Raw genomic sequence first — 72,089 nt, 5'->3', positions numbered from 1 at the left:
GCATTAGATTTTTTGTCCCTGTTACCTGCAAACTTGACATACAGTGGGGGAAAAAAGTATTTAGTCAGCCACCAATTGTGCAAGTTCTCCCACTTAAAAAGATGAGAGAGGCCTGTAATTTTCATCATAGGTACACGTCAACTATGACAGACAAATTGAGAAAAAAACATCCAGAAAATCACATTGTAGGATTTTTAATGAATTTATTTGCAAATTATGGTGGAAAATAAGTATTTGGTCACCTACAAACAAGCACGATTTCTGGATCTCACGGACATGTAACTTCTTCTTTAAGAGGCTCCTCTGTCCTCCACTCGTTACCTGTATTAATGGCACCTATTTGAACTTGTTATCAGTATAAAAGACACCTGTCCACAACCTCAAACAGTCACACTCCAAACTCCACTATGGCCAAGACCAAAGAGCTGTCAAAGGACACCAGAAACAAAATTGTAGACCTGCACCAGGCTGGGAAGACTGAATCTGCAATAGGTAAGCAGCTTGGTTTGAAGAAATCAACTGTGGGAGCAATTATTAGGAAATGGAAGACATACAAGACCACTGATAATCTCCCTCGATCTGGGGCTCCACGCAAGGTCTCACCCCGTGGGGTCAAAATGATCACAAGAACGGTGAGCAAAAATCCCAGAACCACACGGGGGGACCTAGTGAATGACCTGCAGAGAGCTGGGACCAAAGTACCAGAGCCTACCATCAGTAACACACTACGCCGCCAGGGACTCAAATCCTGCAGTGCCAGACGTGTCCCCCTGCTTAAGCTAGTACATGTCCAGGCCCGTCTGAAGTTTGCTAGAGTGCATTTGGATGATCCAGAAGAGGATTGGGAGAATGTCATATGGTCAGATGAAACCAAAATATAACTTTTTGGTAAAAACTCAACTCGTCGTGTTTGGAGGACAAAGAATGCTGAGTTGCATCCAAAGAACACCATACCTACTGTGAAGCATGGGGGTGGAAACATCATGCTTTGGGGCTGTTTTTCTGCAAAGGGACCAGGACGACTGATCCGTGTAAAGGAAATAATTAATGGGGCCATGTATCGTGAGATTTTGAGTGAAAACCTCCTTCCATCAGCAAGGGCATTGAAGATTAAACGTGGCTGGGTCTTTCAGCATGACAATGATCCCAAACCCACCGCCTGGGCATCGAAGGAGTGGCTTCGTAAGAAGCATTTCAAGGTCCAGGAGTGGCCTAGCCAGTCTCCAGATCTCAACCCCATAGAAAATCTTTGGAGGGAGTTGAAAGTCCGTGTTGCCCAGCGACAGCCCCAAAACATCACTGCTCTAGAGGAGATCTGCATGGAGGAATGGGCCAAAATACCAGCAACTGTCAGAATGGTGTATGTAGGTGAGTGGAAGGAATCAAGCGCAGGCACCAGGATGACTTCAACCGTTTAGTAATGTTCACCAAAACACGAGAACACACGAGTCGCCAACCCAACCGGGTGGCGCAAACAATTACGCACAAAAACACAGTGCGTCAAAAACAAGAAAAGCGCACACAGTGCGAGCTCTCGGTAAAACACAACGAGAGAAAATACAATACACTATACAGAGGTAGGCTGACAATCAACAATCACGCATAACACCTGACCCAAACAAACAAACTAAATAAGGGGAACAATCAAGACACAAATAAGGGACAGGTGTTATGAACAGACAAAACCAAATGAACAAGAAACATAGAACGGTGGCAGCTAGTACTCCGGAGACGACGACCGCCGAAGTCCGCCCGAACAAGGAAGAGGAGCAGCCTCGGCGAAACCGTGACAGTACCCCTTGACGCGCGGCTCCAGCCGTGCGCCGACCCGGGAGCTCGAGGACGACCCGGACGACGCGGAGCAGGGCGCGCAGGATGACCCCGATGGAAATCGGTCAGTAGGGACTGGTCTAACACGTCCCCTCCTTGGCACCCAGCACCGCTCCTCCCGGACCGTACCCCTCCCACTCCACGAGATATTGAAGACCCCCCCATCCGGCGTCTAGAATCCAGGATGGACCTCACGGTGTGCGCCGGAGCCCCTCGATGTCCAACGGGGCGGAGGAGTCTCCTCAATCTCAAAGTCCTGGAGTGGACCAGCTACCACCGGCCTGAGGAGAGACACATGGAACGAGGGGTTAATATTCTTGTAGTCAACAGGTAGTTCTAACCTATAACTCACCTCGTTCAATCTCCTCAGGACTTTAAACGGCCCCACAAACCGCCGACCCAGCTTCCGGCAGGGCAGGCGGAGGGGCAGGTTTCTGGTTGAGAGCCAGACTCGATCTCCAGGTGCGTACACTGGCCCCTCACTGCGGTGTAGGTCGGCGCTCGTCTTCTGTCGACGTATGGCACGCTGCAAATGGACGTGTGCAGCGTCCCACGTCTCCTCCGAGCGCCGTACCCACTCATCCACAGCGGGGGCCTCGATCTGGCTCTCATGCCATGGTGCCAGCACCCGGCTGGTACCCTAACACACACTGAAAAGGGGTTAGTTGGGTGGAGGAGTGGCGAAGAGAGTTCTGTGCCATCTCGGCCCAGGGCACATATCTCGCCCACTCCTCCGGCCGGTCCTGACAGTATGACCTCAGAAACCTACCCACATCCTGGTTGACACGTTCAACCTGCCCATTACTCTCCGGGTGGTAACCCGAGGTAAGGCTTACCGACACCCCCAACCGTTCCATAAATGCCCTCCACACTCCTAGAGGTGAACTGGGGGCCTCGGTCAGACACTATATCCTCGGGTACCCCGTATGCCGGAAGACATGAGTGAACAGAGCCTCTGCGGTCTGTAGGGCCGTGGGTAGACCCGGCATGGGAAGGAGACGACAGGCCTTCGAGAACCGATCCACAACGACCAGGATGGTCGTATTTCCCTGTGAGGGGGAAGGTCGGTAACAAAATCCACCGAGAGGTGGGACCAGGGTCGTTGTGGAATAGGCAGGGGTTGTAACTTACCCCTGGGCAAATGTCTGGGCGCCTTACACTGGGCACACACCGAACAGGAGGAGACATAAATCCTCACATCCCTAGCTAACGTTGGCCACCAGTACTTCGTGCTAAGGCAGTGCACTGTCCGGCCGATACCCGGATGGCCAGAGGAGGGGGACGTATGAGCCCAACAAATGAGGCGATCGCGTATCTCGAGGCGGAACGTACGTCCGACCCACAGGACACTGAGGAGGACTCGGGTCGGTGCGTAATCGCCCGCTCGATCTCACCATCAACCTCCCACACCACCGGAGCAACCAGACAAGACTCCGGTAGTATGGGGCGTGGACTCAACTGACCTCTCCTCTGCGTCATACCGCCGGGACAGAGCATCTGCCTTCCCGTTCTGGGACCCAGGGATGTATGTGATCTTAAACACAAACCGGGCCAGGAACATAGTCCAACGAGCCTGGCGAGGATTCAGTCTCCTAGCTGCCCGGATGTACTCCAGGTTACGATGGTCAGTTTGAATGAGGAAAGGGTGTTGAGCCCCCTCGAGCCAATGCCGCCACACCTTTAGGGCCTGTACTACGGCTAACAGCTCCCTGTCTCCTACGTCATAATTCCGCTCCGCCGGACTGAGCTTCTTTGAGTAGAACGCACAGGGACGGAGTTTAGGTGGAGTGCCAGAACGCTGGGAAAGAACGGCCCCTATCCCGGCCTCTGACGCGTCCACCTCTACTTGGAACGGTAAGGAGGGATCCGGGTGCGCCAACACCGGCGCCGAGGTAAACAGGTCCTTCAGTCTCCCAAATGCCCTGTCCGCCTCAGCTGACCACCGCAAAGCGCACCGGACCCCCTTTAACAGAGACGTGATGGGAGCTGCCACCTGTCCAAAACCCCCGGATAAACCTCCGGTAGTAATTCCCAAAACCCAAGAACCGTTTGCCCTCCTTCACAGTGGTTGGGGTCTGCCAATTACGCACAGCTGACACCCGGTCTACCTCCATCTTCACCCCTGACGCAGATAACTGGTAACCCAGAAAGGAGACCGACTTCTGGAAAAACAGACATTTCTCTGCCTTGACATATAGGTCATGCTCCAACAGCCTCCTCAATACTCGGCGCACCAGGGCTACATGCTCAGCACGGGTAGGACTATACACCAGAATGTCGTCGATGTACACAACCACTCCCTGTCCCTGCATGTCCCGGAAAATCTCATCAACGAAGGATTGGAAGACTGAGGGAGCATTCATCAACCCATATGGCATGACTAGATACTCGTAGTGCCCGGAAGTCGTGCTAAACGCTGTCTTCCATTCATCGCCCCTACGAATGCGCACCAAGTTATATGCGCTCCTAAGATCCAATTTTGTAAAGAACTGCGCACCGTGCAGTGACTCCGTCATAGTCGCAATCAGAGGAAGTGGATAGCTGTACTTCACTGTGATCTGATTGAGACCGCGGTAATCAATACACGGCCGCAGACCTCCATCCTTCTTCTTCACAAAAAGAAACTTGAGGAAACGGGTGAAACGGAGGGCCGTATGTATCCCTGTCTAAGAGACTCAGAGATGTATGTCTCCATAGATCTTTTCTCCTCTTGAGACAAGGGATACACATGGCTCCGCGGGAGAGCTGCGCCTGACTGGAGATCTATCGCACAATCCCCCGTCTATGAGGCGGCAGCTGAGCAGCCCTAGTCTTACTGAACGCCAGTGCCAAATCCTCATACTCGGGGGAATCTGCAGTGCTGGCATTAGATTCGGACTCTCCACCGAGGTCGCCCCTATGGAAACACCCAGACACCGCCCCTCACATTGAGCAGACCACCCTTTAAGAGCTTTCTCGCCACCCAATAATAGGGTCATGAGTCATCAACCAGGGAAGACCCAACACCACCGGATACGCAGGAGAGTCAATCAAATAAAGCTGAATTCTCTCCTCATGACCCTCCCGCGCCATCATCTGAAGTGGTGCTGTGACTTCCCTAATCAAACCAGACCCTAACGGACGGCTATCTAGGGCATGGACGGGAAAGGCTTATCCACTGGAAGGAGGGGAATCCCCTAACTCTAAACAGAACTGGCGATCTATAAAATTCCCAGCTGCGCCTGAATCTACCAGCGCCTTATGCTGGGAACGAGGTGCAACCTGTGGGAAACAAACAGGCAAGGTTAGGTGCACGACAGAAAGCTCTGGGTAAGCAGGGCGCCTACTCACCTGGGGGGGACCCCCAATGCCTGACCTGCCATCTCCTCCCCTGGAGGACCCGCCCCAGCACCCTAGCCGCAGTGTGCCCTCCACGACCACAGTTGGTGCAAGGGCCGGGTCCCCGTGGGCTCCTCCTCCTCCGTTCCCTTGCGCCAGCACCCCCGAGCTCCATAGGACTCGGCTCGGAGGCGCTGGAGAGTGGAATGGGCGAACCCCCCTCCGGGACGCCCACGGGTGGCGAGCAGGGTATCCAGCCGGATGGCCATGTCGACCAGTTGGTCGAAAGTCAACGACGTGTCCCTGCACGCCAACTCTCGCTGGACGTCCTCTCGGAGGCTGCAGCGGAAATGGTCAATAAGGGCCCGCTCATTCCACCCTGCATCAGCCGCTAGGTCCGAACTCTAAGGCAAAGTCCTGTGCGCTCCTCATCCCCTGTCGGAGGTAGAACAGACGTTCCCCGCCGCCTTCCCTTCTGGTGGATGGTCGAATACAGCACGGAAGCGGCGGGAGAACTCCGCATAGTTCGTAGTTGCGGCGTCCATTCTCCTCCACTCGGCGTTGGCCCACTCCAACGCCTTGCCGGTGAGACAGGAGATGAGGGCTGAGACGCTCTCGTGTCCCGAGGGCGCCGGGTGGACGGTGGCGAGGTAGAGCTCCACCTGCAGCAGGAACCCTTGACACCCGGCGGTGGAGCCGTCGTACGCCCTCGGGAGCGAGAGCCGAATCCCACTGGGTTCCGGAGATGACACTGGAGGGCTGACCGCTGGAGCTGGGTCGGTGTGTGGAGGTGTGGGAACCCCGCTGGTCTCCCCATCGGTGCAGCGTGGTCATCACCCCTATCCAGAGCGTGACAGACCTGGTTCATGCGGTCCTCCTGACCTTGAAGACGTTCAGCCATATCCGCTGGTGGCGCGGTCGCTCCTGCTGATTCCATATTGGGATGCGTGATTCTGTCAGAATGGTGTATGTAGGTGAGTGGAAGGAATCAAGCGCAGGCACCAGGATGACTTCAACCGTTTAGTAATGTTCACCAAAACACGAGAACACACGAGTCGCCAACCCAACCGGGTGGCGCAAACAATTACGCACAAAAACACAGTGCGTCAAAAACAAGAAAAGCGCACACAGTGCGAGCTCTCGGTAAAACACAACGAGAGAAAATACAATACACTATACAGAGGTAGGCTGACAATCAACAATCACGCATAACACCTGACCCAAACAAACAAACTAAATAAGGGGAACAATCAAGACACAAATAAGGGACAGGTGTTATGAACAGACAAAACCAAATGAACAAGAAACATAGAACGGTGGCAGCTAGTACTCCGGAGACGACGACCGCCGAAGTCCGCCCGAACAAGGAAGAGGAGCAGCCTCGGCCGAAACCGTGACAGCAACAGTGTGTGAAAACCTTGTGAAGACTTACAGAAAACGTTTGACCTGTGTCATTGCCAACAAAGGGTATATAACAAAGTATTGAGAAACTTTTGTTATTGACCAAATACTTATTTTCCACCATAATTTGCAAATAAATTCATAAAAAATCCTACAATGTGATTTTCTGGATTTTTTTTCTCTCATTTTGTCTGTCATAGTTGACGTGTACCTATGATGAAAAGTACAGGCCTCTCTCATCTTTTTAAGTGGGAGAACTTGCACAATTGGTGGCTGACTAAATACTTTTTTCCCCCACTGTATATATATATATATATATATATATATATATATATAGATCAGTCAAAAGTTTGGACACACCAACTCATTCAAGGGTTTGTCTTTATGTTTTACTATTTTCTACATTGTAGAATAATAGTGAAGACATCAGAACTATGAAATAACACATATGGAATCATGTAGTAACCAAAGAGGTGTTAAACAAATCAACATATATTTTACATTTTAGATTCTTCTAAGTAGCCACCCTTTGTCTTGATGACAGCTTTGCACACTCTTGGCATTCTCTCAACCAGCTTCACCTGGAATGCTTTTCCAACAGTCTTGAAGGAGTTCCCACATATGCTGAGCACTTGTTGGCTGCTTTTCCTTCACTCTGCGGTCCAACTCATCCCAAACCATCTCAATTGGGTGGAGGTCAGGGGATTGTGGAAGCCAGGTCATCTGATGCAGCACCCCATCACTCTCCTTCTTGGTCAAATAGCCCTTACACCGCCTGGAGGTGTGTTGGGTCATTGTCCTGTTGAAAAACAAATGATAGTCCCACTAAGCCCAAACCAGATGGGATAGCGTATCGCTGCAGAATGCTGTGGTAGCCATGCTGGTTAAGTGTGCCTTGAATTCTAAATAAATCACAGACAGACAGTGTCACCAGCAAAGCACCCCCACACCAAAACACCTCCTCCTCCATGCTTCACGGTGGGAACCACACATGCGGAGATCATCTGTTCACCTACTCTGCGTCTCACAAAGACACGGTGGTTGGAACCAGAATTCTCACATTTGGACTCATCAGACCAAAGGACAGATTTCCACCGGTCTAATGTCCATTGTTTGTGTTTCTTGGCCCAAGCAGGTCTCTTCTTATTATTGGTGTCCTTTAGTAGTTGTTTCTTTGCAGCAATTCGACCATGAAGGCCTGATTTACGCAGTCTCCTCTGAACAGTTGATGTTGAGATGTGTCTGTTACTTGAACTCTGTGAAGCAATTATTTGGGCTGCAATGTCTGAGGCTGGTAACCAAGTCCATATTATGGCAAAAACAGCTCAAATAAGCAAAGAGAAATGACAGTCCATTATTAGTTTAAGACATGAAGGTCAGTCAATCTGGAAAATTTCAAGAACTTTGAACGTTTCTTCAAGTGCAGTCGCAAAAACCATCAAGCGACTGGCTGTCATGAGGACCGCCACAGGAATGGAACTGCCCAGAGTTACATCTGCTGCTGAGGATAAGTTCATTAGAGTTACCAGCCTCAGAAATTGAGATGGTTTGGGATGAGTCGGACGGCAGAGTGAAGGAAAAGCAGCCAACAAGTGCACAGCATTTCTGGGAACTCCTTCAATACTGTTGGAAAAGCATTCCAGGTGAAGCTGGTTGAGAGAATGCCAAGAGTGTGCAAAGCTATCATCAGGGCAAACTGTGGCTATTTGAAAAATCTCAAATATAAAATATATTTAGATTTGTTTAACACTTTTTAGGTTACTACTTGATTCCATATGTGTTTTGATGTCATCTATTATTCTACAATGTAGAAAATAGTAAAAATAAAGAAAAATCCTTGAATGAGTAGGTGTGTCCAAACTTTTGACTGGTACTGTATATACAGTGAGGGAAAAAAGTATTTGATCCCCTGCTGATTTTGTACATTTGCCCACTGACAAAGACGTGATCAGTCTATAATTTTAATGGTAGGTTTATTTGAACAGTGAAAGACAGAATAACAACAAAAAAATCCAGAAAAACGCATGTCAAAAATGTTATCAATAGATTTGCATTTTAATGAGGGAAAAAATAATTTGACCCCTCTGCAAAACATGACTTAGTACTTGGTGGCAAAACCCTTGTTGGCAATAACAGAGGTCAGACGTTTCTTGTAGTTGGCCACCAGGTTTGCACACATCTCAGGAGGGATTTTGTCCCACTCCTCTTTGCAGATCTTCTCCAAGTCATTAAGGTTTCGAGGCTGGCGTTTGGCAACTCGAACCTTCAGCTCCTTCCACAGATTAGGGTCTGGAGACTGGCTAAGCCACTTCAGGACCTTAATGTGCTTCTTCTTGAGCCACTCCTTTGTTGCCTTGGCCGTGTGTTTTGGGTCATTGTCATGCTGGAATACCCATCCACGACCCATTTTCAATGCCCTGGCTGAGGGAAGGAGGTTCTCACCCAAGATTTGACGGTACTTGGCCCCGTCCATCGTCCCTTTGATGCGGTGAAGTTGTCCTGTCCCCTTAGCAGAAACACACCCCCAAAGCATAATGTTTCCACCTCCATGTTTGACGGTGGGGATGGTGTTCTTGGGGTCATAGGCAGCATTCCTCCTCCTCCAAACACGGCGAGTTGAGTTGATGCCAAAGAGCTCGATTTTGGTCTCATCTGACCACAACACTTTCAACCAGTTCTCCTCTAAATCATTCAGATGTTCATTGGCAAACTTCAGACGGGCATGTATATGTGCTTTCTTGAGCAGGGGGACCTTGCGGGCGCTGCAGGATTTCAGTCCTTCACGGCGTAGTAAGTTACCAATTGTTTTCTTGGTGACTATGGTCCCAGCTGCCTTGAGATCATTGACAAGATCCTCCTGTGTAGTTCTGGGCTGATTCCTCACCGTTCTCATGATCATTGCAACTCCACGAGCTGAGATCTTGCATGGAGCCCCAGGCCGAGGGAGATTGACAGTTCTTTTGTGTTTCTTCCATTTGCGAATAATCACACCAACTGTTGTCACCTTCTCAACAAGCTGCTTGGCGATGGTCTTGTAGCCCATTCCAGCCCTGTGTAGGTCTACAATCTTGTCCCTGACATCCTTGGAGAGCTCTTTGGTCTTGGCCATGGTGGAGAGTTTGGAATCTGATTGATTGATTGCTTCTGTGGACAAGTATCTTTTATACAGGTAACAAACTGAGATTAGGAGCACTCCCTTTAAGAGTGTGCTCCTAATCTCAGCTCGCTACCTGTATAAAAGACACCTGGGAGCCAGAAATCTTTCTGATTGAGAGGGGGTCAAATACTTATTTCCCTCATTAAAATGCAAATCAATTTATAACATTTTTGACATGCGTTTTTCTGGATTTTGTTGTTGTTATTCTGTCTCTCACTGTTCAAATAAGCCTACCATTAAAATGATAGACTGATAATTTCTTTGTCAGTGGGCAAACGTACAAAATCAGCAGGGGATCAAATACTTTTTTCCCTCACTGTATAAACTCTTAATGTTTTCAGGACCCTGTCTTTCAAAGAAAATTAGTAAAAATCCAAATAACTTCACAGATCTTCATTATAAAGGGTTTAAACACTGTTTCCCATGCTGGTTCAATGAACCATAAACAATTAATGACGGTTGTTAAGACGCTAACAGCTTACAGACGGTAGGCAATTAAGGTCACAGTTATGAAAACTTAGGACACTAAAGAGGCCTTTCTACTGACTCTGAAAAACACCAAAAGAAAGATGCTCAGGGTCCCTGCTCATCTGTGTGAACATGCTTTAGGCATGCTGCAAGGCGGCATGAGGACTGCTGATGTGGCCAGGGCAATAAATTGCAATGTCCGTACTCTGAGATGCCTAAGACAGCGCTACAGGGAGACAGGATGGACAGCTGATCATGCTCGCAGTGGCAGACCACGTGTAACAACACCTGCACAGGATCGGTACATCCGAACATCACACCTGCGGGACAGGTACAGGATGGCAACAACAACTGCCCGAGTTACACCAGGAACGCACAATCCCTCCATCAGTGCTCAGACTGTCCGCAATAGGCTGAGAGAGGCTGGACTGAGGGCTTGTAGGCCTGTTGTAAGGTAGGTCCTCACCAGACATCACCGTCAACAACGTCGCCTATGGGCACAAACCCACCGTCGCTGGACCAGACAGGACTGGCAAAAAGTGCTCTTCACTGACGAGTCACGGTTTTGTCTCACCAGGAGTGATGGTCGGATTTGTGTTTATCGTCGAAGGAATGTGCGTTACACCGAGGCCTGTACTCTGGAGAAGGATCGATTTGGAGGTGGAAGGTCCGTCATGGTCAGGGGCGGTGTGTCACAGCATCATCGGACTGAGCTTGTTGTCATTGCAAACAATCTCAATGCTGTGCGTTACAGGGAAGAGATCCTCTTCCCTCATGTGGTACCCTTCCTGCAGGCTCATCCTGACATGACCCTCCAGCATGACAATGCCACCAGCCATACTGCTCATTCTGTGCGTGATTTCCTGCAAGACAGGAATGTCAGTGTTCTGCCATGGCCAGCGAAGAGCCCGGATCTCAATCCCATTGAGCACGTCTGGGACCTGTTGGATCGGAGGGTGACGGCTAGGTCCATTCCCCCCAGAAATGTCAGGGAACTTGCATGTGCCTTGGTGGAAGAGTGGGGTAACATCTCACAGCAAGAACTGGCAAATCTGGTGCAGTCCATGAGGAGGAGATGCAGTGCAGTACTTAATGTAGCTGGTGGACACACCAGGTACTGACTGTTACTTTTGACCCCCCCCCTTTGTTCAGGGACATATTATTCAATTTCGGTTAGTCACATGTCTGTGGAACTTGTTCAGTTTATGTCTCAGTTGTTGAATCTTGTTATGTTCATACAAATATTTACAGATTGTTAAGTTTGCTGAAAATAAATGCAGTTGACAGTGAGAGGACATTTCTTTTTTTTGCTGAGTTGTTATATATTTATTTTAACACTTTATTTGGATAGATGATCTACACATGGCCATACTATCAGCAATCTATCTGTTCATTGGCAACTGCCTGCTAAAGTTAGGGTTAGGTTTAAGGTTGGCATTAGGTTAATAATAGGGCTAGGTTTATGGAACACCATTTGGGTCTTTGCGTGTCAAAAAAATTATACACGTCAAATAAGCGTTTAGTTTGAATGTTGTTTGTGCTGAAATTGCATGCCATGCGCCACCACTACGTTTAGTAGCAAAACATCTGCAAAAATGCACACACACCGGCCACGATGTGTTTACAATACCGCGTTGGTAATAAGCCATTATTTATTCGACCAAATGGGAAAACGTCTGTGTGAGCATTTGAAATAAGATCTGGATCAAACGAGCAGGATAAAAAATGTTAGCTAGGTAGTCCAACGTTCTCCCTGACATGCAACCAGACTACAAGCAGGGGAGAAAGGATGGTGATCTTGCTGCTTCTGCCTGCCAGCCATATCCCAAGCAGTTGCACCTGATTCTTCCTAGCTAGTCAAAATACAGAATAGTAATCAAGCATTTTGTTAACATTAATGACAGTTTTGAAACAGGAGGTAGGCTGTCTCCTTACTACGTTGACTTCGGTTTGCAGTATGACAAAGTCATTCACAAATGTGTTTGATACAGATGTTTTTAGGAACATCTGGGGGTAGCTAGCGTTAGCTTGGTACCTAGCTAGTACCAATTCAACCAACCCGAAAACAATGACCAGAAACTGCAATCATTTTCAATATTCTTAGCAATGATTTAGGAATCCATATGACTAAGTACTGTATTAGCTAGGCACCCACTTGCTGTTCTCCTATTGAAATCGAACTTCAGTTCATGAAAATAACTAGATAGCTAGCTACACTGAACAAAAATATAGGCGCAACATGTAAAGTGTTGGTCCCATGTTTCATGAGCTGAAATAAAAGATCCCAGATATTTTCCATTCGCACAAAAATCGTATTTCTCTCAAATCTTGTGCAGTGAACATTTCTCCTTTACCAAGATAATCCATCCACCTGACATGTGTGGCATATCAAAAAGCTGATTAAACAGCATGATTATTACACAGGTGCACCTTGTGCTGGGGACAATAAAAGGTCACTCAAAAATGTGCAGTTTTGTCACACAACACAATGCCATAGATGTCTCAAGTTTTGAGGGAGCGTGGAATTGGCATGCTGACTGCAGGAATGTCCACCAGAGCTGTTGCCAGATAATTTAATTTTCATTTCTCTACCATAAGCTGCCTCCAACATTGTTTTAGAGAATTTGGCAGTACGTCCAACCGGCCTCACAACCGCAGACCACGTGTATGGCATTGTGTGGGCGAACAGTTTGCTGATGTCAACGTTGTGAACAGAGTGCCCCATGGTGGTGGTGGGGTTATGGTATGGGCAGGCATAAGCTACGGACAATGAACCCAATTGCATTTTATCGATGGCAATTTGAATGCACAGAGATACCGTGACGAGATCCTGGGGCCCATTGTCATGCCAATAATCTGCCACCATCACCTCATGTTTCAGCATGATAATGCACGGCCCCATGTCGCAAGGATCTGTACACAATTCCTGGAAGCTGAAAATGTCCCAGTTCTTCTATGGCCTGCATACTCACCAGACATGTCACCCATTGCGCATGTTTAGGATACTCTGGATCGACGTGTATGACAGCGTGTTCCAGTTCCAGCCAATATCCAGCAACTTCGCACAGCCATTGAAGAGGAGTGGGACAACATTCCACAGGCCACAATCAACAGCCTGATCAACTCTATGCGAAGGATATGTGTTGCACTGCATGAGGCAAATGGTGGTCACATCAGATACTGACTGGTTTTCTGATCCACGCCCCTACCTTTTTTTTTAAAGGTATCTGTGACCAACAGATGCATATCTGTATTCCCAGTCATGTGAAATCCATAGATTAGGGCCCAATGAATTTATTTAAATTGACTGATTTCCTTATATGAACTGTAACTCAGTAAAATCTTTGAAATTGTTGCATGTTGCGTTTATATTTTTGTTCAGTATAGATAACAAACTAAAAAAGCTAGCCAGCTACCTAGCCCTGTTGCCCCAAAACTAACGTTATAAGCATGGCTAGTGTGGTTTGACTGGACCGGGTCCAACCATTATCACCCAAATATGAAAACTGTCTTATAAATTAGGGGTATTTTAGATGATGACACCTAGCTACTGTAGGTACAGCGCCTTCAGAAAGAATTCACACCCCTTGACTTTTTCCAAATTTTGTTGTATTACAAAGTGGGATTAAAATTGATATAACTGTCATTTTTTTCTCACCCATCTACACACAATGCCCCATGATGACGAAGTGAAAACATGTTTTTAGAAATTTTAGCAAATGTATTGAAAACAAAATACAGAAATGTCTCATTTACATAAGTATTCACACCCCTGGGTCAATACCTTGTAGAAGCACCGTTGGCAGCGATTACAGCTGTGAGTCTTTCTGCGTATGTCTCACAGAGCTTTCCACAACTGGATTGTGAAACATTTACTATTTTCAAAATTCTTCAAGCTCTGTCAAATTCGTTATTGATCATTGCTGAGCAACCATTTTCAGGTCTTGCCATAGATTTTCAAGCAGATTTAGGTCAAAACTGTAATTCGGTCACTCAGGAACATTCACTGTCTTCTAGGTAAGCAACTCAGGTATAGATTTGCCCTCGTTTTGCTGAAAGGTGAATTAATCTCCAGTGTCTGGTGGCAAGCAGACTGAACCAGGTTTTCCTCTAGGATTTTGCCTTTGCTTAGCTCCATTCCATTTCTTTTTTATCCTGAAAATCTCCTAAGTCCTTAACAATTACAAGCATACCCATAACATGAAGCAGCCACCACTATGCTTGAAAATATGGAGAGTGTTGTATTGGATTTACCCCAAACATAACGCCTTGTACTCAGGACACAAAGTTAATTGCTTTGCCACATTTGCTGCAGTATTACTTTAGTGCCTTGTTGCAAACATGATGCATGTTTTTACAGGCTTCCTTCTTTTCACTCTGTCAATTAGGTTAGTATTGTGGAGTAACTACAATGTTGTTGATCCATCCTCAGTTTTCTCCTATCACAGCCATTAAACCCTGTAACTGTTTTAAAGTCCCCTCATGGTGAAATCCCTCAGCGGTTTCCTTCCTCTCCGGCAACTGAGTTAGGAAGGACGCCTGTGTCTTTGTAGTGACTGGGTGTATTGATACACCATCCAAAGTGTAATTAATAACTTCACCATGCTCAATGGGATATTCAATGTCTGCCTTTAACTTTTTTACCCATCTACCAACAGGTGCCCTTCTTTGCGAGGCATTGGAAAACATCCCTGGTCTTTGTGGTTGAATCTGTGTTTGAAATGTACTGCTTGACTAAGGGACCTTACAGAAAATAATATAATATGCCATTTAGTAGACGCTTTTATCCAAAGCGACTTACAGTCATGCGTGCATACATTTTTTTTTTGTGTATGGGTGGTCCCGGGGATCGAACCCACTACCTTGGTGTTACAAGCGCCATGCTCTACCAGCTGAGCTACAGAGGACCACCCTCAGAAAATGATATGTGTGGGGTACAGAGATGAGGAAGTCATTCAAAAATCATGTTAAAGACTATTATTAATATTATTGCACACAGAGGGAGTCCACACAACTTATTTTGTGACTTGTTAAGCAAATTATTTCTCCTGAACTTACATGTATTTAGGTTTGCCATAACAAAGGGGTTGAATACTTATTGACTCAAGACATTTCAGCTTTTCATTTGTAATTAATTTGTAAATATTCTGAAAAAACATAATTCCACTTTTACATCATGGGATATTGTGTGTAGGCCAGTGACAAAAAAATCTCAATTTAATCAATTTTAAATTGAGGCTGTAACACAACAAAATGTGGAAAAAGTCAAGGGGTGTGAATACTTTCTGAAGGAACTGTGGCTAACTATAGCTACTGAAACAGATCAGTGGTGTAAAGTACTTAAGTGAAAATACTTTCAATTACTACTTAGGTTATTTTTCGGGGTATCTGTACTTTACTTTACTATTTATATATTTTTAACTTTAACTTTTACTCCACTACATTCCTAAAGAAAATAATGTACTTTTTACTCCATACATTTTCCCTGACACCCAAAAGTACTCGTTACATTTTGAATCCTTAGCAGGGCAGGAAAATTGTCCAATTCACGCACTTATCAAGAGAACATGCCTGGTCATCCCTACTGGCGGACTCACTAAACACAAATTATTTGTTTGTAAATGATGTCTGAATGTTGGAGTGTGCTTCTTGCTATCCGTAAATAAAATAAATAAATAAAGTAAATTGTGCCGTCTGGTTTGCTTAATATAAGGAATTTCAAATGATTTATACTTTTACTTTTGATAATGAAGTATATTTTATCAATTACATTTACTTTTGATACTTAAGTATATTTAAAACCAAATACTTTTAGACTTTTAGTCTAGTATAATTTTACTGGGTGACTTTCACTTTTACTTGAGTCATTTTCTATTAAGGTAGCTTTACCTTAGTATGACAATTGGGTACTTTTTCCACCACTGAAACAGATGATGTAGTTTTGCTATGTTTTTGGGGGAGAACATTGTTTGCATCCATCAGCTAGCTTTGTTTCTGACCAGCACTGTCCCAGCTCTTGGGGAAGTGTGTCTGACCAGCACTGTCCCAGCTCTTGGGGAAGTGTGTTTCTGACCAGCACTGTCCCAGCTCTTGGGGAAGTGTGTGTCTGACCAGCACTGTCCCAGCTCTTGGGGAAGTGTGTTTCTGACCAGCACTGTCCCAGCTCTTGGGGAAGTGTGTGTCTGACCAGCACTGTCCCAGCTCTTGGGGAAGTGTTTCTGACCAGCACTGTCCCAGCTCTTGGGGAAGTGTGTCTGACCAGCACTGTCCCAGCTCTTGGGGAAGTGTGTCTGACCAGCACTGTCTCAGCTCTTGGGGAAGTGTGTGTCTGACCAGCACTGTCCCAGCTCTTGGGGAAGTGTTTCTGACCAGCACTGTCCCAGCTCTTGGGGAAGTGTGTGTCTGACCAGCACTGTCTCAGCTCTTGGGGAAGTGTGTGTCTGACCAGCACTGTCCCAGCTCTTGGGGAAGTGTGTTTCTGACCAGCACTGTCCCAGCTCTTGGGGAAGTGTGTGTCTGACCAGCACTGTCTCAGCTCTTGGGGAAGTGTGTGTCTGACCAGCACTGTCCCAGCTCTTGGGGAAGTGTGTTTCTGACCAGCACTGTCCCAGCTCTTGGGGAAGTGTGTGTCTGACCAGCACTGTCTCAGCTCTTGGGGAAGTGTGTGTCTGACCAGCACTGTCCCAGCTCTTGGGGAAGTGTGTCTGACCAGCACTGTCCCAGCTCTTGGGGAAGTGTGTGTCTGCCTCATGCGGCAGCATCATTGCGTACATATCGGTGAATCGCTGTGACATAAGAAATATGAGTGATAGTGTAATCAATGTGTAATAACTATGTAAAAAAATGTATGAACATCTTAAATTATTATGTGACGTGCAGTCATATTCAGGTCCTGATTGGTCAACAAACTTATATGACGCGTCAAATAGTGTTATTTGACTTGTAACTTTTTTGACACGCAAAGACCCAAATGGTGTTCCATATGGTTTAGGGTAAGGGTTAAGGATAAGGGTCAGGGCTAGTGTTAGGGTTAGTGAATACACTATATACAGAAGTATGTGGACACCCCTTCAAATTCGTTTTTTTACAGCCATACCCGTTGCTGACAGGTACAGTGGGGAAAAAAAGTATTTAGTCAGCCACCAATTGTGCAAGTTCTCCCACTTAATAAGATGAGAGAGGCCTGTAATTTTCATCATAGGTACACGTCAACTATGACAGACAAAATTAGAAAAAAAATCCAGAAAATCACATTGTAGGATTTTTTATGAATTTATTGGCATATGATGGTGGAAAATAAGTATTTGGTCAATAACAAAAGTTTCTCAATACTTTGTTATATACCCTTTGTTGGCAATGACACAGGTCAAACGTTTTCTGTAAGTCTTCACAAGGTTTTCACACACTGTTGCTGGTATTTTGGCCCATTCCTCCATGCAGATCTCCTCTAGAGCAGTGATGTTTTGGGGCTGTCGCTGGGCAACAAAGACTTTCAACTCCCTCCAAATATTTTCTATGGGGTTGAGATCTGGAGACTGGCTAGGCCACTCCAGGACCTTGAAATGCTTCTTACGAAGCCACTCCTTCGTTGCCCGGGCGGTGTGTTTGGGATCATTGTCATGCTGAAAGACCCAGCCACGTTTCATCTTCAATGCCCTTGCTGATGGAAGGAGGGTTTCACTCAAAATCTCACGATACATGGCCCCATTCATTCTTTCCTTTACACGGATCAGTCGTCCTGGTCCCTTTGCAGAAAAACAGCCCCAAAGCATGATGTTTCCAACCCCATGCTTCACAGTAGGTATGGTGTTCTTTGGATGCAACTCAGCATTCTTTGTCCTCCAAACATGACGAGTTGAGTTTTTACCAAAAAGTTATATTTTGGTTTCATCTGACCATATGACATTCTCCCAATCCTCTTCTGGATCATCCAAATGCACTTCAGACGGGCCTGGACATGTACTGGCTTAAGCAGGGGGACACGTCTCGCACTGCAGGATTTGAGTCCTGGCGGCGTAGTGTGTTACTGATGGTTGGCTTTGTTACTTTGGTCCCAGCTCTCAGCAGGTCATTCACTAGGTCCCCCCGTGTGGTTCTGGGATTTTTGCTCACCGTTCTTGTGATCATTTTGACCCCACGGGGTGAGATCTTGCATGGAGCCCCAGATCGAGGGAGATTATCAGTGGTCTTGTATGTCTTCCATTTCCTAATAATTGCTCCCACAGTTGATTTCTTCAAACCAAGCTGCTTACCTGTTGCAGTTTCAGTCTTCCCAGCCTGGTGCAGGTCTACAATTTTGTTTTTGGTGTCCTTTGACAGCTCTTTGGTCTTGGCCATTGTGAAGTTTGGAGTGTGACTGTTTGAGGTTGTGGACAGGTGTCTTTTATACTGATAACAAGTTCAAACAGGTGCCATTAATACAGGTAACGAGTGGAGGACAGAGGAGCCTCTTAAAGAAGAAGTTACAGGTCTGTGAGAGCCAGAAATCTTGCTTTTTTGTAGGTGACCAAATACTTATTTTCCACCATAATTTGCAAATAAATTCATTAAAAATCCTACAATGGGATTTTCTGGATTTTTTTCCTCAATTTGTCTGTCATAGTTGACGTGTACCTATGATGAAAATTACAGGCCTCTCTCATCTTTTTAAGTGGGAGAACTTGCACAATTGGTGGCTGACTAAATACTTTTTGCCCCACTGTATATACAATCGAGCACACAGCCATGTGATCTCCATAGACAAACATTGGCAATAGAATGGCCTTACTGAAGAGCTCAGTGACTTTCAATGTGGCATCGTCATAGGATGCAACCTTTCCAACAAGTCAGTTCATCAAATTTCTGCCCTGCTAGAGCTGCCCCGGTCAACTGTAAGTGCTGTTATTGTGAAGTGGAAACGTCTAGGAGCAAAAAGGGCTCAGCCGCGGAGTGGTAAGCCACACAAGCTCACAAAACAAGACTGCTGAGTGCTGAAGCGTGTAAAAATAGTCTGTCCTCGGTTAGAACACTCACTACCGAGTTCCAAACTGCCTCTGGAAGCAACATCATCACAAGAACTGTTCATCGGGAGCTTCATGAAATAGGTTTCCATGGCTTAGCAGCCGCACACAAGCCTAAGATCACCATGGGCGAGGCCAAGCGTCGGCTGGAGTGGTGTAAAGCTAGCTGCCATTGGACTCGAGCAGTGGAAAGTGATGAATCACGCTTCACTATCTGGCAGTACGGATGAATCTAGGTTTGGTGGATGCCAGGAGAACACTACCTGCCCGAATGCATAGTGTAAACTGTAAAGTTTGGTGGAGGAAGGCTAGGCCCCTTAGTTCCAGTGAAGGGAAATCTTAACGCTACAGCATACAATGACATTATAGACGATTCTGTGCGTCCAACTTTGTGGCAACAGTTTGGGGAAGGCCCTTTCCTGTTTCAGCAAGACAATGCCCCAGTGCACAAAGCAAGGTCCATACAGAAATGGTTTGTCTAGATTGGTATGGAAGAACTTGACTGGTCTGCACAGAACCCTGACCTCAACCCCATCGAACATCTTTGGGATGAATTGGAACGCTGACTGCGAGCCAGGCCTAATCGTCCAACATCAGTGCCCGACCTCACTAATACTCTTGTGGCTGCATGGAAGCAAGTTCCCGCAGCAGAGTTCCAACATCTAGTGGAATGCCTTGCCAGAAGAGTGGAGGCTGTTATAGCAGCAAACAGGGGACCAACTCCATATTAATGGACATGATTTCTGAATGAGCAGGTGTCCACATACTTTTGGTCATGTAGTGTAGTTAGTTGAAATGTTGTTGACAGTTATTGAACATCTACAAACCATCTACTTGGGACAATCCAAATGAGGTGTTACCCAAAACCCTAATCCAACATAATCAAATGACATATACCTACAAAAATCAAAGAAAGAGCCTTCTGGTTTTGTTTATTGCACTTGTGGATTACCTACAGTAGCTAGGAAAGTGAAAACACACTGGGGTGGGAAAGAATGAAAACACAGTCTCTATAGAGTTTATTAGACAGAGCCTCTCCTAGCCTGACCACAGCTAAAAACATAGCATGTGATCCTTTCTAAACACTGGCCACTGCAGGAATACCATCTGAATGCTACACAAGAATCTCCTGCAGTAGGAAAAAAGAGACAGGGAGAGGCTTTATTCATACATCACTGTTAGGCTAGAATTGTAGTCATCATAAAAAAAATTATAACAAGACCATTTTTATAATCACTCTAAGGTAAAACACATACAGATATGTCCAAATTAAACAGATTTTGCCAATGGTGACTAATTTCTAAGCGGGAACGACAGCTTTAGACAGTAGGAAGAGGATGACTGTTTGTTCCCAAGGGTATTGTGACAGCAGGTGAAAATGGCATTTGAAACGTCACGCAACACATCCAGTACTGTATAACAGGTGACAGTGGAGCCCAAATGTGTGGGCTCCATCAATCCCTACATCAGGAAAGGAGAACAGCCTAATATGGATAGCTACACATTGTAACAGTGATAGTGTGAATGCTTCCATAGAGCTGTTCCACCTTAGCTACTGGAAAGCCCCGGCAGCAATTTTTCAACTAACCTTTTCTTGACGATACTTTCTTTGTTCTCGACTTGGAAGAAACTTGTCTCATAAAAGCCTGTGTCCAGTTGCAGGTGGAACTCCCCCAAAAAACAGAGAATATTCAGAAAGATATTAAATCTTTCCCTCGCCATTTTAGCTGCCAGACATCTTGCATTCCCCAACATCTTTGCAGGAACTAGTTTTTCAATGTGACTCGGCCACATGTAGAAGTAGATAACAGAGATTCACACAGTACGACCAAAACAAAGATCTACACAAAGAGGCATTTCTCACTCAATACAAAAAAAGTGGATTTAATATTTATTCTCTGGGGTTTTTATTTCCACCTCTGCAAATAGGACATTATTTGTATTTTTACCTAAACATGCAAACACCATAGCTGATGAACTGGAATGACATTCTTTCTCATGGGATGGGTGGCCAAAAATAACTAAGAAAGCCACACCCCCAATAAGCCACCAATATGACTGCATTGAGGCATATGTCATTGTGCTTCTATAGCTATATGCACCATGCCACTGCCTGCTTAATTTGTTCATTTAGCAAACAGGACAGCTCATGATCCAATGCCTTTATCACAGTCCATACCTATATTGTAGCTTTAATTCATTATTTCTTCTCAGCCTCATTGCAAAATGTGTAGAATAGCATAAGTTAGTTATAAAACTGCACATTTTCCTCTCTGCTCCATGGCAAAATGTGTAGAATTGCAGGAAATTACCTTTAAAACAGCAACATTTTCTCTCAGCCTCATGGCAAAATGTGTAGAATAGCATGACATAAACTATTAAATTGCATATTTTTCTCTTTGCCCCATGGCAAAATGTGTAGATTTACTTGTAATTTTTTATTTTTCACCCAAATGACTGCAGGCCCACCCACCAACGAATATCTGGCAATGCTACTGCTGTAACAAATGACGCCACCTTCCAATCTGAATGTGGAAATAATAGGTTAGATTAGTAACCACCAGCTAGCTGCACAACCATTGTAACCCTTTGTGCAGTTTCATTTAAACGTGTTTAGTAGTCTGAATTGTCAAGTTTGATTCTCCACTATTATGGTTATTAGGCACTTCAGACAACTTTTCGAAAAAGTATTTGTTTAAATACACTCACATCAAACTGTATTCTTACCTTAAATAGCGAGAAAAAGTGTCTCTGTTCCGTCCAAAAGGAGGACCGTTACCTCCAGCTAATCCAAATGCGTGCGTTTGTTTTACTCAGGTGCGCCTTCCTATTCTTTACCGGGCAGCACTATGTCGGTTGTTGTGTGGGTACATTCGTCTTTAAGGATCTGTTCAGAGGAACAGTCACCGCAACGAACAAGCTCGAGCTGAGTAGCGGTATTCTTTTTAGGCATATCAAGTGGGCAACTTCTTTTTTTTGTGGTTTCATAACGCAATAAATGAATAACATATGCCAACGTTTTGACGAACTTTCAGAAATTGCTTACATGCTAAATAATTAAAACGTAAATAATAAAAATAATTGATTCATCTTTTTCCCTACTTTTAATTATTTAATGTTTTACCAGATTCCCAATAGGATACGTATCCCCTGCCCAAAATATTAGTAATTGTCACCACCACAGACATATTTAATTATCAACAACAAAGAACGGTATGAATTTACAGTTCCAAGTGGTAACACACGAGGCCATTCATTGATAACGTTACATCCTCTCTCAGCATCTCTGTGATGTAGGTCTATGTGATATGAGCCTCCTCTGGTGGTTGCCAGTGGGACTGAAAGCACAGTTAGACAAAACAAAACAGATTGGATTACATTTTTTACGTCATTTAGCAGACGCTCTTATCCAGAGCGACTTACAGTTAGTGAGTGCATACATTTTTCATACTGGCCCCACGTGGGAATCGAACCCACAACGCTTGCGTTGCAAGCGCCATGCTCTACCAACTGAGCTACTACTAATAATTGTATAGCATGACTTTCATTCTTTTTTGTCTAGGAGCCATTATTGTCTACCTATGTGGTTTTTGTTTTGTGTTGTATAGTGTTGCCATTGTATGTACACTACATGTCCACTATATGTTGGGTCATGGGTCACTGGTCACAGGTATGGAGAGAATGGGGTTTTCTCGTTAGGGCAAAAGACTGTCCTTCCGTCCTCTCTCCTCCCTTCTCTCTCCTCAGTGACCCGGAAATGAATACGTTGATGGAGTGGTCGAGGAGTGTGTCAATTTGTTAGTAAGCAAATGGAAGAGTTTCCTCCCCTCCTCGATCGAGGATACTCATGTGTATCCAACCGCAGAAGAGTTTTCAAATCTGCCACACCCCCTTTGAGCCAGCTGTTGTTCTGTCAGAGGAGAAAAGCATGCTCACGATTAAAACCATATGCTACTTATTGTTTTATCTGTAAAATGTCTTCCACAACTAACGTAATTAGTCTTGATCACTTTATACATTTATTTTGGGATCCACCCCTGTAAACATAATTTGCCTAATGACACGCGAATGGAGAATGACCTTTTTCAAAAGGAGGTGAGAAAGGACAGAGGAGAGGACTCGAGGAGTTGAGCAAAACCAATTCAGATTCTCCCATAGAGACTATACGACCCAATCCAAAATGGACCCCTAGACCCGACACCCTATACACTTGTGGAGATCTGAGATGATTTGACAGGTGTAAACAATAGGGTAATAGTTCCACCTTGCACTCTAATAGGATATATTTCACCATATTGCTTATACCAATCAAATACTCTCAGATCTCCACAAGTGCATGGGTGTAGGGTTTAGGGCTCCATTTGGGATTGGGCCCTCATCATAGTGTGATAGGCCTAACGTTTTACTGTGCTCACTGTAACACCTTGGAATTATAATAATAATAACAGTGGTGTAAAGTGCTTAAGTAAAAATACTTTACAGTACTACTTAAGTAGTTTTTTGGGGGGTATCTGTACTTTACATTACTATTTATATTTTTGACTACTTTTACTTTTACTTCACTACATTCCTAAAGAAAATATTTGTACTTTTTCCTCCATACATTTTCCTTGACACCCAAAAGTACTCGTTACATTTTGAATGTTTAGCAGGACAGGAAAATTGTCAAATTCATGCACTTATCAAGAGAACATCCCAGGTCATCCCTACTGCCTCTGATCTGGCGGACTCACTAAACACACATGCTTCATTTGTAAATGATGTCTGAATGTTGGAGTGTGCTTCTGGCTATCCGTAAATGGTGCCGTCTGGTTTGCTTAATATAAGTAATTTGAGATGATTTATACTTTTATTTGTACTTTTACTTTTGATACTTAAGCATATTTTAGTAATTACATTTACTTTTGATACTTAAGTATATTTTAAACCAAATACTTTTAGACTTTTACTCATGTAGAATTTTACTGGGTGACTTTTACTTTTACTTGAGTCATTTTTTATTAAGGTATCTTTACTTTTACTCAAGTATGACAATTGGGTACTTCTTCCACCACTGAATAATAATAATATAAATAATTGATTGGATTTATATAGCTCCTTTCCATCTACAGTAGGTGCTCTAAGCTCTACAAAATGTGTCTACTGCAATTATATCTGCCTGTATGGAATTATTGATATGTTTTTATCTTTGTTGTTAATAAATGGCCAAAACAAAAGACCAAAGATGGATGCTTGGAAAGCGATTACTTTGCACGTATGAACATGTTGGAATACCACCTGTGCTAAAACGGCTATCAGGAACTTTCGAATAGGTTAGCCTCTACAACTTGGAAAACTACTTTCAGATCATCATATTACAGGGACTAAAATGAATAATGTAACGTCTCAAAAGTGCCGGCACTTGTCGTCCGTCCCACTACAGTGTTCTTTATGACCAATAAGGTCTATTTGACAGAGTGTCCAGCAGTATTCTTTATGGCCAGTAAGGTCTATTTGACAGAGTGTCCAGCAGTATTCTTTATGGCCAATAAGTACTATTTGACAGAGTGTCAAGCAGTATTCTTTATGACCAAAAATGACTATTTGACAGAGTGTCCAGCAGTATTCTTTATGACCAATAATGACTATTGGACAGTGTCCAGCAGTATTCTTTATGGCCAGCCATTAAGGACTATTTGACAGAGTGTCCAGCAGTATTCTTTATGGCCAGTAAGGACTATTTGACAGAGTGTCCAGCAGTATTCTTTATGACCAATAAGGACTATTTGACAGTGTCCAGCAGTATTCTTTATGGCCAGTAAGGACTATTTTACAGTGTCCAGCAGTGTTCTTTATGACCAATAAGGACTATTTGATAGAGTGTCCAGCAGTATTCTTCATGGCCAGTAAGGACTATTTGACAGAGTGTCCAGCAATATTCTTTATGACCAATAAGGACTATTTGACAGAGTGTCCAGCAGTATTCTTTATGACCAATAAGGTCTATTTGACAGAGTGTCCAGCAGTATTCTTTATGGCCAGTAAGGACTATTTGACAGTGTCCAACAGTATTCTTTATGGCCAATAAGGACTATTTGACAGAGTGTCCAGCAGTATTCTTTATGGCCAGTAAGGACTATTTGACAGAGTGTCCAGCAATATTCTTTATGACCAATAAGGACTATTTGACAGAGTGTCCAGCAGTATTCTTTATGGCCAGTAAGGACTATTTGACAGAGTGTCCAGCAGTATTCTTTATGACCAATAAGGTCTATTTGACAGTGTCCAGCAGTGTTCTTTATGACCAATAAGGACTATTTGACAGAGTGTCCAGCAGTATTCTTTATGGCCAATAAGGACTATTTGACAGAGTGTCCAGCAATATTCTTTATGACCAATAAGGACTATTTGACAGAGTGTCCAGCAATATTCTTTATGGCCAGTAAGGACTATTTGACAGAGTGTCCAGCAGTATTCTTTATGACCAATAAGGTATATTTGACAGTGTCCAGCAGTATTCTTTATGACCAATAAGGTCTATTTGACAGAGTGTCCAGCAGTATTATTTATGGCCAATAAGGACTATTTGACAGAGTATCAAGCAGTAATCTTTATGGCCTTTAAGGACTATTTGACAGAGTGTCCAGCAGTATTCTTTATGACCAATAAGGACTATTTGACAGAGTGTCCAGCAGTATTCTTTATGGCCAGTAAGGTCTATTTGACAGTGTCCAGCAGTATTCTTTATGGCCAAAAATGACTATTTGACAGAGTGTCAAGCAGTATTCTTTATGGCCAGTATGGACTATTTGACAGAGTGTCCAGCAGTATTATTTATGGCCAATAAGGACTATTTGACAGAGTATCAAGCAGTAATCTTTATGGCCAGTAAGGACTATTTGACAGAGTGTCCAGCAGTATTCTTTATGGCCAGTAAAGACTATTTGACAGAGTGTCCAGCAGTATTCATTATGACCAATAAGGACTATTTGACAGAGTGTCCAGCAGTATTCTTTATGACCAATAAGGTCTATTTGACAAAGTGCCCAGCAGTATTCTTTATGGCCAATAAGGACTATTTGACAGAGTTTCAAGCAGTATTATTTATGGCCAATAAGTACTATTTTACTGAGTGTCAAGCAGTATTCTTTATGGCCAGTAAGGACTATTTGACAGTGTCTAGCAGTGTTCTTTATGACCAATAAGGACCATTTGACAGAGTGTCCAGCAGTATTCTTTATGGCCAATAAGGACTATTTGACAGAGTGTCAAGCAGTATTCTTTATGGCCAGTAAGGACTATTTGACAGTGTCCAGCAGTGTACTTTATGACCAATAAGGACTATTTGACAGAGTGTCCAGCAGTATTCTTTGTGACCAATAAGGTCTATTTGACAGTGTCCAGCAGTATTCTTTTATGACCAATAAGGTGTATTTGACAGAATGTCCAGCAGTATCCTTTATGGCCAGTAAGGTCAATTTGACAGAGTGTCCAGCAGTATTATTTATGGCCAATAAGTACTATTTGACAGAGTGTCAAGCAGTATTCTTTATGGCCAGTAAGGACTATTTGACATTGTCCAGCAGTGTTCTTTATGACCAATAAGGACTATTTGACAGAGTGTCAATCAGTATTCTTTATGGCCAGTAAGGAATATTTTACAGTGTCCAGCAGTGTTCTTTATGACCAATAAGGACTATATGACAGAGTGTCCAGCAGTATTCTTTATGGCCAATAAGGACTATTTGACAGAGTTTCAAGCAGTATTATTTATGGCCAATAAGTACTATTTGACTGAGTGTCAAGCAGTATTCTTTATGGCCAGTAAGGACTATTTGACAGTGTCCAGCAGTGTTCTTTATGACCAATAAGGACCATTTGACAGAGTGTCCAGCAGTATTCTTTATGGCCAATAAGGACTATTTGACAGAGTGTCAAGCAGTATTCTTTATGGCCAGTAAGGACTATTTGACAGTGTCCAGCAGTGTACTTTATGACCAATAAGGACTATTTGACAGAGTGTCCAGCAGTATTCTTTGTGACCAATAAGGTCTATTTGACAGTGTCCAGCAGTATTCTTTTATGACCAATAAGGTGTATTTGACAGAATGTCCAGCAGTATCCTTTATGGCCAGTAAGGTCAATTTGACAGAGTGTCCAGCAGTATTCTTTATGACCAATAAGTGTCTTCCTCACTCCGGCTGCTGGTCTATTCAATCTGAACTTTCAGATGAGAAAATCTGGGATGGCTTTGAATCAATAACTTGTTGTATTTGTTTTGTTGCCAGGAGTGCCAATAGGATGCCCATATTCCACTAATGTTAAGAACAAGATAGAAGTCCCATAGCAAATCATTTAATGGACAAAGGTGGAGGGTCTTACAATAGCAATAAACCCGAGGGGGTGTGGAATATATTACCATTATACCACGGCTAAGGGCTGTTCTTATGCACGACGCATCGCGGAGTGCCTGGACATAGCCCTTAGCCGTGGTATATTGGCCATATACCACAAACCCGCCGAGCAGCCTTATTGCTATTATAAACTGGTTACCAACGTAATTAGAGCAGTAAAAATAAATGTTTTGCCATACCCGTGGTATAAGGTCTGATTTGCCATGGCTTTCAGCCAATCAGCATTCAGGGCTCGAACCATCCAGTTTATAAAGTACAGTAGGTATGGATTTTAAAGTAGCCTTCGAGTTGTGATACTCAATACATACTATTTATGTCATTAGTTTTCTGTACTACCAACCACGGACCAATCAAAAACTGTAACTGTAATCTGTGTGACTCTCTTAATAAGTGTGCAATCTGTGCATGACGTTGACTTCTACAAAGACTTTACCAGGAACAAGAAGCCTTATTCATACCTGATATCACACACAAACACAAGCCTTTTTCTTACACATCTGATTGAACAGAAGAGCAAGAGAAATTTGGCAGCCTTTGGTAATATTTAGAATGGTGCTACAAAAAGAGAGGAACATTAAAGGCTATAGATGTGATGTTAGTGAGTCTCATGAATGAGCACGGCCATCACTAGCCGGCTACCACCTGGCTCCTCAACCCTGCACCTTAGAGGCTGCTGCCCTATGTACATAGACATGGAATCACTGGTCACTGTAATAATGGAACACTAGTCACTTTAATAATGTTTACATACTGCTTTACTCATTTCATATGTATATACTGTATTCTATTCTACTGTATTTTAGTCAATGCCACTCCAACATTGCTCATCCTAATATTTATATATTTCTTAATTCCATTCTTTACTTTTAGATTTGTGTGAATTGTTGGATACTACTGCACTGTTGGAGCTAGGAATACAAGCATTTTGCTACACCCGCAATAACATCTGCTAAATATGTGTATGTGACCAATAAAATCAGATTTGATTTGATTTGAAATGCGTTCAAAAAGATTCCTCCATTAGTTTTACCCAAAAACATATTTTTACTTAGTGTTACTTTTGTTACTTTAAAAGTATGTGTAATCAGAGATTAGTTTATGTTGATGATTCAAGGCGGGAGGAGGTATACAGAGCCTCTGACAGGTGACTGTGTATACATTGCAGTGCAGCGGGAATGCCATTTCCACGTGATTCAGTCGAGGCGCGTTCAGGGTGTGTTCCTAAATTCAATCTGGAGTGCCAGAGTGCGCTCTGGGCGTCAGATTGTCAGATTGAGCGTTTCGTTCTGGTAGTGTTCAGAGCGCACACTGGACTCTCTGGCCGAGGAGTAGGGTTGATCTGAGCGTTCTGACCTCGAAACGGCAGTCAAGCAACCAAGCTAACTGGCTAACTTGGCTAGCATGCAAGCTACGTCCTGTACAAATGAGAGACCACTTCACTCTGACCATTTTACCAGCCCTAGCATTACATTTACATTTTAGTCATTTAGCAGACGCTCTTATCCAGAGCGACTTACAGTTAGTGAGTGCATACATTTTCATACTTTTACTAGCAGAGCTGGTTATTCTGTTTTCATGTTATCCAGCCCATTGGTGACTGTAACCGTGCTGCTGGCAACAATTAAATTAGCTTTTTTTGCCGACGTTTACTGACACCGGTCATATTCAACTGGTGTTGAGTGTTCATACATTAATCGGTTATTCTGCGCTCTGGAACACTCAGACGAGTGTGCTCTGAAATCTGAGTAGATAACCAGAGTGAATTTACGAACGCACCCTCAGGGTGGGCGTCTCCCAGCTACCTTTGCATACCTGTCATGATAAAACCTTAAGGCCATAAAAAATCTCCAATAGGTACCGCACTGGTTTCAACTAAAGGGACATATTGTATTGACAAAATGGAATCGCCCGTGAAGAAAGGTTTCCTTAGACTGGAGATACAGAAAACAACATGGGAGGTTCCGGAGCAATATACCGCACTGAAAGCCGTTGGCTCGGGCGCTTACGGGACAGTATGGTGAGTTGACTTTGTGAACGGTCAGTGCAATCTGGGATCCTTGGGACGTCACTACCCAAACACTAACCTTAACCCCTACCCTTACCCTTACCTTAACCATAACCATAACCCTTACTTAACCCTTACCATAACCATTTTAAAAAATGTAAACTGGGGTAGTGATGTCCCAAAGATCCTGGATAGCACGAACCCTTTGGGTGAACGGGTAATTATTGGCAGGCATCCCAGGAATAACTTCACGCCAAACCAGCATGTATTTATATTCTTTAGAATATACCTCTGTATAAATACAGTTGTTCTCAATCTCAGTCATTGCAAAAAATATGTAGAAAATAAATAGAATGTAAGGAACAACTTAGCCTGTAATTGTTTATTTATTTTCAATAACATACTAAACTCTACATTATTGGTTTAATATCAGCTGTGTTTTTGTTGAATTTTTTTTTTCAATACTAAAAAAAAGACTCTGGACATTGCTAACAGAGGCACTATTGTATTGCCTCAAGCAAATAAGCAAGTTGAAGCAGGCTTTGAGATAAGACAAGAATTTTCCTCTCCCAGGAGCAAGCCCCATAATAACACATCTTGAAACCCAGTTGTACCTCTGCCAGATATAGGTCTTATGGAATGTCTGAAATCAAATGTTATTTGTAGGACTACATATAATCATTTGGCAAACTCTGACATAAAAGTTAATCAAAGATTCTGCAGTCTTTGATCACTTGAAATCTGTCTGTTGGTACTAAGAGTAAATCACAGGAGGTTGGTGGCACCTTAATTGGGGAGGACGGGCTCATGGTAATGGCTGGAGCGGAATTAGTGGAATGGTTTCAAATACATCAAACACATGCCATTCCATTTGCTCTATTCCAGCCATTATTATGAGCCGTCTTCCCCTCAGCAGCCTTCACTGGAGTAAACCATTCTATCTATATCCCCCACAGTCTCTTGCTATTGAGAGTAAACCATTCGATCTATATCCCCAACAGTGTGCTGCTATTTAGAGTAAACCATTCTATCTATATCCCCCACAGTCTGAGACAGAATTGTTATATCCAGAACTAATGTACTTTGACTTTTGACCTTGTCTCATTCATTAGTTCTGCTATTGACCAGCAGACCAAGGAGAAGGTGGCCATTAAGAAGCTCTATCGTCCATTTCAATCCCTGATCCACGCTAAACGGGCCTACCGTGAACTACGACTGTTGCGCCACATCCAGCATGACAATGTTAGTACTTGTTACCTACTATTATAGTGGGACATCTGAGATGCACTTCCCTGGACAGAGAATCCAGTCATTCAAAAATGTAGCGGCCTTTCATTACAATGCAGTAATTATCATTCTACTTCACATCAGAATAATGTGCAGTCCTATGGACACTATTCAGCATCCAGTTGTATTGCTTTGCCTCTTTCCTATGTGTTTATTTATGTTTGGAAAAGAGGAGTAGCGGCCCTCATGGGCCAGTGTTTGCACTCAACACTTCTCAGTGAACATACTGTCTACTTATAGAACTGTTCATCAGGCCTACTTGTTCTGTTACAGGTGATGAATAAGTCTTACTGCAATGTATAATGTGTGTGTGGTCACTTACTGTGGGAGTAAACCCTTCCATTCCTCTCCTTCTCCTTGTTGTTTTCCTAAAGGTCATCTGCCTCCTCAATGTCTTCACACCTGATTTCTCCCTGGAGAAATTCCAGACATTGTGAGTGGTGAGCTGTGAACTGGCATTCCTCTGCCAGTTGTTTCAGCTTGTTGACACAGGCTGCTCAGAGTGTATCTTGGAGTTTTAGTTTCATAGTGTGTGTGTGTTTTGTGTGTGTGTCTTTGTGTGTGTGTCTTTGTGTGTGTGTGCTTGCAGGTTTGTTCATGTTTGTTTGTGCTTGGGTATGTGATATCATCTCTTACCTGAGATAAAAAAATATATATACAGTGAGGGAAAAAAGTATTTGATCCCCTGCTGATTTTGTACGTTTGCCCACTGACAAAGACATGATCAGTCTATAATTTTAATGGTAGGTTTATTTGAACAGTGAGAGACAGAATAACAACAAAAAAATCCAGAAAAATGCATGTCAAAAATGTTATGAATTGATTTTCATTTTAATGAGGGAAATAAGTATTTGACCCCTCTGCAAAACATGACTTAGTACTTGGTGGCAAAACCCTTGTTGGCAATCACAGAGGTCAGACGTTTCTTGTAGTTGGCCACCAGGTTTGCACACATCTCAGGAGGGATTTTGTCCCATTCCTCTTTGCAGATCTTCTCCAAGTCATTAAGGTTTCGAGGCTGACGTTTGGCAACTCGAACCTTCAGCTCCCTCCACAGATCTTCTATGGGATTAAGGTCTGGAGACTGGCTAGGCCACTCCAGGACCTTAATGTGCTTCTTCTTGAGCCACTCCTTTGATGCCTTGGCCGTGTGTTTTTTGTCATTGTCATGCTGGAATACCCATCCACGACCCATTTTCAATGCCCTGGCTGAGGAAGGAGGTTCTCACCTAAGATTTGACGGTACATGGCCCCGTCCATCGTCCCTTTGATGCGTGAAGTTGTCCTGTCCCCTTAGCAGAAAAACACATCCAAAGCATAATGTTTCCACCTTCATGTTTGACGGTGGGGATGGTGTTCTTGGGGTCATAGGCAGCATTCCTCCTCCTCCAAACACGGCGAGTTGAGTTGATGCCAAAGAGCTCGATTTTGGTCTCATCTGACCACAACACTTTCACCCAGTTCTCCTCTGAATCATTCAGATGTTCATTGGCAAACTTCAGATGGGCCTGTATATGTGCTTTCATGAGCAGGGGGACCTTGCGGGCGCTGCAGGATTTCAGTCCTTCACGGCATAGTGTGTTACCAATTTTTTTCTTGGTGACTATGATCCCAGCTGCCTTGAGATCATTGACAAGATCCTCCCGTGTAGTTCTGGGCTGATTCATCGTTCTCATGATCATTGCAACTCCACGAGGTGTGATTTTGCATGGAGCCCAAGGCCGAGGGAGATTGACAGTTCTTTTGTGTTTCTTCCATTTGCGAATAATCTCACCAACTGTTGTCACCTTCTCACCAAGCTGCTTGGCGATGGTCTTGTAACCCATTCCAGCCCTGTGTAGGTCTACAATATTGTCCCTGACATCCTTGGAGAGCTCTTTGGTCTTGGCCATGGTGTAGAGTTTGGAATCTGATTGATTGATTGCTTCTGTGGACAGGTGTCTTTTATACAGGTAACAAGCTGAGATTAGGAGCACTCCCTTTAAGAGTGTGCTCCTAATCTCAGCTCGTTACCTGTATAAAAGACACCTGGGAGCCAGAAATCTTTCTGATTGAGAGGGGGTCAAATAATTATTTCCCTCATTAAAATGCAAATCAATTAATAACATTTTTGACATGCGTTTTTCTGGATTTTTGTTGTTGTTATTCTGTCTCTCACTGTTCAAATAATCCTACCATTAAAATTATAGACTGATCATATCTTTGTCAGTGGGCAAACGTACAAAATCAGCAGGGGATCAAATACTTTTTTGCCTCACTGTATATTTGATGTCTGGGTTAGGATTTTTCTAATAAAAAGCATGAGCTGGCGAACACCCAGAGAACATTATTTAGTGTAGAGCTGCTGACTAACGGGGAATTAACTGGAAGTCTATAAAAACAAAGAGAGTCGCACACTCCATAGATATAAACTCCCAGTAATGCATTGGGGTAAATAAATCACCCTGAAGAAGGCACAGTGATGCAAAACGTCAGTGTTTTACCCAATAAATTACTGGGAGTTTATATATACAGAGTTTGTGACTCTTTATTTTTGATAGCTTATGGGTTATGATTCTTACCATGAGACACAGTATATGATATAACCTGCATTTGTTGTTATGTAATATTAGCATATACTTGTAGCACTTAGTTGTAGGTGGTAGAACTAGTACATGATGTATCGTATCATTCCATTTCCCTGCTTGTATTCTCTGTCACAGTTACATGGTGATATTTTTTTGCATCTGACTAACTGTCCCTCTCTGTCCTTCATTTTACAGTTACATGGTAATGCCCTTCGTGGCTGAGGATCTCGGTCACATCATGAAGACGAGGAGATTGACTGATCGCATCATCGTTTACCTCTTCTATCAGCTTCTACGTGGCCTTAAGGTGTTTACTACCACTTACAACTCACTATGTTTACTCACAGGCCTTTAAATCATGTTATTACCAATGTGAAGATAATGTTTTTTTTTTTTTATTCATCACCAATGTATCTATTTCTGTCCTTTAGTATATCCATTCAGCAGGGATCATCCATCGGGTTTGCATTAGATTCTTATCAATATACATGAAACACATCTCTACGTACATTTATTTGAGTGACCAGATCGTATAACATCCAGCAATACTTTTCTTTATTCTTTATTCTTTAGGACCTAAAACCTGGCAACCTCGCAGTGAACGAGAACTGTGAATTGAAGGTAAATAAGAATCAACCTGCATTTCTACGTGTTTATTAAACTGTACTTTACATTTTATAACCTTCACACAGTGAAAGAAACATAATGTACTTGATTTAGGAAGATGACACACTGATGTTTAAAGACTACACTTTGTTTGACGGTTGTGATCACATATGAGCCTCTCTTTTAATAAGCTTGTCCTCACTTTTCCTTCACATTCCCTTGCTTTCTCTTGCTTTCGCAGATCCTGGACTTTGGTCTAGCGAGACATGCAGAGAGTGAGATGACGGGCTATGTGGTGACACGCTGGTACAGGTCACCAGAGATCATCTTCAACTGGATGCACTATAGCCAGTCAGGTGACCTATCGCCAACGCACGATATATTTGGACTTCACTTTCCTTGCATTGCAAACGCTTCTGGGGGTATCTTACTCTTGTATGAGTGGCTCATTGGTATCTCATGTGTTATATATTCTGTGTGTCTGTCTCCCTCTCAGTGGACTTGTGGTCAGCTGGCTGCATCTTGGCTGAGATGATCACAGGCCAGGTTCTGTTCCCAGGCAACGACAGTATCCTTTAATGTTACCTCTGACACTTCCACTGTATAACTCACTCCTTTTACAGCAACACAAAAACATAGATTATGTTCCTCATCCTTTGTATATTGCTGATGTAGTTATCATGTAGTTATCTGATGCAATTATCATGTAGTTATCTGATGCAATTATCATGTAGTTATCTGATGTAGTTATCATGTAGTTATCTGATTTAATTATCATGAAGTTATCTGATGTAGTTATCATGTAGTTTTCATGTAGTTATCTGATGTAGTTATCATGTAGTTATCATGTAGTTATCTGATGTAGTTATCGTGTAGTTATCTGGTGTAGTTATCATGAAGTTATCTGATTTAGTTATCTTGAAGTTATCTGATGTCGTTATTGTGTAGTTATCGTGTAGTTATCTGATGTAGGTATCATGTAGTTATCTGGTGTAGTTATCATGTAGTTATCTGGTGTAGTTTTCTGGTGTAGTTATCATGTAGTTTTCTGGTGTAGTTATCTGATGTAGTTATCATGAAGTTATCTGATGTAGTTATCATGAAGTTATCTGATGTAGTTATCATGTAGTTATCAGGTGTAGCTATCAGGTGTAGTTATATGGTGTAGTTATCTGGTGTAGTTAACATGTAGTTATCTGATGTAGTTATCATGTTGTTATCTGATGAAGTTATCTGGTGTAGTTATCATGTAGTTATCATGTAGTTATCAGGTGTAGTCATCTGATATAGTTATCTGATGTAGTTATCGTGTAGTTATCAGGTGTAGTTATCTGATGTAGTTATCATGAAGTTATCTGATGTAGTTATCATGTAGTTATCTGGTGTAGTTATCATGTAGTTATCATGTAGTTATCAGGTGTAGTCATCTGATATAGTTATCTGATGTAGTTATCGTGTAGTTATCAGGTGTAGTTATCTGATGTAGTTATCATGAAGTTATCTGATGTAGTTATCATGTAGTTATCAGGTGTAGCTATCAGGTGTAGTTATATGGTGTAGTTATCTGGTGTAGTTAACATGTAGTTATCTGATGTAGTTATCATGTAGTTATCTGATGTAGTTATCATGTTGTTATCTGATGAAGTTATCTGATGTAGTTATCATGTAGTTATCTGATGTAGTTATCATGAAGTTATCTGATGTAGTTATCATGTAGTTATCTGATGTAGTTATCATGTAGTTATCATGTAGTTATCAGGTATAGTTATCTGATGTAGTTATTGTGTAGTTATCATTGTGCAGTTGCACAAAGTACAACACCAATCATGCAATCAGACTGTTCACTGATCATTGCTGTAAATATTTTGCTTGAAGTGGTTTCCACTGTCTGCCTTGTGTGTCCCTACCCCCTCCTTGACCATCCTGTTCAGGCATTGACCAGTTGATGAAGATCCTCCACGTAACAGGAACACCACCGTCCTCCTTGCTGCAGAAGATGCAGAGCAAAGATGTAGGCCTACCGTCATCTCAATCTAATGGCAGCTATTCAGCTTGCAACGATTCAATGTAGCTTGGTGTTGAAGTCACAAGTTATGGTCAGTATGGGATTAACTAGTAGGAAGGAGGAGATAACGTTGACAGTTGAACATTGTTGGTATTGTCTTGCAGGCTCGTTCATATGTGCAGGGTCTCCCTATCCAAAAGAAGAAAAACTTTAAGGAAGTATTTCCCTCCTTGGATGTACATGGTGAGTTGATCTATCTATCATTATTTTGCCAATGGAACATACTGCATGGTGGTTATGAATATCCAGTTATTCAGTGATGTTTTTCTGCTTTGTATTGAGAACAGTTGAGGTCTGTGATGACTCTTTATTCCATGCTCTATTTCCTAATGCCTCTCTCTCTCTCTCTCTCTCTCTCTCTCTCTCTCTCTCTCTCTCTCTCTCTCTCTCTCTCTCTCTCTCTCTCTCTCTCTCTCTCTTCATGTCCTGTGTGTACATCTGTCCAGCGGTGGATCTGCTGGACAGCATGCTGCTGCTGGACCCAGACACTAGGATGACAGCTAAAGAGGGCCTCTCACACCCCTACCTCTCTGAGTTCCATGATCCAGAATCTGAACCCGACTCCCCACCGTACGACGACTCCTTTGAAAGCATGGAGCTTGACGTGGGAGAGTGGAGTAGTGAGTATATCTTGTCTATGACTGATTGCATCGTTGCACATGTTGATAGCATTTATCCTGAATTACCCACTGCTCTTAGTGCCCTACAGTTACAGTTCTGCAAAGTAGCCATTTTAGGAAATTACATTTTAAAATACTGTATGGTGTGCTTCATGTGGTAAAATTCTAAAATGCTTAGTCTTTTCCTGTTAGGTCTGATCCACATGGAGATTATGACTTTTGACCCCAGCAACCCCAGTGCCACTGCAATGTAGCGGACAGACACTACAGAGCACTGGCTCCCCCAGCTTATAAAAAGTATCACATTTCACAACATGGTTTTATGACTTCATCAAACATTATACATGATACTGGTATGTCTACATTTTCATGGATCCCTCATGTTTTAAGGATAGGTCATGGTTTTAACTTGTTTTAAGGTAAACATTTTCAGAATGCTTTGTAAATGCCTATGAATGATGTACAAACTTTTAATATAGTAGTAGTATTATCATTGTAAATATAGTAATGTGGTACTCGATCACACCATTTGCACACGTTTATACAATTGGCTACAATCTATGTATGAACAATGTTTTAATCTTGACTGAGTAAAACCTCAAATCAATCTCATCTATGAACACATTCTCATCTCTGACTCAATTAGCATTTACCGAAATAAAGCATGTTTTGGTATCTTAACTGAAAAATGATGTTTAATGCCAGAAAACAAAATCTCAATGAATATATGCACATAGTATACAGTAGACGGCACCTGTTCAGTATAATATATAAAGTTCTTATGTTGCTCTTTTTATAGTGAATGGGTTAGATAGGACAAGGTACCATTTTAGTTCTGTTACAGCAGTGGTGTTAAGTAAATAAGTAAAAAATACTTTAAAGCACTACTTAAGTAGTTTTTTGGGGTAACTGTACTTCACTTTACTATTTATATTTTTGACAACTTTTACTTTCACTCCACTACATTCCTAAAGAAAATAATGTACTTTTTTACTCTATACGTTTTCTCTTACACCCAAAAGTACTTGTTACATTTAGAATGTTCAGGCAGGACAGCAATATGTTCCAATTCACGCACCTATCAATATAACTCATTGTCATCCCTACTGCCTCTGATCTGGTGGACTCACTAAACGCAAGTACTGCGTATGTAAATTATGTCTTAGTGTTGGAGTGTGTCCCCTGGTGGTCCGTAAATAAAAAAATAAAAAATTGTGCCATCTGGTTTGCTTAACGTAAGTATGACAATTTAGTTCTTTTTTCACCACTGTGTTACAGCAGATGTCTGCATGGTGTCTAACATTAGTTAAAGTAGTCTGCATGTAGCCCAGCTGCTGAAATTAAAGTAGATTTAAAAGAATTTTAATTTAATCAGATTTCATTTGATTTAAATTAATACAGTGCTACTGCTTTTGTCTGTAACGATTAACTAGCAGCCCAAAATAGGGGGCACTATGAATGTTTGATTGTATTGTTTTGCGTTCTATGAATCCTATCCCAATTTCCTCAGAAAACATCCATACATGGAAATACTTTTTTCTAGTAAAGAGATGTAACACAAGTTAACACTATCTAATACTGTCTTCATAGTAAATCACAATTAAAGGGATAGTTCACCCAAATTACAAAATTATATTGTTTTCCTTAAACTGTAAGCAGTTAATGGACAAGGTATGACAGCAATTATGCTTTGTTTATTTCTTTACCTGGTCACTGTTTCAAATGCTAACTTTTTTAGTATTTTTCGCACAAATCCAATGCAAGTACCTATATTAGCATTTTTGTTCTTTATGTGCATATCATCTATAAGTAACATCAATGAGTTGCGATACATTTGTACATACTTTAGGATGATTTGGACATGAAACGCGAAAATGCTAATATAGGTACCATTGACTTGCATTGGATTTGTGCCACAAATGCTAAAAAGATAGCATGTGAAACAGTGGCCAGGTAAACAAAACCTGCTGTCATACCTTGTCCATAGACTGCTTACAGGGTAAGAAAACAATGTCATTTTGTAATTTGGGTGAACTATCCCTTTAATAATTTGGCGGTTAGCTAGCGTATAGTGATGATAGATCCCTCTATGTTGTGTTACAGGCCTTGAAGATGTGTCATTCCATTGGGCTATTTTGTGTTTTGAAATCGAATCCTTCACAAGTCAGCTCCCACTTTGACATTGCAAAGAGCCGTTCACCTCTGATGGCATCTTGTTTTCATGGTATTAGCTGGGTATGAATCATTTAATAGGTTCTATTAATGTGTGGTTGCTAACATTCTAATAGTTAGACTAATTTCAGTTTATGTGGCAAAACAAGAAAGAATAGTGTAGAGAATCACTGTACCATATAAACTACTGTGAAATATATTTTCCATGACCAAAAATGTTGTATTTTCAGCTGTTTAAAGCTGGTGTACAAAACCGAATGTAAAAGATGCATAAACCAAAATTAAGAACATGAAGCATAGATATAGCGTACATAGAACAGATCTACCGCTTTTTAGACTTGCTTTCAAAGAGAATGACAGATCTGTAACTCACATATTACATATTACAGCTTTAAATAAAAACAAGCTGTTGAGTCATAGGGATTAAGTGCTTATGTGTACTTGCCAAAGTGGATTTAACTGTCAAGAAGTCATTTTACAGTGTTTGAGTTTATTTACAGTAAGATTTTAAAAAAGTGCAGATAGATTGTGGGTTCTATCAATGTAATTAATTGCCCACATCATTTCCAATCCCCTATATATTTAAAAAATATATATTTTCCTTATTATTTTCCCCTAACCCTACCTCCCCTCCCCTAATTGGAGTAAACTAATGGACAAAAATACTCAGGCTTCTACTTCTAGTTTATATGTAATATATACATTTAACGGACACAGTATATTTTACATTAGTTATCTTTTTTATTTGTTTTAGACATTTTTGCTAATTTATTAAAAATAAAAAACTGAAATATTACATTTACATAAGTATTCAGACCCTTTACTCAGTAATTTCTTGATGCAACTCTGTCAGCGATTACAGCCTCGAGTCTTCTTGGGTATGACACTACAAGCTTGACACACCTGTATTTGGGGAGTTTTTCACATTCTTCTCTGCAGATCCTCTCAAGCTCTGTCAGGTTGGATGGAGAGCGTTGCTTCACAGCTATTTTCAGGTCTCTCCAGATGATCGATCAGTTTGAAGTCCGGACTCTGGCTGGGCCACTCAAGGACATTCAGAGACTTCTCCCGAAGCCACTCCTGCGTTGTCTTGGCTGTGTGCTTAGGGTCATTGTCATGTTGGAAGGTGAACCTGTGCCCCAGTCTGAGGTCCTGAGCAATATGGAGCAGTTTTTCATCAAGGATCTCTCTGTACTTTGCTCCATTCATCTTTCACTAGTCTCTCAGTCCCTGCCGCTGAAAACATCCCAACAGCATGATGTTGCCACCACCACGCTTCAACGTAGTGATGGTGCCAGGTTTCCTCCAGATGTGATATTTGGCATTCAGGCCAAAGAGTTCAATCTTGGTTTCATCAGACTAGAGAATCTTGTTTCTCATGGTCTGAGAGTCTTTAGGTGCCTTTGGGCTAAGTCCAAGCGGGCTGTAATGTGCCTTTTACTGAGGAGTGTCTTCCGTCTGGCCACTCTACCATAAAGGCCTGATTGGTGAAGTGCTGCAGAGATGGTTGTCTTTCTGGAAGGGTCTCCCATCTCCACAGAGGCACTCTGGAGTTCTGTCAGAGTGACCATCGGGTTCTTGGTCACCTCCCCGACCATGGCCCTTCTCCCTCGATTGCTCAGTTTGGTCGGGCGGCCTGCTCTAGGAAGAGTCTTGGTGGTTCCAAACTTCTTCCATTTAAGAATGATGAAGGCCACTGTATTCTTGGGGACCTTCAATACTGAAGAAATTGTTTTGTACCCTTCCCCAGATATGTGCCTCAACACAATCCTGTCTCTGAGCTCTACGGACAATTCCCCTGACCTCATGGCTTGGTTTTTGCTCTGACATGCACTGTCATCTGTGGGACTTTATATAGACAGGTGTGTGCCTTTCCAAATCATGTCCAATCAATTGAATTTACCACAGGTGGACTCCAATCAAGTTGTAGAAACATCAAGGATGATAAATGGAAACAAGATGCACCTGAGCTCAATTTCGAGTCTCATAGCGAAGGGTCTGAATACTTATGTAAATAAGGTATTTATGTTTTTTATGTTTAATACATTTGCAAACATTTCTAAAAACCTGTTTTCACTTCGTCATTATGGGGTATTATGTGTAGATTGATTCGGATTTTTTATTTATTTAATCCATTTTAGAATAAGGCTGTAACGTAAAAAATTTGGAAAAAGTCAAGGGGTCTGAATAGTTTCCGATTGCACTGTATATATAATCACCATATATATAAATTCAAGTCGTACTTCATCAATGGCATTTTCAAAATCAGCTATGAATACCAATAGAAATACAAAGAGTTAATTTACCAGTAAGTTACCTCTTTGTGAACTTTAAAACTGTTATTGCGTTTAGTAACCCAATTAGCCCTGTCAGTAATGTCATTGTGTCTATGTAGATAGAACAGATACAGTAAGAAGAGAAAGAGTGAACACAAGTATTTTATAGAACTCCGATTTATTCACAATGTTTTGGTGGTACAGCAATAACATTCAATACATCTGGGTGTATCAGTCAGCCCTTTTGGTCAGAATGAAAAGAAAAACACTGTTTGCAAACATCAGTGGAAAACCCATTGTCCCTAGGAAAGGGAGTGTTAAGAGTTAATGCTAGATTATTTACCTCAGAGCAAAGGGGCGACACTTTAGTATTACTGCTTATGTTGATCGCCTGGCATTCCCCACAATGCATAGCAATATGGGGGCAGCGAAGCACTGGGTGCAGGGATGTGAATCCAGTATTTCCTATCAGCCAGTAACTATGGGGCATATACAGCTAAGAAGGGGGTCAGCCCATCCTGGGTTATAGTGTAGATCAGTAGATGCTCTGTGCCTGCATGTGACAGGAGGAGTTTGTAGCTTGCTTTGAATGTCGAGGAAGAGAGGGAGAGGAGGAGGAGAGGGGGAGGTGGGGACAGCCAGACAGACTTCTGTGTTTAGAAGCGTCTGGATGAGGAGGTCGTGGAGGAACGGGACATGGAGACACCGCCGCCTCCGCTGCTCATGCCGAAGCCGCTGCCGCCGCCGCCGCCGCCGCTGCTCATGCCGAAGCCGCTGCCGCCGCCGCCGCCGCTGCTCATGCCGAAGCCGCCACCGCCGCCGCCGCTTTTCATGGACATGCCACTGCCACCGCCATATCCGAAGCCACCGCCGCCTCCACCCATGCCGAATCCACCTCCGGAGCCTGGGAGAGGAAGATGGAAGGGGCGAGGTCAATACTTGGACTAATCAGACCTACAAGTATTGTCTTCACTGTTATACATTTCCAACTGAATTTCAATGTATGAGGTTCTTACCACCACCGCCGCTGCTGGAGGTCTGTATGTGGATGGTTGCAGTTCCACCTCCAGTTCCACCTCCGGTAATCCTTTGAAGAGATTCATAGATTAGTTGACATGATTACTAAGCATATACTACAGTGAAAGAGCTGACTTCATTTAAAAGATTTTCAATGACTTGTATTGTGACTTTACAGTTCCTAGCCATGCATTTATCATGTTTTGTTTCACTATCTCTTTATTCGATCCTGCGCTTACCTGCTCTCCTCTCCTTCCAGTAGTTTCCTGTAGGTGGCAATCTCAATGTCCAGGGCAAGTTTGACGTTCATCAGCTCCTGGTACTCGCGTACCTGCCGGGCCATGTCCTGCTTGGCTCTCTGGAGGGCCTCCTCCAGATCCCTGATGCGGAGCTTGGCATCCTTCACCGCCATCTCCCCACGCTCCTCAGCCTCTGCGATCTGGTTTTCCAGGTTAGCACGCTACAAGATAAAAGAAAGACAAGATCAGAAATAAGATATTTTCACTTAATGGAATATTAGTGTTGTGCCAGACCTGATACTATTTTGAATTGACCGTCATTTGCCAACCTACTGTACCTGTCCTTTGACGTTTTCGATCTCGTTTTGGAGACGGCTGATCATGCGGTTCAGCTCGGCCATCTCTGCCTTGGTGTTGCGCAGATCTTCACCATGTTGTCCTGCAGAGGACTGCATCTCCTCAAACTGAAGGAATAGAGGATTGGCCCAGTCATGAGTCAGTGTGAAGCCTATATGTTATTATGTACTGGGGCTAATTAAAGGAAATCTATAGAAATCAGTGGAGGCTGCTGAGGGGAGGATGGCTCATAATAATAGCTGGAAAGGAGCGAATGCAATGGCATTAAACCATGTGTTTGATGTATTTGATACCATTCCACTGATTCTGCTCCAGCTGTTACCACGCGCCCGTCCTCCCCAATTAAGGTGCCACCAACCTCCTGTGATAGAAACATACTGAAATACACTGAAGTCTCCTCATACCTTCTGCTTGTACCATGACTCGGCCTCGGCTCTGCTGCGGTTGGCGATGTCCTCATACTGGGCGCGCACTTCAGCCACGATGGAGTCCATGTCCAGGTTACGGCTGTTGTCCATCTCCACCACCACTGAGGTGTCCTTGATCTGGCCCTGCAGCTCATTCAGCTCCTGGCGAGAGAGAAGGAGATGGGAGGAAGTCAGGAAAGCCATAATGTGGATCATTTTTTTGTTTATATATCATAGAGGTTCAAATGCAAAGCTTATTGTGTTTTGACATGGCCCTCACCGCTTCATAGATGGCCCTGAGGAAGTTGATCTCATCCTGAAGGGAGTCGACCCTGGCCTCCAGCTCAACCTTGTTCATGTAGGCACCATCAACATCCTTCTTGAGGAGGACAAACTCGTTCTCCACTGAGGCACGCTTGTTGATTTCATCTTCGTATCTACAAAAACAGATTGCATATGGTTACATGGGCCAGCATTTATGAGAGTTAGAGCATCCATACAATGTCTGGTGTCGAACTCACTTGTTCTTAAAGTCCTCCACCAGATGCTGCATGTTCATCAGCTCTCCTTCCAGCTTGACCTTCTCTCCTCCCAGGCCATCCAGCTGTCTGCGCAGGTTGGCGATGTAGGCCTCGAACATGGCATCGATGTTGGAGCGGGTGGTGGTCTGGTCCTGCAGGAGGCTCCACTTGGTCTCCAGCATCTTGTTCTGCTGTTCCAGGAAGCGTACCTGTGTGTTGAGATGCAAATAGAAGAGTTACAATCAGGTGGCACACATCTTCCACTGCAGAATATCTATCCGGTTATGTCCTGTTATATCACCTTGTATCATGTGACATGCATTGCCAGATGACTTGCTTTGGTAACATCTCCCTGGCAACGTTTATTTAAATTGTGGCTCAAGACTTGCATTCGCTTAGGTAATGAAGACGGTATGCTTGTAGTTATTTATTGGGTCTCAGACAAAGCTGCTCATGCCATGAATGCATGAATTTGGTGCACTTTGAGATGAACATTGAGAGATTAAAACATTGAGAGATTAGATATTTTTCAGGTAACTTGCACCTTCCCACCTGCCACAGCAGACACTGCCAGTACTCCATTACAGTAGCTACTGTGGGTGTATCTACTCTGGAACATCTCCCACACCTCTGTATAAAAGGACTGACTTGCACACCCAGCCCTCTGTGGGCCCTTGTTGGCAGGTACTGAGCTGAGTTCTTCCCTCAGGGCTGGGGCGGACAGGAAGACATCCATCCACTTTAGATCTCTCTGTACTATAAGTGTGTTCTGTTCTAGTGAGGTCATGTTGCCTTGACTTGCCATTACTTGAACAAGTTTCAACAGTTTCCTGCTTACAAGAAGATTCCTTCCATGTGAGCTACATGGGCGAGGCTGCACATCCCTGAGGAGGGAAGGAGTCTTACCCTGCCACGCCCGAGCCAATCCTCCCTTGTTATCACCAATGGCAAGCCCCAGCAGATATGGCTGGGTTGCCCCGCCTTAGCCTAAGGTGGAATGGCCTAGTGAATGAACTTGCCTGCTGCCACACCCTGTAATTATAAGACAAGATTCTACAGAATCCGAGAATTACCTGCCTGAGGGTATTTACTGTCCTGTTTTGGTAAAACTACCCACTGGGCACAGGCTTCATTCAGTTCAACGTCTAGTTTTGATTTACATTTGGTTGAGTTATGGAATTAAGGGTTTATTATTGTCTTTTACCTTGCACAAGGTTAATACAAATGTTTTGCAGAAGAAAGGCAAATGAGATGACTGAATTTGATCTGTTCAACCATCCAAAATGAAAGCAGGTGTGGTTAGTGTCTGTGAAAAGCTTACTGTGCATTTTCACTAACAGGGTGAGGCTAGGTGATTTCTATCTCTCCCTTGATCTTCACCATTGTCTATAGTGTCGTAGTCTGAAATATTAAAGTATTTAGGAACAACCTTTAACACAACTTGCTGTTTCAGACAGATGGATAAAGTATATTATTAGCCATATTAACTTCAAACTTGTACAGGTGTGTCTGTGTCTCTGCCAGTTCTGAGGGAGAGATGGGAGAGAGGAGAAACTCTCAGGTGCACCATCAGAGACATAACTTTCTATTGTGTCCCTTCCTGCTGCCATGGGAATGGGGCTATAACCTGATCCCCTCCCTCACTCTACTCAGAGTGGGCCCATGGTTATAGGATCCGCCTGGGCTAGGGTTTCCAAACTCACCCCACTCTAACTCACAGAGCCAGGGCAATTACAGTCTAACAAAACTACTCAAGCAGTGATGTGCTTTCAGTTTTAATGCAACAGGCTGCACATTGGGACTTTGACCACCTGTGACAAGGTGATGTGCACCTGTTTATACATTAAGGTAAAGGATGCAGCCACTACAGCATTCAGTGTATTTGTTTTCACAGTCAGTCCTAACTGGTTCCTATATGGTCAGGATTTCCGGGTGCTGCATGATGAGGGGCTGTGAAATATTTAATGAGCCCTACGGTAGTACACAACAGACACAGTCTTGCAGCTATTCAAGCGTGCTATTTGCAACCAGTACCACAAAAGAATATCCCAGCTATAAATTGCTATTGCAGATACTTTGCAGTATCTTTTTGCAGTATCTCTTTGCAGTATCTGATTTGTAGTATACTGTATCTGCATTCTGTTTATGCTGGCATATGGTAGATGATGATCAATGCAATATATTTAATTTACTTGGACAGGCCAATAGTTATGGCATACTTTATACTTTTAGCATCCTGTTAGATGGAAGGGCTTTCAGAGAATAGAGCAGTACTGACCTTATCAATGAAGGAGGCGAAGCGGTTGTTGAGGCCCTTGATCTGTTCTTTCTCATGGGTACGGACGGTCTGGATGTTGGGGTCAATCGCCAGGTTGAGGGGGGCTAGCAGGCTTGTGTTGACTGTGACAGCTGTGATAGGGGCGAAGCCGCCGCCACCGCCACCCATGCCGTAGCCTCCACCGCCACCGCCCATGCCGAAGCCTCCACCGCCACCGCCCATGCCGAAGCCTCCACCGCCACCGCCGCCGCCCAGACCGAAGCCTCCACCGCCACCGCCCATGCCTCCACCACTGCTCATGTAGCTGAAGCTGGAGCCTCCTCCACCACTGCCCAGGCCGAAGCCTCCTCCACCACCGCCCAGGCCGAAGCCGCCACCACCGCTGGCTCCAGAGCGTCTAACAGACGAGCTGCTCATACGGCTGGAGCCCATGGGGGCTGCTGAAGAGGAGAAGCTGGAGAAGCTCTTCCTCACACTGCCGCCACCACCGCCACCGGAGCTGAATCCTCCGCCTCCGCCGGAGCTGAAGCCTCCGCTCATGCTGCCACTGCTCCTGTAACTGATGCTCATAGCTGCAGCTGTTCTGATCCTGTGAGGGGGGTAGTAGATTTGGAGAGAGACAGAGACAGAGAGGATTGGTGGTGCAGGTGATCTCACTAGGAGGAAAGTCAAGTCCCTCTGAGTGACTGCTCTCTGGAGGTGGCTGGCTTATATATCCCTCTGAGGGGGTGGGTCTGCATGGCACAGGGCTCCTCCCCAGCATCTGCCTGCCTCCTAGCTCTCTCACCTGCAGGCTGAGGGGTTGGAGCGACCCAGCCCATCAGACGGGTAGGTGCTGTAAACGAATCAGGCTTCCGGCACACCCAGGTGCACACACAGAGGAATGGCAAACCCATTCAGTTAGTTCCGGTGGAGAGGGGGAAGGAATGTTTCTCACAGTCATTACTTTCTCATGTGTACTGAAGACTATATGTTCATCATCTAGTTTCATCTGGGGTTTTGTGCACGGTAATAACCAAAAAGGTCAGCTACTCTTTGCATGATTGAGCAAAGACTAATATCTGCATGGACTGCATAGGATAGTATAGTATAGTCTGCCGGTTGTGTTGGAATTGTTGAATGTGTAACGTTTTCTGAAGAGACTGTACCACGCTTCTTAATCTCTCACCAGAAGAGGCAATCATCTCACTCATCCCCACAGAGACAGAGACTAGGACTGAGTGGAAACACAAACACTTCTCTGTTCCCTCTGCTCAATGCCTCACCCATGGACACACAGACTGGACTGATAGTCCGGGAGACTGGTCGCATCAAAATGCCTGAGAATGGTTCAATGTTTATTCACATTTATTAGTGTTGGATCTGTGACACTTTTATTGCAGATTTACAGATTGATAAATCCACAACTACAATGTGGGTTGGCATCTCTGCAGCACTACCATGAGGGTTGTTCCTAGCACATAGTGGCGTGACAGAAATACATGACACTACATTCTGATCAACACGTTCTATAGGTGGCGTTGCAGTGCCGGGAGGAATGTAACTGCCTGCCTCTCTCTGTCTCAGCCTGTCTCTTGTATGTTTACTGTCTTGGTTACGGGGAGTTGTTCTGGAGTTACTCTTGATCTTGGTTGAGGGAATGACGAAAGTTTGGAAAAAGAGCTGAACTGTGGAAGGAATGCAGAAAAGGCAGAGAATAACACTAACTTTATTGTAGGCATAGACAATATGAGAGTTTTATATTTATAATTGTAGTGCTTGTGTTGCTATAGTTACCCTGTGAAGTCAAAACACTGTAAGCTCAGTGCTGTGGGGGCACATACAGATGTAGGATCTTAATTTGATCACTCTTTTGTTGCTGATAATTTGCAAACTTGTAGTGTATTCAAGGTTTAAAAACGCTTCTAAAGTAAAAATAAATAATAATAATAATAATTTATTGGAATTTCTACTTTAAAAGGTCAGACTTGATTTGCCCTAACGATTAACCCCCATAAAATGTCCATTAATTATAATCCACATAATGATATACATTTCCTGTTGCTGCAGGATTATTTTCCTACTGTAGCAAACTGGCTCAAATTAAGATCCTACAGCTGTACTGTAAGTAATTTGATCCGCTGAGAGAACCAGGGAAATATAGCATAGAGAAATATATTTACTCTGGGGGAGTGATTGAGTTGACGGGGTTCTGAAGGGATTTGCATTAAGCAAGGAATGTACCTTACTATTATATGTCTGATTTATTTATTGGCCCATATTCTCCTGGTGAAAGGCATAGGAGAGAAGCTAGCATGATGAGGTGAGCTGGCAGCATGCCCCAAGCCTTCCAGTCATAATCTATGGCAGGGGTATTCAACTCTTACCGCGCTAGGTCCGGAGACTTCTGATTTTCTGTTCTACCTGATAATTCATTGCACACATTTGTGTCCCAGGTCTAAATCAGTCCCTGGAGGGGAACAATTTAAAAAATGCAGTGGAACTGGCTTCGAGATCCAGAGTTGAGTTTGAGGGATCTATGGCATTGGCATCGGCTGTCTTCTGTGTCTAGCTCTGTTACTTTATGGGCTGCAAGGGAAAGCATACCACTTACCACTTTGGTTCCAAAAGATGCCAGCATCCTGAAAAGTTTTTTTGGGGAGTCACAGTATATGCAACATTCAGTGGTTTATTATTTTACTGTAAATGGTCCTATATCTTAAAGGCTATTTCAGGGTTACTAAATGTACTTTAAGTTGGTTTATTGTGCAAAAAACGGAAGCTTTAACACGGCAGCATCGCTTCAACAGTTTAGAAGAAAGGGCAGCGGTAGTGAAAATCAGAAGGAAATACCTGTTCAGACTTATTAAGGCATAGGTGGAGACAACCCTCTCTCCGTACTACACCTAGAATGTCCGCAGGGTGCAAGTGAACTATGGGTGGGACACACCCTTCACGCCATCACGCACACAGGGCTTATACTGACATTTTTCTCCCAAGCATGGTAATGTCAGAAAAGGGCAACCTGATATCAGAGACATTGTCAAGGTCATATCAATGTCAACGCCATGTCAGTTTAAAAGGTCTGCATGGTCTTTACAGTATGCTTGCATGCAAATTTACCTGGTGTAAATTCAGTACTGTATATGAATACTCGTATACATGGGTACGTGAGTATATGTGTGACTATACTGTTGACTTGAGTTGTATTGGTGAGAAGATACAGTGTTGTACTGTAAAACAACACTCCCCCCTTACTACCTCTGACTTTGCTGATAGTTACTTTATTGAGGAAAAATGTACTTACTTTGACTGTGATATGTGGATGTCCCACCTAGCTAACTGTAAGTCGCTCTGGATAAGAGCATCTGCTAAATGACTAAAATATACATGTAAATGTTGTACAGATACTGTACCGGCTTCAACATGAGATATTGTGTCTAATGTGGATGAATGTAAATAATCATCAAATACTTTCCTAATGTCCCTGTATACCATATCTTTGTCTAATGACTGTAGTATCATAATGTCCCTGTATACCCCTCAAACTCAACTCTGGACCTCGAAGCCAGTTCCACTGCATTTTTTTATTGTTCCCCTCTAATCAGGGACTGATTTAGACCTTGGACACCAGGTGTGTGAAATTAATTATCAGGTAGAACAGAAAACCAGCAGGCTCCGGACCTTGTAGGGTAAGAGTTGAGTACCCCTCCTGTATACCCTCTCAATGTCTAATGACTGTAGAATCGTAATCTGTAGTGGAGGCACTAGCTTTGGCACCGTGGTCCCCACAATCAGGTCACACCAATTTATTTAATTGTATTTATAATCTCTGTGCACCCATTGTTGTTAACCTTCTTCAAAGATAGTAGATGGGAATCAGCCTGTCACAGGATCTTAGAAGATCTTCTCAGCTATGACATGTGACAAGTTAGGTTGCCTGTTGGTACGGTATGTTGGTCTTGTGAATGTGTCATTGAGAGCCCAGCTTAAATTCATTTAATCTCCAGATACTTGGCAGGTTTTACTGAGAATAGCTAGAGTGATTATATGAGAAAATGAGCCTCTGGCGGAATATGAACTATTAAAATGAAGGAACTGTTTTGTTACGGTCTGAATGAATAATTGCATCTCAAACCTCTGCCAGCATTTGGGAGTTCTACTGTTAACTGAACATTGTAAACTATTCTAAAGCATACAGTAGGCCCTACTGTATATGCATGGCGTTCAGGCCTGATAAGTAACACTGCTGGTCACTTTGGGAAAAAAACGTCCGCTAAATGGCATTTATTATTATATCTTTTATACTAAAAATACTCAAGGGTATACTTCCACTACAAGACCATGGTACTTGCCTACGGAGCAACAAGAGGAACTGCCACTCCCTACCTTCAGGCTATGCTCAAACCCTACACTGCAACCTGAGCACGCCGTTCTGCCACGTCTGGCCTCTTGGCCCTCCCACCCCTACGGGAGGGCAGCTCCCACTCAGCCCAGTCCAAGCTGTTGTATGACCTGACTGTAATATCTTAATGTCCCTGTTTTCCCTAACAATTTCTAATGACTTAATGTCCCTGTTTACCCTCTCAATGTTTACTGACTGTAGTGTCTTAATGTCCCTGTTTACCCTCCCAATGTCTAATGACTGTAGTGTCTTAATGTCCCTGTTTACCCTCTCAATGTCTACTGACTGTAGTGTCTTAATGTCCCTGTTTACCCTCTCAATGTCTTGTGACTGTAGTGAATACCTTGCAATAGGCCTAACCGTACCTGGACTCTCATGAACAAGAGTAACCCCAGATCAGCTCTACATTGTATCTGGGTTCAGAACCACAATTCCAACTGTAGTGAAGGAGGCATTCTGATCAGATTCCCTTTTTTTACCACCCTGTCTCCAAAATATGAGAGACTTCAGTTGGACAAGGCACAACAAAATGCTCTAAAGGGATTTGCATGGTCTCAGACCTTGGACACGTGGTTATGCATCTCTGCAGAGCATTGTGCCATTATGTACATTCAAAAGTAGTCCACTACTTTATGTCAACAAAGGTCAGGGTCAGGCTTAGGTATAAGGTCAGATACAAACAAGCTCTCCTGCATGTTTCTTCCTATCAGTCACTGTAGGGGCTATAATACCCTCTCAGTCAGGCAGCTAAAACGCTTGTAACTGTGGATGGGCGTTCTCTTTCCAGAGTCATTAAAGTGACTTATTGCTGGGATAGAAGTGGCTTGTCAATCTCACCACAGAGATGAAAACAAGTATGTTATCATCGTAAATCGATCTTGCAGGCAATCCAACATAGGTGAAGCCGCTCCACATAGAAGTGATAAAAAACATTTTAAAGGTAGGTTTCTATTGTCATAGTATGGCATGTGCTTTCTCCCCGGGGAGTTTAGTCCTTTTAGAACACTGTCCTCGGGTTAGGGGATGTGAGAATTACAATGAAGCTGAGAACCTGAAGCGTTTAAAAAAAATATTACAATTATAGTGGATGTAAGAATGGTGAAACTAAAGTAGATGCAGCCCTCGTTAAATGTGGTAAGTGAGACATACTGTTTGACATCAGAGAGCAGTAGGGGAAAAGGTTCAGAATGCCTTCCTCGTGCTGCTAAGGTTCAGAATGCCTTCCTCGTGCTGCTAAGGTTCAGAATGCCTTCCTCGTGCTAAATAGGTTCAGAATGCCTTCCTCGTGCTAAATAGGTTCAGAATGCCTTCCTCGTGCTGCTAAGGTTCAGAATGCCTTCCTCGTGCTGCTAAGGTTCAGAATGCCTTCCTCGTGCTAAATAGGTTCAGAATGCCTTCCTCGTGCTAAATAGGTTCAGAATGCCTTCCTCGTGCTGCTAAGGTTCAGAATGCCTTCCTCGTGCTAAATAGGTTCAGAATGCCTTCCTCGTGCTGCTAAGGTTCAGAATGCCTTCCTCGTGCTAAATAGGTTCAGAATGCCTTCCTCGTGCTGCTAAGGTTCAGAATGCCTTCCTCGTGCTGCTAAGGTTCAGAATGCCTTCCTCGTGCTGCTAAGGTTCAGAATGCCTTCCTCGTGCTGCTAAGGTTCAGAATGCCTTCCTCGTGCTAAATAGGTTCAGAATGCCTTCCTCGTGCTGCTAAGGTTCAGAATGCCTTCCTCGTGCTGCTAAGGTTCAGAATGCCTTCCTCGTGCTGCTAAGGTTCAGAATGCCTTCCTCGTGCTAAATAGGTTCAGAATGCCTTCCTCGTGCTGCTAAGGTTCAGAATGCCTTCCTCGTGCTGCTAAGGTTCAGAATGCCTTCCTCGTGCTGCTAAGGTTCAGAATGCCTTCCTCGTGCTAAATAGGTTCAGAATGCCTTCCTCGTGCTGCTAAGGTTCAGAATGCCTTCCTCGTGCTAAATAGGTTCAGAATGCCTTCCTCGTGCTGCTAAGGTTCAGAATGCCTTCCTCGTGCTAAATAGGTTCAGAATGCCTCCCTCGTGCTAAATAGGTTCAGAATGCCTTCCTCGTGCTAAATAGGTTCAGAATGCCTTCCTCGTGCTAAATAGGTTCAGAATACCTTCCTCGTGCTAAATAGGTTCAGAATGCCTTCCTCGTGCTAAATAGGTTCAGAATACCTTCCTCGTGCTGTTAATGTCTCATTTATGACGCTGCGTTGTTTCTGCACCAACAGTGGACATTTGGGTGCAGAGACCCCAGTAGATGTAAAGACAGGTACTCCAGATTAAATGTAATCACCGCAAGATAACGCCCTTCTGAGGAGTTCACTTTCTCATTTAAATTAGCTTTGATGTATTTCATTATAGAATGATTAACGAGTGGGGTGGTTGGAGTTAACCTCCCTTGGAGAACTCTAGACTGTAAAGGATTGAACAAAACAACATAAATTCAGTATTCATAATGTAACGTGTAGAGAGATGAATGGGGCAAGATTGACTCTTATTTGTCATAACGGGAGAGGTTGACTGGTCATACAACAGAGAAATGTCTTTGGTATTACAATGAGTATGTGTAAATAAATCACCTTGATGAAGTCCCATTCCCTTTGCCAAGGGACCACACCCACTCATACCCACCCAGCAGTTGGCACGGAGCAGAAAAAGCTGTGCCTGGGACTGGCACAGGACCAGCGTCCCACAAATGAATGATGAAAGCTGGCAGTGCCCTGCCACACCCTGGCGGTGTTCTCTACAATTATGTGCATGAATACTGGCAGGTGTGTGTGTGTGTGTGTGTGTGTGTGTGTGTGTGTGTGTGTGTGTGTGTGTGTGTGTGTGCGCGCGTGTGCATGCAATTCACACTGTATAACAACCACACTTCTGAAAGCGCTATCCCGAAATCCAGAATCTGCAATTGATTGAATACCGGCCTTTTAGTATTCTGAGATCAATCTATAAAACATCAGTGAAAGCTTCCTTTGTGAATGTAGTTTACAACAATTATAGTTTCTGAGGTGGAAGTTGGGAGAGTTATATTTGGGAGTTGTGGTGAGGGAGGCCCCGCTCTCTCCTTTCCCAGATGTTTAGTTCATTTCATTCCGATCTCCTCTGCATTATTGTAGCCATCTGCTGCAGCCTGTCAACTATGCCTCTGTCTATCCCTGTTCTCTCCTCTCCGCACAGGCTACACAAACGCCTCACACCGCGTGGCTGCTGCCTCTCTAACCTGGTGGTCCCTGCACGCACCACCCATGTGGAGTTCCAGGTCTCAGGCAGCCTCTGGAACTGCCGTTCTGCTGCCAACAAGGCAGAGTTAATCTCAGCCTATGCTACCCTCCAGTCCCTCGACTTCTTGGCGCTGACGGAAACATGGATTACCACTGAAAACACTGCTACTCCTACTGCTCTCTCCTCGTCTGACCATGTGTTCTCGCATACCCCGAGAGCATCTGGTCAGCGGGGTGGTGGCACAGGGATCCTCATCTCTCCCAAGTGGACATTCTCAATTTTTCCCCCTGACCCATCTGTCTATCTCCTCATTTGAATTCCATGCTGTCACAGTCACTAGCCCATTTAAGCTTAATATCCTTGTCATCTATCGCCCTCCAGGTTCCCTTGGAGAGTTCATCAATGAGCTTGACGCCTTGATAAGTTCCTTTCCTGAGGATGGCTCACCCCTCACAGTTCTGGGGGATTTCAACCTCCCTACGTCTACATTTGACTCATTTCTCTCTGCCTCCTTCTTTCCACTCCTCTCCTCTTTTGACCTCACCCCTCTCACCGTCCCCCCTACTCACAAGGCAGGCAATACGCTTGACCTCATCTTTACTAGATGCTGTTCTTCTACTAATCTCACTGCAACTCCCCTCCATGTCTCCGACCACTACTTTGTATCCTTTTCTCTCTCGCTCTCCTCCAACACTACTCACTCTGCCCCTACACAGATGGTAATGCGCCGTCGCAACCTTCGTTCTCTCTCTCCCGCTTCTCTCTCCTCTTCCATCCTATCATCTCTTCCCTCTGCTCAATCATTCTCCCTCCAATCTCCTGACTCTGCCTCCTCAACCCTCCTCTCCTCCCTTTCTGCATCCTTTGACTCTCTATGTCCCCTATCCTCCCGGCCGGCTCGGTCCTCCCCTCCAGCTCCGTGGCTTGATGACTCATTGCGAGCTCACAGAACAGAGCTCCGGGCAGCTAAGCGGAAATGGAAGAAAACTAGACTCCCTGCGGACCTGGCATCTTTTCACTCCCTCCTCTCTACATTTTCTTCATCTGTTTCTGCTGCTAAGACCACTTTCTACCACTCTAAATTCCAAGCATCTGCCTCTAACCCTAGGAAGCTCTTTGCCACATTTTCTTCCCTGCTGAATCCTCCTCCCCTCCTCCCTCTCTGTGGATGACTTTGTCAACCATTTTGAAAAGAAGGTTGACGACATCCGATCCTCGTTTGTTAAGTCAAATGACACTGCTGGTCCTGCTCACACTGCCCTACCCTATGCTTTGACTTCTTTCTCCCCTCTCTCTCCAGATAAAATCTTGCGACTTGTGACGGCAGGCCGCCCAACAACCTGCCCGCTTGACCCTATCCCCTCCTCTCTTCTCCAGACCATCTCCGGTGACCTTCTCCCTTACCTCACCTCGCTGATCAACTCATCCTTGACCGCTGGCTATGTCCCTTCCGTCTTCAAGAGAGCGAGAGTTGCACCCCTTCTCAAAAAACCAACACTCGATCCCTCTGATGTCAACAACTACAGACCAGTATCCCTTCTTTCTTTTCTCTCCAAAACTATTGAGCGTGCCGTCTTTAGCCAACTCTCTTGCTATCTCTCTCAGAATGACCTTCTTGATCCAAACCAGTCAGGTTTCAAGACTGGTCATTCAACTGAGACTGCTCTTCTCTGTGTCACGGAGGCTCTCCGCACTGCTAAAGCTAACTCTCTCTCCTCTGCTCTTGTCCTTCTAGACCTGTCTGCTGCCTATTATACTGTGAACCATCAGATCCTCCTCTCCACCCTCTCCGAGCTGGGCATCTCCGGCGCGGCTCACTCTTGGATTGCGTCCTACCTGACCGGTCGCTCCTACCAAGTGGCGTGGCGAGAAGCTGTCTCCGCACCACGTGCTCTCAACACTGGTGTCCCCTAGGGCTCAGTTCTAGGCCCTCTCCTATTCTCCCTATACACCAAGTCACTTGGCTCTGTCATATCCTCACATGGCCTCTCCTATCATTGCTACGCTGACGACACACAACTAATCTTCTCCTTTCCCCCTTCTGATAACCAGGTGGCGAATCGCATCTCTGCATGTCTGGCAGACATATCAGTATGGATGAAGCTCAAGCTGAACCTTGGCAAGATGGAGCTGCTCTTCCTCCCGGGGAAGGACTGCCTGTTCCATGATCTCGCCATCACGGTTGACAACTCTGTTGTGTCCTCCTCCCAGAGTGCGAAGAGCCTTGGCGTGACCCTGGACAACACCCTGTCGTTCTCCGCTAACATCAAGGCGGTGACCCGATCCTGTAGGTTCATGCTCTACAACATTCGGAGAGTACGACCCTGCCTTACACAGGAAGCGGCACAGGTCCTAATCCAGGCACTTGTCATCTCCCGTCTGGATTACTGCAACTCGCTGTTGGCTGGGCTCCCTGCCTGTGCCATTAAACCCCTACAACTCATCCAGAATGCCGCAGCCCGTCTGGTGTTCAACCTTCCCAAGTTCTCTCACGTCACCCCGCTCCTCCGCACACTCCACTGGCTTCCAGTTGAAGCTCGCATCTGCTACAAGACCATGGTGCTTGCCTACGGAGCTGTGAGGGGAACGGCACCTCCGTACCTTCAGGCTCTGATCAGTCCCTACACCCAAACGAGGGCATTGCGTTCATCCACCTCTGGCCTGCTGGCTCCCTACCTCTGCGGAAGCATAGTTCCCGCCCAGCCCAGTCAAAAACTGTTCGCTGCTCTGGCACCCCAATGGTGGAACAAGCTCCCTCACGACGCCAGGACAGCGGAGTCACTCACCACCTTCCGGAGACATTTGAAACCCCACCTCTTTAAGGAATACCTGGGATAGGATAAAGTAAAACTTCTACCCCCCCTTACCCCAACCCAAACCCCAACCCCAAAACAAAAAAACAAAAAAATAATAATATCATTGTGAAGTGGTGATCCCACTGGCTATAAGGTGAATGCACCTATTTGTAAGTCGCTCTGGATAAGAGCGTCTGCTAAATGACGTGAATGTAAATGTAATGTAAATGAATGTGCATTCCCTATGAGGGTGAAATGGCATGTCCTGAGTTCAGTAGCTAGTTATATAATCATATGACATTTTCCCACCAGCACCTGTTTTACGTTTTCTACGGGTAGAATGGAAGACCGTCAGCCTGAGTGTGGCCTTGCGGTCAAGTGGCCTTTTGGTACATTATGCCTATCCCATCAAGGTCTGTAGTACTACTGGTTCTCTTTCCCCCCTCATTCATTGATTGATTCCTGTGTTTGATAAGCCAGAGAGTCCATTCACCTGGGGGTATCCCAAGCTTTGTCTGTTGTAAGTTTACCACAACAAAAACTGCATGCCAAAAGCAAATGCTGACAGAACACCTGGGCATTCCAAATTTAGGCACATTAGCATCACACAACTTGCTCCAGGCTGTTGGTTGTTTGCGTGTGTCTGATCAAATCAAATGAAAGTGTAACGGTCACGTACACAGTTTAGCAGATGTTAATAATAATAATAATAATAATTTATACCGATGCAGGAAATGGTCAACCTGGACTCAGGGATAGACATAAAATAGTACATGTAAATCCAGGACACTCCAATTAATACGATATGTTACATTTTATATGGTATGTAATAATTTGTGGATGTCATCCATTTCGTATGATATGTTAAGATTTAGAATTCGTATGATATGTTATCAATTGCAATTCATACAATACGTTCTGAATTGCAATTCGTACAATATGTTACGAATTTGCAAAGCATATGATAGGTTACGAATTCCAATTTGTTGTGGCTAATGTTAGCTAGGTGGCTAACTTGAGCTAGGCTAGGGGTTAGGCTTAGGGGTTAAGGTTAGGGTTAGGGGAAGGGTTAGCTAACCTGCTAAGTACACTGAATAACAATATAAACGTAACATGCAACTTCAAAGATTTTACTGAGTTACGGTTGTATAGATAAAAAAATAACATATACAAAATTAAATCAATTTGAATCCTACTTTTGTAACATAACAAAATGTGGAAAAAGTCAAGGGGTATGAATACTTTCTAAAGGCACTGTATTGTGGGAGCTGTTTTGTTAGACTTCAGTGCAGATTTTGATGTAATTGATCATAACCTATTGCTGAAAAATGTAGGTGTTATGGATTTGCATCCTCTGCTTCATTATGGATTGAGAGTTACCCATCTAATAGAACACAGAGGGTTTTTGTTAACGGACTTTTCTCTCATGCAAATTCAGTTGAGTGTGGTGTACCACAGGGCAGCCGGCTAGGGCCATTATTGTTTTCTGTTTTTACAAATGACCTTCCACTGACCTTGAATAAAGTCTGTGTGTCTATGTACGCTGATGACTCAACAGTATACACGTCGGCTGCAACAGTAAAATAAATAACTGAGACACTTAACATAGTGCTCCAGTCAATGTTAGAATTGGTAACTAGCAATAGGCTGGCGCTAAATATAAATATAAAGCATCATTTTTGGGACAAATCACTCGCTCAACGCTAAACCTCATTTAGATCTATTATTGAATAATATGGCTATTGAGCATGTTGAAGAGACTGAACGGCTGGGGGTAACCCTAGATATCAAGCTTTCATGGTCAAAACATATAGACTCAATGGTTGCTAAAATGGGAAGAGGTCTGTCCATGATAGGGCGTTGCATGACATCTCAGTTGACCAGACAGGTCCTACAGGCCCTAGTTTTGCTGCACCTGGACTACTGCCCAGCTGTGTGGTCATGTGCGGCAAAGAAGGACATAGGTAAATTGCAGTTGATCCAGAACAAAGCAGCACGTATCGCACTTAGATGTACACGGAGGGAACGTGTCAGTAACATGCATGTCAGTCTCTCCTGGCTCAAAATTGAGGAGATATTGACTGTATCACTATTGATCTTTGTGCGAGGGGTTGAAGGCACCGAGCTGTCTGTTCAAGCAGTTGGCACACAGTTCGGACACTCATCGGTACAACATAAGACATGCAACCAGAAGTCTCTTCACAGTCCCCAGGTCCAGAACAGAGGCTGGGAAACGCACAGTGTTAAATAGAGCCATAACTACATGGAACTCTCTGCCATCCCAAGTAACTCAAGCTTGCAATAAAACCAGTTTAAAAAAACAGATAAAAGAACACCTTACTGTGAAGAGACACAGCCATTTTATATGTATTGTATTGTAATTTGCACTGTACTATGTATTAGACCTAGATATTGTGTGTACTGTTTGTACTGATATGTAGACTATGTGTGACGTTTTAAATGTATGTATTTCAGTCCTTGACTAATAATGTTCTGTACTATGTAGTATGTCATGTTTCATGTGGACCCAAGAACAGTAGCTGATGCTTTTGCAGCGACTAATAGGGATCCTAATAAATACCAAATACCAATAACAAAATCTTAAGCATATTGTACCGTGTTTTGGTTTGTATATGTTCTAGGGATGTGCCGAGTAGTCGGGCAAAATGAGTATCGTCACGGATATGGGCAATTTTCTGGATATGATTATGATCCTAGTATTTTTTGTAATTATCCGTGATCGGAAAAAAAGTTATTTTTCGGGTGCCAGCAAGCATCTTTCTCATGTCAGTCACAGAGTTTCTAAACCATACTGTACTGCAGGGTTCCCCAACTGGCGGCCCGCGGCTCAAATCTGGCCTGCTAGCAATATTATTTGGCCCCCCAAATCAATTATGAATATTATTTTCATTAAAAAAATTACAAAACAATGCAAAAAGTCCCAAATGCAATGTCCCAAGAAGGAAGTGACCCTACCTAAATAATGCAAAAGCTACATCTTAACTTAATCAATGAGGAGTAAGAATGCAGGAGACAGTCAACTAATAAAGCAGGCAGCAGACCATTTGTGGTGCTGAAATGTAAAGCTGCAACCGCAGCCCAATCAATAGGAGGTGAACAGCGCCTGGTGCTGAAAAATATAGCTAACTTGTTATGCAACAGATGGAGAAAACTACACAGAGTAATTAATTTCAACAACAATCTTCATTTAAATTTTACTTTACAAACAACAAGAGGGCTTAATTGGAGTCTATTTCTTCCGAGCGAAGGCCCATAAAAATAACTTAACTGGCTGAGGTAGGCTATGTGCAGCATCTTTCACAAGGAAAGAAATTGCCTAATAGAAGGGGGATATATATATATATTTGGCCTACTTACAATTGCAAAAGGTAGCATCCTACATAAAACAATCATTTAAAGAAAAAAAGGTGATGTCTGTGTCTGAATGTCTGTATCGGGAGTCTCGGGATAACCTGCTCATGTAACGACAAAACAAACTTTATACTTTATGCATGCTTTATGTATGTTTGCACAGTGCAGGCCAATGCAACTGTAGGCCTAATAAACAATTTTCTCACAGTCTATGTCATCACTATTATGTTGACTGATTAATTCCAGTTAATAATTTGGGGTTAAAAACGTATAGGCAGCCTAGCCAGCCTAATGTTGAATATAAACTACATTTTATCACATTTTCTCCTGACACACGTCATGGACTATAAATACATAACGTTACCAATTAGTTTACCCTGACCAGCTGGACAGGGCGCATAGGATATGCAGCTGCTCTTATTAATAGCCTACAGTTGATCAAACTGAAAAATATTCTCGTTTTCATCCCATACAGCATGTCAGATCTCTAATGTTTAGGTGTAGCCTAGGCTGCTGCCACATTTATGTCATGAGTTTTTGCTTGTGTCTGTCCAGAGTGATTATGTTTTATCACTTTTGCTAAATAAATACCTGAAGAAAGTGGAAAGCCTATTTTATCGCGCGCAAAATAATGCACTACATCAACCTCTCATTTTAATCTCACTTTTAATGGGTGATGCGATGTAAGTGATCAGATCATTCTGAATTGATTTCGACATCCCAGAGAAGACTGTACAAACTTCCATATGCTCCGCAAGTAAGGCTTCGTAACGTGCAATTACATTTACATTTACGTCATTTAGCAGACGCTCTTATCCAGAGCGACTTACAAATTGGTGCATTCACGTTATAGCCAGTGGGATAACCACTTTACAATCTTTTTTTTTTTTTTTTGTTTTTTTTTGGGGGTGTAAGGGGGGGTAGAAGGATTACTTTATCCTATCCCAGGTATTCCTTAAAGAGGTGGGGTTTTCAAGCTCCTTGTTGTTGCCCTTGTCAGCTGAACTTTCCCACTCTTCGTGCCCCTAAGTAAAAGCCAACTCTTCCCAATAAACTGCTTGTGACCCTGTTTATCTTACCTTCTTGTTGTGTTGTGCAGTTTGAATACGTAGACGTTCGTCCATTACATGATCGATGCAGATTTTTCCCAGAAACTTGAATCTGATTTGGGCTATAAAGGGATTCTTCAACATAAAATCCACAACATTGTTGTTAGCATTAGCTAGCCATTCCGGTGGAGAAAACTGCACTCTGGAAGCTAGCTAGCTACTTGCTACTAAAGTTAGCAAGGCAAATTGAAATAAATTGAACTAGACACAAAAATACAGTTCTAAAACCAAGAAAACAATATATAATCTACCTCCTCCATCTCCTGTAGTTTGAAGAAACTAATTTTAATTTAATAATATCCTAAAAATGCTCAACTATCACACTTCACTCTTAATCTTTATCCAATATGTCACCAACTCACCAAGCTTCTCAATACATAGAACCCCCATAATGCTCTGTGGGAAAACACCACCCTAGGTTTGTTCTCTGATCCTAATCCTATGATTGGATGGACAAGATGTCAGTCCATATTGCAAAAGCTTTGATTGGTTGGAGGACGTCCTCCGGAAGTGGTCATAATTAGCTTCTAGGTCTATGGAAGGGGATAAGGCCTACAAGCCTCCTAGATTTTGTATTGAAGTCAATGTAGCCAGAGGAGGAAGGGGAATAGCTGTCCTCCGGCTACACCATGGTGCTAGGCTAGTGTGTGTTGTTGAGACTACTGTAGACCTTCATTGCAAAAAAGTGAGTTTTAATCAATTATTTGGTGACGTGAATATATTTAGTATAGTTTTATCTAAAAAGGATAACTTTATTAATGTTTCGTTATTTTACATTTTTTTCTGAAATTCACTGAGTAGGATGGTCCTCCCCTTCCTTCTCTGAGGAGCCTCCACTGGTCACCATACACTTTTTAAATACCTCTGCGTCTGTGAAGGGCATGTTGTGTTTGGTTAGAACCCAGGACGCTTTTAGGGAGGCACTTGGGACCTTCTGTTGTTGGGTCAGGACACGAAGGAGGATTCTGCTGCTGTGTTTGTAGCTTGCAGTTAATGCTTCAATGTTTCTGCGTCGGGCCTCTGTCTGGGGAGGGAAGACCACTTTGAAAGTTCCATGCTTAGATTCATAATGACGTCTGAGATTGAATTATTTGCAAACAGCAACATTTTCATTGCAAATAAGACACACTGGCTTGGCATTGGAGAAAGATGGTAAGATGAACACATATCTCTCTGTCCATTTTCCCTTGAAACTTTCGATTTTCATTATCCACCTTTCTTTTGATACTTTTTGAGAGCAACATTTTCTCTTGCTATCAAGCTAATTGTTCGGAACGAATGTTGACGTTAAAAAAAGTAGCGTAGACTACATTAGGCTACTTAGACCTGTTTTTCCCCACCAATCAACGCACAGAGAAATAGATATAAAATAATAATTGAACAGAGAGGTGATTTTATGAGCTTAATCAGATCGAAAGTATTATGTTATTGTCACTGAATTTATTATGTACTAATCAGATGTGTTAAAAATGTTGTTCAATTTGTAGTGTTAATATTATATGCTAATTATGTTCTGACCTGCCGACTATTAGCTCAGAAAAAAATTGGCCCGAGGCCAAACCTAGTTGACGAACCCTGCTGTACTGTCTTTGAGTCAGTCATCTGTGTGGTCTAAATAACTCAACTGGCTAGTTTGCCTGTCTGTTAAAGAGAAGGGTCGGGATGTACATTGATCCTGCTGCTCTGATTGGATAGAGTGAAGCTGTATTTCTCCGTCCACTTGCTTGTTTTCGGTCTGATCATTTAGATTGCTCCTGCTTGCTACTATGAAATATCACATGACGAGACGTTTGCTATCAAGCTATCAATGTGCATAATATCTAACAAGCGGGGCGAGGGTAGGGAAAAAAAAAGATGAAATGCTGATGCTCAATCTGACTGAGCGACAGCAAACTTGGCTGCCCACTGCAAACTGAGGACACACAGACACACATACACACCCAACCTATCCCTGTAATGCTTAGAGAATATCTTATGTCAAGTGTTATTGAAGTGTTGTGGTGGCAGGTTCACATCTAAAGCCTTTTATTTTGTTCTGTTGCAATAGGCCACCAAGTGCTAACAGTTAGTATCTAAATAAAATGTGTGACGTGTTTGATAGTCTATGTGATGTAAACAGAGAGGTCTACTTTTTTGGGAACCTGAATATTGACTGGTTTTCATCAAGCTGTCCACTCAAGAGGAAGCTTCTCACTGTAACCAGTGCTTGTAATCTGGTTCAGGTAATTAATCAACCTACCAGGGTGTTTACAAACACTACAGGAACAAGGTCATCCACATGTACTGATCATATTTTTACTCATACTTTATAACTTTGTTCTACAGCTGTATCCGTACCCATTGAAAGCAGTGATAACAATATAGTGGCTATATCCAGGAAAGCCAAAGTTCCAAAGGCTGTGCCTAAAATAGTGTATAAGAGATCATACAAAAGATTTTGCTGTGACTCTTATGTGGATGATGTTAAAAATATTTGTTGGTCTGATGTGATTAGTAAGGAGCATCCAAACGCTGCACTTGATGAATTTATGATAAACATGCACCTGTTAAGAAACTGACTGTTAGAACTGTTAAGGCTCCATTGATTGGTGAGGAATTGAAAAACTGTATGGTTGAAAGATATGGGGCAAAAAGAGACGCTAATAAGTCTGGCTGCACATCTGACTGGCTGACTTACTGCAAATTGAGAAATTATGTGACTAAACACAACAAAAATAAAAAGTAACTGTATTATGAAGCCAAGATCAATGATATAAAGAATGATGGAAAAAAAACTTTGGAGTTCTTTAAATTAAATTATGGGCAGAAAGACAAATTCAACATCTTTCATCAAATCAGATGGCTTATTCATCCCAAAACCATTTGATGTTGCCAATTATTTTAATGATTACTTCATTTGCAAAGTGGGCAAACTTAGGCAGGAAATGCCAACAACGAACAGTGAGCCATCGCACATTTTTTTTTAAATTATAATGAAAGAAAAAGTATTGTTATCGATCAGTAATGACAAACCTCTTGGCATTGACAATTTAAATGGAAAGCTACTGAGGATGGTAGCTGAATCTATAGCGACTCCTATCTGTCATATCTTTAATCTGAGCCTAGAGGAAAGTCTTTGTCCTCAGGCCTGGAGCGAAGCCAAAATCATTCCACTACCCGAAAGTGGTAAAGGGGCCTTTACTGGTTCTAACAGCATGTGATGGGTGATTTGAAGGAGTCAGGCACAGTAGGGTAAATCACAGAAAACAGAGTTTATTCCGGAATAGAGAGTTACGCAGAATTGCGTCAAAAACCAAACAGGCACACGGGGAAAATATACCCTGGCAAAACAAAATACACGGAGCTCAACCAAGCTACGCTCTCCTCACACTAAACAATCACCCACAAGGACAAGGGGGCAGAGGGAACACTAATGAGGGGACATGAACCATGTGTGTGTAATAGACAAGATAAAACAAATGGAATAATGAGATGAGGAGCGGCAGTGGCTAGAAGGCCGGTGACGACGAACGCCGAAGCCTGCCCGAACCAGGAGAGGAGGCAGCTTCGGAGGAAGTCGTGACACAGCAGACCTATCAGCTTGCTGCCAGCTCTTAGCAAACTGTTGGAAATATTGTGTTTGACCAAATACAATGTTATTTCTGTCACGCCCTGACTCAGGGGATTCGTATATGTTGAGTCAGGGTGTGTATGTTCTATGTTGTGTATTTCTATGTTGGTTTTCTAGTATGTGTATTTCTATGTTGGCCGGTGTGGTTCCCAATCAGAGGCAGCTGTCGCTCGTTGTCTCTGATTGGGGACCATACTTAGGCAGCCTATGGGCACTATTGAGTTGTGGGATCTTGTTCCGTGTGAGGTATGTTGTTTGTCTACCTTGGACTTCACGTTTCGTTTCATTTGTTGTTTTGTCGTGGTGTTTATTCAGTATAAATAAACATGTATGCATATCACGCTGCGCCTTGGTCCGTCCCGTCGATGAACGATCGTGACAGAAGATCCCACCAAACGAGGACCAAGCAGCGTGCCCAGGAAGAGCGAATAGCGATGTCACAGGTGGGCAAATGGTGGTCATGGGAGGAGATATTTGCGGGGAAAGGGCCATGGGCGAAGGTAGATACCCAGGCAGGAGAGGTGCAATGGCAACGCAGAGGACGCCGGTCGAGGAGGAACCCTGAGAGACAGCCCCAAGAACATTTTGGGGGGGGGGCTAAAGGGGTGGTCGGGGAGCGAGAGAGAGGAGCCCCGACCACTGCACCCGGTCGGTTTTCAGATTGGGTCCCTACGACCATCGGAAGAGGAGTGGGAACAGTATTATACTGAGGAGTCGGAGGATGATGACGACGACGAGGTTCTGTTCCCTAACTCGTGGGGGCTCCCGGAGTCCTCACAGGAAGAGGAGTGCCGACGACGGAGACCCGAGAGGCAACCCCAATAAAAAAAATTGGGGGGGCACACGGTGTGGATGACGAGGCAGCAGGAGGCCGCGACAGGGCGGATCTGCAGGTTAGGAGAGGAGGCCACCATGTTACGGGGGCTATTGGTTCAGAGGGAGCAGGAGTTAGTCGGTCAGAGGGAGGCACTACAGGAGGCTATAAGGGAGAAGGAAAGTGTAGAGGCACGGCGAGAGGAGCTGGTTAGGCAGCAGAAGGAGCAAGTGGTGCACGTCGCCAGTCCGGCCCGTCCTGTTCCTGCTTCCCGCACTAAGCCAGTGGTGCGTGTTCCCAGTACGGCCCGACCCGTTCCTGCCCCTCTCACCAAGCCAGTGGTGCGCGTCGCCAGTCCGGCCCGTCCTGTTCCTGCTTCCCGCACTAAGCCAGTGGTGCGCGTCGCCAGCCCGGCCCGGCCTGTTCCTGCCCCTCGCACCAAGCCAGTGGTGCGCATCGCCAGCCCGGCCCGGCCTGTTCCTGCCCCTCGCACCAAGCCAGTGGTGCGCGTCGCCAGCCCGGCCCGGCCTGTTCCTACTCCTCACACCAAGCCTGTGGTGCGTGTGTCCAGTCCGGGGTCCAGACAGGGCTTGGTACTTCGTGGGAGGAAGGAGAGGGGAAGCAGCGCGCCGAGGTCCAGACCAGACCAGGGGCGCAACAGGGAGGCGGAGAGTAAGAGGTCGTCACGCCCGGAGCCGGATCCGCCTCCGAGGCGGAATGCCCACCCGGCCCCTACCCTGTTATGTTTATGTTGCGCGGTCGGAGTCCGCACCTTTTGGGGGGTACTGTCACGCCCTGACTCAGGGGACTCGTATATGTTGAGTCAGGGTGTGTATGTTCTATGTTGTGTATTTCATACCCCTTGACTTATTCCACATTTTGTTGTGTTACAGCCTGAGTTCAAAAATGATTAAATATGTTTTGCTCACCCATTTGCTCACCTTCACACAATACCCCATAATGACAAAACATGGTTTTAGAAATGTTAGCAAATTTATTGAAAATGAAATACAGAAATATCTAATTTACATAAGTATTCACACCCCTGAGTCAATACATGTTAGAATCACCTTTGACAGTGATTACAGTTGTGAGTCTTTCTGTGTAAGTCTTCTTTGCACACCTGGATTGTACAAGTTTTGCACATTATTCTTTTTAAGATTCTTCAAATTTGTTGATCATTTGTTGATCATTGCTAGACAGCCATTTTCAAGTCTTGCCATAGATTTTCAAGCCGGTTTACGTCAAAACTGTAATTAGGCCTCTCAGGAACATTCAATGTTGTCTTGGTAAGCAACTCCAGTGTATATTTGGCCTTGTGTTTTAGGTTATTGTCCTGCTGAAAGGTGAATTTGTCTCCCAGTGTCTGTTGGAAAGCAGAAATAAGTATTTGACCCCTCTGCAAAACATGACTTAGTACTTGGTGGAAAAACCCTTGTTGGCAATCACAAAGGTCAGACGTTTCTTGTAGTTGGCCACCAGGTTTGCACACATCTCAGGAGGAATTTTGTCCCACTCCTCTTTGCAGATCTTCTCCAAGTCATTAAGGTTTCGAGGCTGACGTTTGGCAACTCGAACCTTCAGCTCCCTCCACAGATTTTCTATGGGATTAAGGTCTGGATACTGGCTAGGCCACTCCAGGACCTTAATGTGCTTCTTCTTGAGCCACTCCTTTGTTGCCTTGGCCATGTGTTTTGGGTCATTTTCATGCTGGAATACCCATCCACGACCCATTTTCAATGCCCTGGCTGAGGGAAGGAGGTTCTCGCCCAAGATTTGACGGTACATGGCCCCGTCCATCGCCCCTTTGATGCAGTGAAGTTGTCCTGTCCCCTTAGCAGAAAAACACCCCCAAAGCATAATGTTTCCACCTCCATGTTTGACGGTGGGGATGGTGTTCTTGGGGTCATAGGCAGCATTCCTCCTCCTCCAAACACGGCGAGTTGAGTTGATGCCAAAGAGCTCGATTTTGGTCTCATCTGACCACAACACTTTCACCCAGTTCTCCTCTGAATCATTCAGATGTTCATTGGCAAACTTCAGACGGGCCTGTATATGTGCATTCTTGAGCAGGGGGACCTTGCGGGCGCTGCAGGATTTCAGTCCTTCACGGCGTAGTGTGTTACCAATTGTTTTCTTGGTGACTATGGTCCCAGCTGCCTTGAGATCATTGACAAGATCCTCCCGTGTAGTTCTGGGCTGATTCCTCACCGTTCTCATGATCATTGAAACTCCATGAGGTGAGATCTTGCAGGGAGCCCCAGGCCGAGGGAGATTTACAGTTATTTTGTGTTTCTTCCATTTGCGAAAAATCGCTCCAACTGTTGTCACCTTCTCACCAAGCTGCTTGGCGATGGTCTTGTAGCCCATTCCAGCCTTGTGTAGGTCTACAATCTTGTCCCTGACATCCTTGGACAGCTCTTTGGTCTTGGCCATGGTGGAGAGTTTGGAATCTGATTGATTGATTTCCCTCATTAAAATGTGAATCAATTTATAACATTTTTGACATGCGTTTGTCTGGATTTTTTTGTTGTTATTCTGTCTCTCACTGTTCAAATAAACCTACCATTAAAATTATAGACTGATCATTTCTTTGTCAGTGGGCAAATGTACAAAATCAACAGGGGATCAAATACTTTTTTCCCTCACTGTACCTGATGTGGAATAGAGTTCCATGTAGTCATGGCTCTATGTAGTACTGTGCGCCTCCCATTGTCTGTTCTTGACTTGGGGATTGTGAAGAGACATTTGTGGCATGTCTTGTGGGGTATGCATGGGTGTCTGAGCGGTGTGCTAGTGGTTTAAACACCTAGGTGCATTAAGCCTGTCAACACTTCTTACAAAAATAAGTAGTGGTGAAGTCAATCTCTCCTCCACTTTGAGCCATGAGAGATTTACATGCATTTTATTAATGTTTTATTGCAAACAGGATGCACGTTTTGGAATATTTTTTATTCTGTACAGGCTTCCTTCTTTTCACTCTGTCATTTAGGATAGTATTGTGGAGTAACTACAATGTTGTTGAGCCATCCTCAGTTTACTCCTAGCACAACCATTAAACTCTGCAACTGTTTAAAGTCACCATTGGCCTCATGGTGAAATCCCTGAGCAGTTTCCTTCCTCTCCGGCAACTAAGTTAAGAAGGATGCCTGTATATTTGTAATGACTGGGTGTATCGATACACCCATCAACCAATAGGTGCCCTTCTTTGCGAGGCATTGGTCGACTAAGGGACCTCATAGATCATTGTATGTGTGGGGTACTGAGATGAGGTAGTCATTCAAAAATCATGTTAAACAGTATTATTACACACAGAATGTTTCCATGCAACTTATTATGTGACTTGTTAACCTCTTTTTTACACCTGATCTTATCTAAGCTTGCCATAACAAAGGGGTGAATTATTGCTGATTTGAGACATTTCAATTTTTATTTTTTTATTAATTTGTAAATATGTCTAAAAACATAATTCCACTTTGATATTATGTGGTATTGCGTGTAGGCCAGTGAAACAAAATCTGAATGTAATCCATTTGAAATTCAGGCTGTAACACAACAAAATGTGGAAAAAGTCAAGGGGTGTGAATACTTTCTGAAGGTACTGTAAGTCAAAAACACAAATGCCTGTCGGCTAGAGCCACACCTCCAGAGTGTGGAGTCCTTCCAGAGGCGTTATGTGACAAGTATTCACCACATATTCTCAACCTGCTTCAGTCTCTCCTCTGTACAGTTGTAGTTCAGCATTGCCAGGCTCATGGAGAAGCTGTTGGTACATGCCCAGTAGACAGTGTCATCCTGTTGGTTGGCTGTAGTATGGTAGAAATGCCGGCGCCTGGCAAAATAGGTGTGGCTCTCGATCACACCACTGTCGCATGACTCACACAGCTAAGCCATGAGTAAGATTATCTAGTTGGCTGCAGCCTGGCATCACTAAGTGGCCAGTGGTGCTGATTTCCCAGGCCTCCTTGCCTGGATGACTATGGTGTTCGTCCATCAATCTGTCTGTGGGCCGATCATAACTAGCCCCGTTGTTTTGACTGTGAAGGACAGAGCTGATGTAATATCATCATACACTGAAGTCTATTGAGAGGAAGCAATCCATAAACCTCCTTTGTGCAACTGTAAGGAGTTGGTGGAGTCAATATTGGACAGAATCGATGAGGATTAATACCATGATTACCGTAATACAAGAGTAGGATGGAAAGGAAGATGGAGAATTCTACATGAAGCAGACTGATATTGTAGCTGACTTTTGGCTTATTTTGGCTTCTCCCACGACATACTGTACATCAACAAGATTGTTAAGGGTTTTTACGGTGTGATGCGGCGATGGTAGAATTAGTCTGGTCGCAGACAGATTTAGGACTTAGTGTAAACTCTGTGTGTGTAGTAAATAGTCTCTCATTGATTGGCCTACAGCACCTCCAGCACCAAATCGACTATTCTTCCTGGAAGGCAGGCCCCAACAGGTGGCAACGCCCATCCTAGAACCCTTTGTCGAGAAATGTGATATTTTTAAAGGTTGAAGGAGATTGGTGCGCCTTGTCCCAGCCTGCATTGTGCTGGGGGTATCAACAAGCGGCCTGCCGTTTGTTCTTGGTATGGAGTCCGGTCTACCTTCTCTTAGCTGACAATCCAGTACAGAACCAGTTCTAACACACATTTCTTAAAGACATGCTCCAGTACATTTCTTAAAGACATGCTCCATACATTTCTTAAAGACATGCTCCAGTACATTTCTTAAAGACATGCTCCATACATTTCTTAAAGACATGATCCAGTACATTTCTTAAAGACATGCTCCAGTACATTTCTTAAAGACATGCTCCATACTTTTCTTAAAGACATGCTCCATACATTTCTTAAAGACATGCTCCAGTACATTTCTTAAAGACATGCTCCATACATTTCTTAAAGACATGCTCCAGTACATTTCTTAAAGACATGCTCCATACATTTCTTAAAGACATGCTCCATACATTTCTTAAAGACATGCTCCAGTACATTTCTTAATGACATGCTCCATACATTTCTTAAAGACATGCTCCAGTACATCTCTTAAAGACATGCTCCAGTACATTTCTTAAAGACATGATCCAGTACATTTCTTAAAGACATGCTCCAGTACATTTCTTAACGACATGCTCCATTCTTTACTTAAAGACATGCTCCATACATTTCTTAAAGACATGTTCCAGTACATTTCATAAAGACATGTTCCATACATGTCTTAAGTCATTTACCTCAATGTGGTCTCACAATCTGATGATGTTTGCACTAGACATTATCCTACAGTTATTTACAATAACAGACAGAATTAGTAAATTAAATCTATTTCTTTCTCAACTATTGACTGTCCATTACCTAGACAGCATGTGGCAACTAGGGTACCAGCCAGAGCACAGGAAAATATCAGGGCAGGTGAATGGTCAAACGTTCTCCTACAACTGAGATCAGGTGGCCATGATCTGGAGATTGTAGTGTTAATTATATGTTATATGTACAGTATAATGCTATAATGAGGGTGAAAACTGGGATGGGCCGTGAGTGAAATGTATAACAGTAATAATAATAATGGGATTTAAAGCACCTTTCAAGAAACCCAAGGACACTAAAAAAACTATTAAAAGGAAAAAAGGTGCATGAATTGTCAAAGATATGTTACAAGCCACATGATATCCTTAGTCTCCTGAGGCAAAAGTTCGTTATGGAGTATACTCGTGCGGCTCAGTTGGGTCCCGTGAGGCTCAGTTGGCACTTGCAACGCTAGGGTTGGTGCTTGCATGACGCTTGCAATGCTAGGTGTCACGATCGTTGACACATGATGAAGCGGACCAAGGCGCAGCGTTGAAGGTGAACATATTGTTTATTTAGAATGATCACACGATCAAAACAACAACGATAACGTGACGTCTACGGTATAACACAAACCAAATCAGAACAAGATCCCACAAAGAATAGCTGAAAACAGTCTACTTGTCGGCTCCCAATCAGAGACAACGAGCAACAGCTGCCTCTGATTGGGAACCACCCTGACCAACATAGATCTATATGATCTAGAACAAAACCCAAAACATAGAAAACACAACATAGAAGCTACCCCGTGAAACTAAACATAGAAAATCCACACCCTGGCTCAACATTTCAGAGACCCCAGAGCCAGGGCGTGACACTAGGGTTGTGGGTTTGTTTCCCATGGGCGATCAGTCTGAAAATGTATGCACTCACAACTGTAAGTCGCTCTGGATAAGAGTGTTTGGTAAAAATGTAATCCATTTAAATGGGTGATTGGTACATCCATTTTGGGATTTATAATTGATTCTATTGATTCTTGAAAAATACAACTTAAAACTGCCTCATTAGTCTAGTTCAACTGTCGTACCCCATCAGAATCCAAAATATAAGCTTGTTTTACTCCAATGTTTGTACACACTGTAATTGTAAACAAACACTGTTTCGCCTCAAAACATGGGTAAAACTGTACATTTGATCTCATGGATGATCAGTCCTGCATACATAGCTATGTCTATGAATTTGAGAGTGGTTACATTTCTCCAGCCCATCCCACAGCTTTTTACCAAATCAGTGGCAACGTGACCGCTATGTTATTGTTTGAGCAGCAGACTGCAGACTGCAGGGAAAAAAGCAAATCTCTCTATTCCTCCCCCTATTAAAATATACAGTAAGTACACTGCAGTGGCGCTGGTACTCCCCTACTATAACGACAAATCTTAAGAGAGGGGGGTGTCTGTGACTCCTACTCAGATGTGTGCTCTGCCGGTCCGTTGGCAACGT

General features: G+C 43.5%; 2 protein-coding genes across 3 annotated transcripts; one reads left to right on the top strand and one right to left on the bottom strand.

The window, feature by feature from the left end:
* The first annotated feature begins 29,353 nt into the window (after positions 1 to 29,353).
* On the top strand, positions 29,354 to 37,649 carry LOC121537818 (mitogen-activated protein kinase 14A-like). 2 transcript variants are annotated; one of them, XM_041845419.2, is made up of 12 exons: positions 29,354 to 29,583; positions 30,684 to 30,813; positions 31,233 to 31,291; positions 33,621 to 33,732; positions 33,857 to 33,886; positions 33,999 to 34,046; positions 34,273 to 34,387; positions 34,528 to 34,599; positions 35,963 to 36,042; positions 36,201 to 36,279; positions 36,543 to 36,716; positions 36,909 to 37,649. In XM_041845419.2, exons 1-12 carry the CDS (start codon positions 29,465 to 29,467, stop codon positions 36,968 to 36,970), a joined length of 1,080 nt encoding a protein of 359 aa, XP_041701353.1. In that variant the 5' UTR covers positions 29,354 to 29,464; the 3' UTR covers positions 36,971 to 37,649. The 2 variants fall into 2 exon arrangements, with proteins under 2 accessions (XP_041701353.1, XP_041701354.1); XM_041845420.2 differs by lacking the exon at positions 33,857 to 33,886.
* Positions 37,650 to 41,323: 3,674 nt separating this feature from the next.
* On the bottom strand, positions 41,324 to 46,682 carry LOC121537816 (keratin, type II cytoskeletal cochleal). Its single transcript, XM_041845417.2, has 8 exons — positions 45,984 to 46,682; positions 43,706 to 43,914; positions 43,465 to 43,621; positions 43,182 to 43,346; positions 42,759 to 42,884; positions 42,421 to 42,641; positions 42,181 to 42,251; positions 41,324 to 42,068 (listed from the first exon to the last, which is right to left on the bottom strand). Exons 1-8 carry the CDS (start codon positions 46,551 to 46,553, stop codon positions 41,821 to 41,823), a joined length of 1,767 nt encoding a protein of 588 aa, XP_041701351.1. The 5' UTR covers positions 46,554 to 46,682; the 3' UTR covers positions 41,324 to 41,820.
* Between the last annotated feature and the right edge of the window lie 25,407 nt (positions 46,683 to 72,089).

This window comes from Coregonus clupeaformis, chromosome 24 (genome assembly GCF_020615455.1).
Source record: "Coregonus clupeaformis isolate EN_2021a chromosome 24, ASM2061545v1, whole genome shotgun sequence".
In the NCBI taxonomy this organism is placed as follows: Eukaryota; Metazoa; Chordata; class Actinopteri; order Salmoniformes; family Salmonidae; genus Coregonus; species Coregonus clupeaformis.
This window is presented reverse-complemented; position numbering and strand designations above follow the sequence as displayed.

Bases quoted from the DNA above. Each gene is read 5' to 3' on its own strand.
- LOC121537818 (XM_041845419.2), top strand. From the start codon at position 29,465: ATGGAATCGCCCGTGAAGAAAGGTTTCCTTAGACTGGAGATACAGAAA. The intron at 31,292-33,620 runs GTGAGTGGTGAG...TTCATTTTACAG, and splicing joins CTGGAGAAATTCCAGACATT to TTACATGGTAATGCCCTTCG. The intron at 36,717-36,908 runs GTGAGTATATCT...TTTTCCTGTTAG, and splicing joins TGACGTGGGAGAGTGGAGTA to GTCTGATCCACATGGAGATT.
- LOC121537816 (XM_041845417.2), bottom strand. From the start codon at position 46,553: ATGAGCATCAGTTACAGGAGCAGTGGCAGCATGAGCGGAGGCTTCAGC. The intron at 43,622-43,705 runs GTGAGTTCGACA...CTGTTTTTGTAG, and splicing joins GTGGAGGACTTTAAGAACAA to ATACGAAGATGAAATCAACA. The intron at 42,252-42,420 runs GTAAGCGCAGGA...ATCTCTTCAAAG, and splicing joins CTGGAAGGAGAGGAGAGCAG to GATTACCGGAGGTGGAACTG.